This window comes from Blennius ocellaris (assembly GCF_963422515.1).
Source record: "Blennius ocellaris genome assembly, chromosome: 24".
Classification (NCBI taxonomy): Eukaryota; Metazoa; Chordata; class Actinopteri; order Blenniiformes; family Blenniidae; genus Blennius; species Blennius ocellaris.
In genome coordinates, this window is record NC_137673.1 from 929,790 (window position 1) to 1,000,804 (window position 71,015).

The following is a 71,015-nucleotide window of genomic DNA, read 5'->3' on the forward strand; positions in this document are numbered from 1 at the left end:
GTGTGTGTGTGTGTGTGTGTGTGTGTGTGTGTGTGTGTGTGTGTGTGTGTGTGTGTGTGTGTGTGTGTGTGTGTGTGTGTGTGTGTGTGTGTGTGTGTGTGCAACCAGGTGTTTTGATGTATGTTTGTAATATCAGTGTGAAGAGAAGGTCTCTCCTCACTCTGCAGTCGCTCCGGGATCAAAGTGTGCTCGGGGTAAGAACATGTACAGGAAGTGAACTCCTCACCCTGCCGGAGTCGGCCTGCAGCCCCAGCCATTACCTCCACCCGGCACTGTGTGTTCTACTGAAGATGAAAGCAAACGCTCCAATATAGAACAGGTGACTCAGCTTCCAGCTTGGCAGAGAAATCCCCCGAGACCTTTGACCTCTTAATCGTTTAGCAGCGCTTATGGTTGGAGATCTGCTCCAGGCTATTAGAGAGATTAGTGTCACGCAGATTTGGGAACGGGCCAAGCCTATATCTGTACTTCATGGTATTCTCAGCATTTATTACTGCACCCAGCCCATGTGAAACCTGATCTGTGACCGTATAGTAGCACACACTGCGGCAGCAGGCTGGAACCTATGGCTGGAACCTCCGCCTGCGGCACCACCTTCCTGGACGCTTTTAACTTCAAGAAATAATCTGCAGCTCAATGTTCATGCTTTTTCATTTCTTTATGACAAACACACACTTTAACGTTAGAGGATAAAAAAACAGCCTTCGACAGTATAAGTCATATTTCCAACCAAAAGACAACGTGTGATTCTATTTGTTTACAACATTAATTTGGGCTGTTCGGAAAAGTGCAAAATAAACATAACGCTCTCACAACCGCCCCTCTCTTCTGCAGCGGCGCACGCCGGAGTGGAAAAGAAGCGTCCACCGATAACAAAAACAATCCCCGGGTCGACTCGGAGTTCAATCAAGGTGAACAGAGTGAGGCAGGGGAGAGCGGAAGTGGTACGACCCGCCTTCATAACAAGAGGACGACACGTCTGCGAAATGAGTCCCTCGTGTTCGTTTCAGCACCACGTCTGTTTGTTATTTAAATCTTAGTACAAAACCCACAAAAGAGACAGAGAACTACACACACAGGGAGAACGTGTAAACTACACTCACCTAGTTGATCACAGGTAGATAAATATTTATTGAACAAGGAGGGAATTTAGATTAATACAATAAAACAGAAGTAACAGATGGTTACCACAAATAAATGTGAATAGCTTAACTGAATACACAAAGTCAGATGTTGACCTCTGGCGTCTCAGTGACATTGTTGATGGTTCAAATACCAGCTGAGCCTTTCTGGGGGGAGTTTACATGTTCTCTGTCTTTCTAGTGGGTATTGTACTAAGATTTAAATCACATGCAGATGTGGTGTTGAAATGAGCACAAGGGAGTTACTTCTCCCCCAAGAACAATGAAAACTGCAGTCCCTCACTTTGAACAGAGTTTTTGCTTGTTGGTTGACGTCTTTCAGCGTAAATTCCTTCAAACTGCATCAAAACATCCTGATTTGCTGCATTTGATAAGGAAACTGTGTAAACTTGATTAATAATCCAGGCAGGCTGTCCCCTGCTGAACAGAGGAGCACAGACCAGACAAATTGCCTTGTATATATTGTTAACTTGCACTATTTACTTTGGCTAGTGTTATTTATCTCGAATTATCTTTTTATCTTTCATGTACCTGAATTGTTTTTATCATTATTAATATTGTGATCTAGTATACCATTTTCTATATTTGTGATTGAAGTTTTAGTTTTTCTTAGTTTTTGTTTATTCTTCTACCATATAAAAACTGTTGTACCTGAGTGGACCATGTACTCAAAGCATTTTGCTGCATATTATACTCTGTATAATTGTTGTGTGTCATAAATAAAAAAGACTTGACTTGTGATATTGACACAAAGTATGAACACAACATATTGCATTCAGTGTCACAAATGGACATTCAGCACTACTGAGATTTATTTTAGATTCTTTGTAGGTTTGTTGTTTTCTACATTTGTACGGTGTTGTTTTCTTTGTTTATTATTTTCCCATTAATTCCTTCTTGTTTTCACTCTCACTTCTTGTTTTTTACCTGTTGTGTTATTCTTCTTTTCCACTTTTCATATTGTCCCCCCACCCCCTGTTGTTTTTGCTATCACTTCTCGTTGATTTTGTTCTTTTCTTATCGTTTTTCCTACCATTTATTGTTCTTGTTTGTTGGCGTCTTGTTTTGTGTAGCGTCGCTCGCTTCCACGCGTTTTATTGTGAAACTCCGAACCGGAAGCTTTGTGTCTCGATGTCTCTAGCTTACCTCTGGCCCGTGTCGCCATCTTGAAGTCGTCCCGACCGGAGGAGCAGACGGACCTGGAAAAGCCTCTGGCCCTCAACTCAGCGCGGATTACCGTGGACCGGAGCCGGTACCGTGTGTCTACCGGCTGTGGAAGTCTTCTGGACCGTGGACGGAGGTGTTGCCCGTGGCGTGGAGCCTGGTTGGTCGTCTGATCGGCGGTGTTTGGGCCGGGCAGCGCCGCCGGACCGTCGCTCGGAGCCGAGGCGGAATAAAAACGGATTAAAACTCGGAATAACGGCGTTAAAAGCTCCGGGTTCCCGCGGAGGGACAACGCGGGGGATCGATCCGACGAAGTGGTGACATTTGAAGGCGATGCTTGGAGGCTCACCGGGGAGAAGCGGGATCCAGCGGAGTGCGCTTGATTTGTAGCCCGATGGAGGCTCGCCCTGCCCGGCTGCGCTCGGCGCGCTGCGCCGCGGTCCTCCGCTAACTGGCCGAACCACGATGCTGCAGAGCCGCGGAGGAGCGATGCGCCCGGGCTGCTCGGCCAACCGCTGCCCCCGCCTGTAGACCCGCACCCCCCGCTGGACCTTCTGGAGTGACCCTGTTCAGGATGCCCGCTGGCCGCAAGCAGAGCCGCTGCTGAAGGACGACACTCGACCGGTCCGGAGCTTCTCGGAGCTTCGCTTCCCGGAGCTCCGCTTCCCGGAGCCCCAGCGTTCATTTCTCCTGCAGACCGGCTCCTCTCGGATGGAAGATGGGAGACGCCACCAAGCTGGCCTTCGCCGTCTTCCTCATCTCCTGCTCTTCAGGTGGGTTGGAGGCTCTGTTGGTCCTGCATGGTTCCTCTGGAGGTGCTGGGAGGAGAAGTAGATCTAATAGAAGTACATGGAGTAGACTTATAAATAGTAGTAATGTAGTAGAAGTAAATTTAATATAAGTAGATGTAAGAAACATAAATAGTACTTATATAATAGAAGTAGATGTATGTGCAGTAGAAGAAGATTTAATAGAAGGAGATTAGTTTAGAAGACATAAATAGAAGTAGATCTACATTAGTAGATGTTTACAGGTAGAAAATGGTGGAAAGCTATTATGAATGTTTAGTTTTTGATGAAGAAGACCAGGCTGAGTCGGGCCATACTGGGCTGAGCCAGGTAGTACTCTGCTGTATTATGTTGCGATCAAACTGGTAAATCTTGCCGGAGACGTTCCAGAACGTTGTGATGGCGCTGAGGCAGCAGGCGGCTCCATGTTGGTACTCTGGTGGAACGCCTCTGTCCGGGATGAGCAGAAGACCTCCAGTGTTTCACTCTGAATAACGAGGGAAAAACTGCAGGCTCTGATAAGTTCCATTATCCTTCCTGAAATGTTTTGAGGGAATGAATGTTCAACACACACTTAATCAACTAAAACCAGGTCACACACACTGTGTGTGTGATGGAAACATGGTGGAGGTGAAGTCCAGCATGTTGAAGCTGCAGCAGGAGGAGGAGGAGGAGGAGGAGGAGGGTTCCTGATGTGAACACTGCAGCATGGATCCTGCTGCTCGTTAAACCAGAATAACGAGGCTGAAGCCGCTCTGGGTTTTATTCAGTCCTCTGACCTTTGACCTGCAGCAGCTCAGGCTGATCACTGGGATTGTGTTGGTATTGATCTTTGAAGCACTTTACTCTATCAATTCTTATAATTTTCATTACTTCATAAATCTGTCTAACATTTTAGAACATTTTCGTCCAAACTTAAGCTGAACTTCAGTTGGGGGGGGGGGGGGGGGGTGCGCTATAATCTGCATTAGAGGAGGAAGATGCTCTATAACCTTTAACACCACATTAATGAATTATTTACACATGAAACGAAGCCTTTATAATTGTATTTACAACAGAAATGACTTATTTATGGCTTTACATCCAATGGCAGCCACATTAGCATCATCAGCATTAGCACCGCTAGCATTAGCGCCATTAGCATCTCGGCTTTGAACTAAAACTACACTAAACAGACAACAAAACAGCAATATACTGACCTCATTGGCTGGTAGGTCTTGTCATAAGTAGCTCTTAAACTACAATAAAGACTTTACAGAACTTTCTAAACCTAAACTCTTGAGGAAAAGCCAATACACTCTCGTCCGTCCACCTGCTAATTATGTCCCCCCGGAAACGGCTGCTGAGATATAGTTCCGCCTGAGAGAGTGCGGTCTTTGGGGCTCGGAACCAACATTTAAAGATGTGAAAAAATCAATAATGCACTGTCAACGTGATGTAGTTACACTCTATAAACTGATGTCAGAGGAGGAAGATGCTCTATATTCATCTGATGAAAAAGATGGTCCTGGTTATAGAGAGAAAGAGTGAGTAAGCAGCTCTATAGCTCTCTTATTATAAAAGTAATGAGTAACTGAGTGTCTTCCCAGTGTAATAACAGTAATCAGCATGGAGTTAGTTAAAGTAACTGGTTCCTTTATAGAACACGATTCTGGTGTCTTGTTTTAACATGTACAGTTTGTAATGGCAGACTGGAAGAAGTGAACACTGAACGTGTGGTGGAGAAGTGACCAGTGAAGCGTCTTGTAGTGGAAGAGAACAGCCAATCAGGATGTTTTCACTCTCTGGAGGATGTTCTTAATAAACGGCCTCCTGGCTCATCTCCTTGTCTCTCCACTGTAAGACATGTCTTTTAAATGATCTCTTCACATGTCTGGAAGCCCTGGGCCTCTTTAAATCACATGTGCCACTCTAAACTTTCCCTCAGATTAAAAGTCTTCCAAACTGTATAATTGCTATTGAGGGGATTTTCTCCGGTAGCAGTGATTTGTTCCAACCTGCTCCTGATCTGGTTGCTGAGCGTCGCCCAACCAGGACAGTGGAAGTAATTAGAGGAAATCATTGGAAGGCCGTTTGTGTACTTCTCATCTGAGGCACTGCAAACAGGTCAATGCAAATAACACGGATTATTTGCAAATGCTGTCGGCCTCATAGCTTTTTTAGATCCAGTGTGTAGAAGCAGCGAGGGGACTAAAATCTTCTCCATATTTAATTCACTTCACCTCCTGAGAGGAAGTGGCGCGTGGCTAAAAGATGCACTGAGCCGCACGGTTCCAGGTTAAAACCATCATTATTCTGTATGAATGGACACGTATGTAGTTTATGATGCATAATATATATGATAATGTCAAAAAAAAAAAAAAAAAACCTCTAAATTTTAAGTATAATGTTAACCTCCATGTGGCCTGACAGGAGGTCAGGGCTCCGCCGGGCAACCAGAAGGGAGCGTGTTGGACATCTGCTGTCGTTAGTGAAGCGCCGATCCAGGTTTTTTCACTTCCGATCTTCATACCCAAATTTGAATATCTGCCGATACCGATATTATTGTGATACCAGAGCTGTTTGCTTTAATAATATTATTATCATTATTGTTGATTGTATATGAGGCAGTAATAAACTCCTCTCTACAGTAAAGTAATAAATGTAGGAATATGCATGCATGTTTTCTCTCAAAAGACAAGATGAGGTTAGTAGAAGGTGAGAAAAGGAATTTTGAGTGTAAACTCTGTCCAAACAGCGACATGTTGTCATGAATAGTCAGAGTGCACGGATAGCGCTACTTCTGTTAGCATGCTAAGCTGGCTGCTAACAGTGGGATGGACTCCACGTCTCACTGAGACCCGCCTCCCTTCAGGAAATCCACACAGATGAAGCTTCATGGATCAGAAACCTCCGCAGTTTGTATTGGAAATGTCCGATCCCTGAATTACGTTCATATCGGAACCAGATACCGGTACTGGACCTGATCGGCCCCATCCAGAGATGTCGTTGTTCGTCCCGTCGCCATTCACACTGGACGAGAGCATCAGCTAAAAGCTTGAAATGTAGATGTGGACCAAGCCAACCCCGGTAATGGGAAGTCGATGAATGGCCCTTGTAACTGTGACTGACTGCGATTAAAAGGAATGAGAGGGGAACAACATCGGCTTTAGCAAGGAGCCGCGATCCTTCTGATATTCATGATGAGCATGTTGGATCAAAATGTAGCCGAGGCTAAATTGCTTTTGGGATGAAAGTGTTCATATCTGCGGGACTATTTTCTCTTGGTCTAGACCACTTGATGTGTGGGCACCTCAGAGATTGGTCCAGAACGGTCCTTTACTGTAATTAATGCATCCTGCAGATGTTGCTTTATGTGCTTGGGAGAGTTTGAGTCTAGACAGGCTGGCTGCTCAGACGGAGAGGCCCTGCTTTGATCCTTGATTAAAAACTGGGAACTGTACATTCATCATGCTCTTGTTTCAGGCCGTCTCCGGGGTTCTCGCCTGCTTCTCGCTCCCTCAGTCTCGTCCTCCACCTCCTCCTCCTCTTCGTCCATCGTGGTTGTGAAGGTCGGCGAAAGTCGCAGACTGGTTCAACCTGAAACAATCGGCTGCAGCTAAAGACTAGCTTTTACCAGTTCGGTGTGCTTCACCGAACTGGGAATGAGTCATTTAATCAGTGAAAGTCACATTTAGAAAAGACGGCATGAGCACCATAAAATCATCATAATTGAGTTTGGAAAGAATTCGCTTCTACACATTTGGAATACAAAGATGTAATTACCAGCGGATTAATGTGATGTTTAACTGTCGTAACTTCGGTTTATCACAGTTTTTCTTTAATGCACAAATGCTACTGATGAGTGACGTTGAATTTTCTTTTGAAGCTCTCCTGAAGAACATCCTTGTTATGGAGGAGTTCACAGCTTGACAGGCTTCAGATGTTTCCCACTGGGACAGACGAGGCAACTGAGCAACTGGCAGAGCAACATAGATTCATTCTCCGCTCTGGGAAACTAGTCCAGGCCAATTATCTCAGTAAATAACCTTTGTGTTTGAGGCCATGGATGCTGGTTGCGGTTGTGAATCTACGTAGAAACTTGAAGCAGCTTTAAAGGCCACAGGCTCAGTCTGACTTGTTTGCAGTGCATTATTGTTATTGTCAGGTTGCTTCTGCATAACCAACTGAGATGCTACTCATCACATTATTTTTAATTACGCATCCCAGTTCCTCTCTGGTAAAGCACAGTTACCTCCAGGACAGCAGTGACGGTTTCTCTGTGTATTTCGATGAACAGTGTCGCCCTGTCTGTCATGTGACAAGCTTTCTAATAGAAACCTCAGTCAGGAAGCATTAAACTACAATCATATGAGCTAAAACATCCTGTTTCGCTCGATCTGTGGTGACCACAGAGCGTCACGGAAATCAAAAGCAATAAGTTGGTGAAGCAAAGCAGGGCTCCATCAGGAATGTTAAATAGCAAGAAATGAAAAGCTTTCTTCACCTTGAGGACGCTGGTCTTTTGAAGCTGGTGGCTCACTTGTAGCAGCAGGCTCGGTGTGAGGCGCAGCGTGGTGAAGCGAAGAGGGGATTTGTTCGGTCTTGAGGCTTCTAATGACTGACAGGTTTTTCTTCCCATACGTAGTTTGACAGGAAGGAGGTGTGAGGGAATCTCGGCAGTAATCACTGAGTCATCCCCGCTCCTATTGATGAACCGGAGGCCCTGCAGATATGTTGTTGTCTGCTTATAGGGAGTGAAATCCTTCACTCACCACACTTGTAATGCAATCTCAATTAAAAATACACACGTGTTGGGTGTTTTATTTTGGCGGCGGTGCCTCGTGACCAGTTTCGGGTCATTACTTTACACTAAATATAAAGGTGGAGTCAGAGAGGTCAGCGGGCGGCTGGACGGATGAAAGAGTGGGCATTTATTGACTGCTTTCATTTTATTGGTTTGCCTTGTCCAAATGTGAAGCTGCTGAGAGCAAACGGTGAACATAATTGAAAGGCAGACAATGTGTCTTGCGGGGCCACGTGAGCGGACTCAGAAGGGGCGGTGCATTAGTTCCAGCAGCAGCAGCCTGTGATCTGGACTCACCTTGACCACGGCGGATTCCTCTTCACTTCCCTCAGACCTCCTCTCCTCACGGTTCAGGCTGAACACGGTGTTATGTTTTGATTACTCCGACAACGCAGCCAGTTATTGTGTGTCTGCATTACCTTGTGATGGCTGCACGAAGCACTCTCAATAGCTTTGCAGCAGAGGATTATGGGAATTCTCTCTCGCTGAACTGGCCTGTGCTCACAAAGAGCCAATCTCTTCATGTATAATGGCTTGTCTGCCTGTCTCCTCCTCCTCCTCCTACTCTCCCTCCCTCCTCCCTCTTTTATTCTGCACTCATTGATTGCTTGTTTTATAGAAATGAATTGAAATGCCCGAGCTGCAGGCCTGGTGATACAGCAATATCACTGCAAATTCAATACACAGTTCAGCTTCAAGCCCAAGTGGCACTTAACACACCCTTCAAATAAATCCAAACAATTCCACCACCGGGGGTGGGGGGGGGGGGGGGGGGTTGGTGGAGGCGGCAGGGGCTTTGCAGATCCCTCTCCAGTTCTCTGCGAGAGATAACAAGGCGCTCTAAATTGCTCGTCCTGTGAAGAATGTACGGTATGCGGTGGCTGCCTGCCGGCCATTACGCCGGAGCGACGCAGGGCTGTGCTGGTATGAGCTCCTCGTACAAACGGCGCAGTCTGCAGCGAGTCTGCACACGAGCCCCAGGTGCTCCTCTGACCTGTCCGGCCACGGGCTCCGGCAACGGGCTCCGGCCACGCTAATTGAGGCGGAGCCCAACGGGCCGCAGCATACCAGCGAGGATTAGAGGGATTGGATTCAGTTGCTGAGTGCAGTGGTTTTTAATGCCCACCCCTCCTCCGTGTCGTGGAAAGAGTGCAGTCTTTGTGGCCGGCTCAGCGAGCCAACACCGCCACCCCTGCCATGTCACGACACCATCTGATGGAGCATTAGCATGGCGCTCCGGCGAGACCTGGGCTGCTCAGTAAAATTACTGTCTCCAGTTAAATAGTGGCTGCCTGTGAGCGTCTGAGCACTCAGAGCAGACTGGTACCTCTCTGTTCATTCAGCCTCAACTGCTGCAGAAAATGTGGAATTAATGTAATTATACAACTTTGCCACAGCTTTTCTGATTCATGCACTCCTCAGCTGCTCACCCGTCCATGCATTCACCTTTCATATCATTTCATCATCAGACCACAAAGTTCCCTCTCATCAGGAATCACTGATTAAATATGAAACGCCGGGTGTGTGTTTGACGGTCTGAGGTCCTCTGTGAAAGTAGAACCACGGCGCCGTCTCGGTACGCCTCGGTGCGGCTGCTGCTTCACCTGCAGCTCCTGGACAATAATAGAAATAAAGAACAGAAGGTCAGCTCAGATTCCCAGAGAGATGAAGCTAAATGCTACGACAATAGCAGCTGGGGTCTCGGCTGCTCTCACTAATTCCCACAAGGTTCCAGCGACATACGAGGATGACATACCGAACATGTCACCTTCTCTCCTGCGGTTCAGAGCAGAACAGCATCCTGCAGCCAGGCCTACCGTCTTATCGCTCTTTTAACAATTGCAACTCAGATCATAAACTTGAGGGATTGTTAAAGGGCCTTAAAATAGTGCAACACACACCAATAGACCCCCCCTGCTGCCCCTGGTGAATAATACCTGTGATAGTCAAAGAGCTATAAATGGTGTAAAAGCCTGAGTGCTGGATGTGGGGGGGGGGTTGCAGGTCTAACGGCAGCAGAGCCCAGGTTCTGGAGCAGGAGAGAAGAGACTGACGCTGGATGTGGAGAAGTGGAGCTACTTTTAGCCTGTTTGTTGAAAGACTCGGTGAACCTGCAGGGGGTTTGATATCCGCTATCTCCCCGTGACACTGTGATCTATTAACCCATGAGGACCCGAGGCGCCTCTGAACAAACATGACAAACCTGGGGGGGTTCTGGAAAACTTCACCCAACAGAAGCTTCAAATAGAAAACATTGTGCGATGTGAGTGAGGAAGGAATGGCTTTTAATAATATATTTCAGCAAGTCGATAACAACATTATTCAGTTGGTACTACTGCAGCAGAATACAATAAACTCAAGATATAATCTATTATCAATAGGTGTTATATTAAGCAAACTGCACAAAGTGCTCTTTATACATTATTCTTCAGGCGTTCCAAAGTTGTGTTTTTTTTTTTGCACTCTGCTCGGAGCCAAAGAGCCGAAAAAATGCATCCTGTTATGAATTTTGTCTACACCACGTGTCGCTCAGCAAATCATGACACATTTAGCCGTCAGCACTCACTTCACACTCTACTCTAAAGGAAAAGTATGCAATCGTCACGCCCAGGTTTTAAAGCCATAAGCAGCCAAGTGTTTTGGAGGCTGAACACTTTCCTCTACAAAGCGACGGGCAGCAGCTCAGCAGTTTAGATTTCAGCACGGTAACTTAACTCAGGCCGGGCCATATGTAAAACATCTCAGTGTGCAGCCGGCTCCACTGTGAAACCCAGCCTCAGCTTTAAATATCTTACCGTCTCCAACAGAGGGATGCTGTCCTCTGCGCCTGAGACGGGTGTAATTTAGACTCTGGCTCTCTGGTGTGTGTTCACAACAGCCAGAGGAGGTCCGAACGCCAAGCACCATGTGAAAACTGGACGGCTGAACGCATCAGCATTCAGTGTCTCTGTACACTTATTTTTCTTGGCTTTAATTTTGAATTGAGTGAAACAGACACTGAGGGTCCGGTTCTGCTCTCACACACGACGTGACTTCATCTGCTCTGTGCTACAACTAACTGCACCACGAGGTTGTGAGTCTCTGGATTGTTATCTAACAGGCTAAATGCAACTTTTCTGCAGTACGAGAATCTGTTCCGAGACAAACGATGCGGTCACCAGTTGATAGTTGTGGTTTAATCGGGGCTGCAAACCGCAGGTCTGCCACCAGCTGAACTTGTAAATACTTGTAAATAGTGTAAAGTAAAAGTTCCCAGGGCTGTTGAACTGAGGATCAAACTGCCACATTTTAATCTCTGACAAAACCTCAAGGGAAGTCATGATTATATTCATTTCACATTTGACATTCCAAACATGTGGAATCACATTTGTATCTCGATGTGGCTATTTTCTATATATTCAATATGCACACCCACATATTTACATAAACTGCTTATTGACTATATAAATTCATTTTCTTTCAATCGAAAATATATTAAGTCAACATACATTCTCTATATTTGCGACTACACACACAGTATTCATAAACATACATACATTCATCCTATATCTAGTTAAATGCCTGAAAAGGGGTAGGAAGAAGTAAAACTTGTCTAATCCTACACCTCCAATATTCAACAGTGGTGTTTTTATTTTTCTGTATTGAAATTATATTCTGTTGTATATACATTCGGAGTATTCTCTAATATAGAAGACATAAGAAATGTACATATATATATACACGTATATGAACATACACACTCCAATCACAAAATGTGTTTTTGTTTCATAAAGGCAGTTTTATTAACAGTGAAGGAAAACGTCTGAACGCGAACTGACGTGTCACGGCTGCATTGTGAGTGAATCTGAGCCCGGTTGTCCTCAATGTTTGACATTTTAAATGTTTTGAATGTTTCTGTTGATCAGAAGAGGCTGTTTCCGTAGAAGAGCTGGCATTAGCTGCAGGTTGAGTCCTTTGTGCTCGGGGAGGTTGACGTTCAGCGAGGGGCTCTGCAGACGCCCTCCGACCTCTGGCCTCCGTCTGACTCCTTCATTCAACACCATTCTCAAGTCACTGTTTGTTTTCAGTGCCTCTCACGCAGATTCCCACACAGACCAGCGCCCCAAACGACCATACATCACCTCACATCTATTTCATCTCTGCCCGGACGCAGATGATAAGTTGATCCTGAGAGCAAATTCCATCATAACGAACAATCCCGGCTCCTGGCAGCCACACAAAAAAAGCCTTGATGAATGAGTTGTTTACCTACTTCAGTGCACGCAGTGCCGAGTGCCGGCCTGGCCCGCCAAAATGCCACTTCATTATGAGGCTGCAGAGCAGAGTGCAGCCCTGCCAGGCCTTCCACCAGCACAGGCAGGAAATCACACATTAGCTCCTGTATTCCTCTACAGTTGTCTGGCAAAGCCTCGGCCTCAAATGTCACATTTGAATGCAGTTATTGGCTGAATGTAAAACCCGCCGCCGACATTTTTAGGTCATATTAGAATGTATATTTGATATTCCGTGTTTGTGGAGATGGTCGCCCGCTGCAGTCGTGTGTCTGGAGCTCGACTGTCAGTCAGAGCAGCGGCGTGGAGGCTTCACGTCCCCCGACAGTCTGCAGAGCGCCGCTGCTCATACAGGTTGAATCATTGACTGGCTGTGGAAACCAGCCAAATGTACATTTATTTACATAAAGCCGTGCTTTGCCTTTGAAAGCGTGAGGCTACAATGTGGCCTGCTTGGCAGACGCTGTTGTTTCGCTGCTTACGGTTCGTGTTGCCGTTCAGACTCTGAGGGTCAGTGCTCTTTATGCCACACGAGCTCAGGGACTCCTAAATTAATCAAACACTTTTTCTCTTTCACCAGCCAGCTTCGGCTTTGGAGCCGAGTGAACAAAACCTCCGGGCGTTGGCTGGATTCCTGCCAAAGTGGCTTAGTGCAAATTTCTCCCAACATTTGGCAGGTGGTTGGTGGTCATTTCCCACCCAGCATGCACCTCAGCGGCCTGGCCGCGGATCAGACCAGAGCCATGTCTGCTGCCCGGTAACCCTGGCTCCGTTAATGAAGAGACATGTGCTGCTACGCAGCGTCTGCTGTACCTCTCCCTGGTGGTTGGAGTTTCATCTGTGGAGGTCTGGCCTGAACTTCAGCAGCACTCCTTTGTTGACCTCTAATCTGAGCTTGAAGTCCAGCAAAGGGCCATTTAATGTCTCAGATTTAATTATACATTCATATGCTATGGCCGTCCTGTGAAGGTCCTTTCAGGCTGAATCACATAATCACCATGTTCAGTACGTTTTAACTGCGGCTGCCGCTGCTTTATAGCAGCTTCTCTTGAAATACCAAGAGGCCACATTGCTACTGCAGATTTCAGAGCTTTCTGGAGTCGTCAGGAGAAAACGGTTTGCTGCTGGAGGAACTTTGTTCCTGTATGGGAATGATGGCGTGTGGCGTTCAGCACCGAGAAACGTGGTCATCTTCCAGCAATACGTCATGTGATCGTCCAGATGTGTATTAAATGAAACACAATAAGTCGGCCTAACCCACTGAGGACCAACGTAGGAAGCAGCTTTTCAGGTGAAACGGCTTTCTTTAGCAACAAGGTGTGTTTCAGCGACGTCACACACACACAGTCAGTGATGGTGGACTCAATAAGGTGGGGTGTCACACGGCGGAGCTTCACCCTCCACTGTAGCTCACATTCTGAACCGCCTCCACCTCACCTGACCTCCTGCCTGCCAGACAAAAGATTGAATTTTCACTGCAGGTAATGGGTAATCTCCTCCAGCTGCTGCGCCTCGTCTTTTCCATCCTCTTCTTCCACTCTGCAGTGATTCCCATGTTTGCACCCAATAGTTCCTCTAAAAACCCTCTGATGGCTTCATCTGATCACAACTGGAGTTCCGTAGTTACCCGCCACCCCGGCGCTTCACTTCCTGTATTTCTGGAGCCTTAATTACCACGGCTGGGACGCCAGCGTCGGCTGAATGCCCAGGATGCAACATTTCTAATGTCAAAGTGAATTTCGGAGCTGCTGAGGATTTTGAGGAAAAACCCCAGTGAATTGAGAAGTGGGTCGTGGTGTTTATACGTTATGCTGAGATGTTCACAGCTGAAGTAGGTTAACCTTGATAAATCTCTGCCGTGACTGGAAGAAGGAGTGTGTCTTATTTTATAAACTACTTCTGCTCATATTTTCATTTTACTTTCTGTGAAATGTCAAAATAACATCATTACAGTAAACTGCAGTTAAAATAGTCAATTGAAATTAATTGTTAAACCATTTAATTAAACAGTATTATTGTTCATGTTTCAAAGACAAATATTAGATACAATACCTCATTTATTTATGTTTGTTAAGTTATTTTCTTCTGGTCTTTCACCCAACATCTGTCTGTTCTTCAGCATTACTCTTTAATAAACGTGTGACTGAACCGCTGAGGTCCGGTCTTTGTTTCCTGGTGATGAAGTTTGCACGCTCGCTCGTTCAATTCAAACCAATATGAGGCTTAGACGGGGAAATATTGGATTTGCAATTAAAATGAGTGATGGTCGAAGTGTGGGGCAGTTTTAGGGTCTGGGGGCGAAGCAGCAGCAGGAAAACTGGCATTCAAGGAAGGATTCATTCTGCCAAACTTTGGAAACCCTTCTTTAAGGAGATGATTTCTTTTCTCCCCCCCAGGGGCGCATCCCCTCCCAGTCAGCTATTATTATCAATTAAGCAGACATGTTGATTAACACATAGTGGCACGCCGCTGCTTTTATCCACTTTATTTCGTTTCCTTGGTTCATTACTTTGCTTTTACTCTTTTGTTTCACTTGTTTTTGCTCATTTATTTTGACACTGTGACATTCTCATTCAGCGGGTAATGAATTAAATATATGTTACGGGCGTCACTGCAAAGAAAGCGACCTTGCATTAAAAGCACACACACAAAAAACCCAACCTTATTGCAGTAAACAAAGTGAGCCTGCGCCGCTCATGTTTGACATTTCCATGTGTGAAAAGTCTTCCAGAGACAAAGAAGCTTCTCTCTTTATTGCCTCGATATGTGGCTGTGGGTGGAAGCCCTATTGTATGTCCTTGCACAATCGCTGCTGTAGGCTCTGCACTCGGTGACATTATCCGCTTTAGTGAACTCTGAGCTGCGACTTAGTCAGAAGATTGATTTCTCTGCTTTATATCCTTCATATCCGCCATACTGCCGCGCCGCTCTTGCCCACCTTTGGCACACGGCGTGCTAAAGCAGCCGGCCCGGACTGTCACCTCGGTTCAGAGGAGTGATTGATTTGAGCTCTTATTGAGCGGCATTCACACCAGAGTGCTGTATTTGCGGTTCACATGGCTCCCAGCTCTTTCAGGCAGAGTGATACCTGAATGAAGGCCTTCTCAACGGACTCGTTCAGGTGTTACAGAACGTATCTCCTGTCTAATAGTCAAAACTGAAGGTTTACGTTAAGTTTTGAAATGTTGAGCAGTTGCTCTTGTTGTTTTATATTCTCAGAATTGCACTAAGGAAACTTTTCTTCTGTGTTTTTTTAGTTAATAATGAGCTTTATTTGTACCGTCTGTCCCAGGAGGACGACATTGGGTCTACTTCCACCCTATGATGTCATGATGATCCCTTCGTTGTGAAAAATGTACATCAGTTGACATTTTCAGGGTCTTAAATGTGTGTAAAAACCTGGTCTGTCTTGTACGCTAGATTATGTTATATAAATTGTTTATCTCATAGTTTTTCATGTTTGTCAATTTTGCACAAAACATTGATGATGATCACTTAATTATAAATGAAAAGTTAGTTCATCATTTTAGCTGCTCAAGCCCTCATATTTCACTGTATGACATTTGACAGCAAACTGCAGGTTATTCAGTGAAATGTATTTGAATCCTGGATTAATTGATCCCTGCGTTCCAGCACACGGTATTTGTACTGCAGGCTCATTATTCTCAGCTGCTGGTAATGAAGCCGATCCAGGATATCGGGCTTCTCATGACTGCATGTAAAGTAGAAAATACTTATTCCAAGCAGCACAACGCAGCGTCCGTGGGGATCGGCGCTAGCATGGCTAATGCTGCTACACCAGAAGTGGCTAATGAGCCAGCCTCCGCTTTACCGCCACGTAGCGCTCCACCATCAGCGCTTGCAGCTCCGGCCGGGGACCCGGGCGTTCCCCCCCGTCCAGGAAGCAGCCGCATAACAAACCAGGCGCCACACATTGAACACTCTGCTAACGGGCTGATTGGAGTGGATAAACTGGCCGAACACTACTGGAGGTTTTGAAGCTGAGATTCAGACATGATCACAACACGAAGGGGAAAGGGAAGTTGGTTATTTGAGGACGGAAGCGCTCAAGGAAATATCCATTTCCTCATCTCCTCCTGCCTCCAGGTGTCTATTCTCCTGCCCGTCGTTCATCACAGGTCACAGCTCAACCCTCCCCGTGTGGCTGGAGCCCAAACAACCACCTGGAGGCCTGGCCAGCTACCTGGAGGCTCCCGAGAGCAAAGATATATATGTATATTGTTAGCTTCACGGTCTTCAGGGAGCTCTGCAGACGTTTCGTGGTCCTGACAGGACGACCTGCCTTCTCCACCGACTGAGTCTTGCTCGAAGGCTTCTTGGCAGTATCTCACCAGCCGACGCAGAGTTTCTGCTCTGGCGTGTTTCTGAAATCTGTTCAGTGGCCACACAAAGCCCGTCTGCTCTTTCTGGCCACGTTCTGGCAAACTTGTTCTTTTCACGAAGCGCCTTTGTTCTTTCTGATGACCAAACCTGCTGTAACACCGTCACCACCTGATGTCCTGAACATTTCAAACTGATTGTAGTGAACCGCTTCAGCTTTGTGACTGAAACTGTCCATGCCTCTGTCTTCTAAACCTGCTCACATCTTCTTCAGGCTCGTGGGGCTGCAGAGCCACATTTTAGTTTGAAATACAGAATACTGTCTAGCAACAACACCAAGTGTGAACCCGGCCACGAAAGATCCATTTTAGTCCAGAACGAGTCCCTCATATTTAAAATCTTTTCAAAAACTAGTCCAGAACTCGTGAGACCAAGCCAACAGCTTTGATGCCATGAAGATAAAGAGAGAATGTGTTCTTATTATCTGCTGCTTGCCGACCTGAGCTCTGGCCTCTGCGCTGTGGCTCTTTCTTCCAGCATCACTGGGCAGCAGCCGGGACGTTTTCCTCCTCCGGCTCTCTTTGGTTCTTTGTCTTTCCGTCCGTCACACGGCGGCAGCTCAGCAGCACCTGTTGCTATGAAATCGTTCTGGGCTCCACACAAATGGATTTGAGGAGAGAAAATACCGCCGGTGGCGCTCGGGGGCACGGTGACCTCCTCTCGTCTTTCTTCAGCTGTTAATGTCGTTGAAAGAGACGTCGGCTCTTCCCAGGCTCCCCGCGTTGGAATGCTTTACTTAAGCTGCCATTTTATTGAAAAATACATGATATTTCTAAAGTTAACCTCCATTAGCCGAGCTCAGCCCTCGTTTGTGGAAACAGCTGCAGACGTGATCAGACACTAGTCTATTTGATTTCACTTGGTCCTTCACGTCCAGCTCATTACAGAAGAACAGTAGAACAATGACATCATTACTGGTAGACTTGTACTGTATCTGTAGAGACATTCCAAACTCATTTCAGAGCCTTCTCTATTTACCATTTTGTGATGCATTTAGGTTGTTTTGAACTTGAAAACTCTCAGGATCTCTGTGACTTCAGGGCAACACGAAGCAGCTCACATGCCGGGACGCAGGCTTGATTCTGTTGTGCAAACGCCAAGGTATTTTTGGTTGTTTTACAGTTTTCTTCCTAATTCTTCAAATAAAAGAGAGTTCCAAGACAACGGGAACGTTCCCCACGGGGCCATGTTGCGATGAGTGTTTCTACCCAGAATTCCAGACGGGAATAAGTGCAAACGCTGCGTCGTCAGTCAGAGTTTCAAGCTGAACGGGATGTGACTCTGAGAAGTGAAGGTGTGAGGAGAACTGGAACACGGCGCTTCTCAGAAAGACGTGTTGAGCGCTGGAGGCCTCCGACGCAGAGCGGAGGGAAGGCGCAGTGATTGACGGCAGGTTGACGGCGGTCTGAACCGGGCTAAGTCTCTGACAGGTGACGAGAGGCGGAGTGTGGAGCTGTCATGGACTCGTCTCTCTGGATATCACTTTACTGCTGCCTGGCTCGTCGCTACCTCCTTTTCTTCCTCCTCTTCCTCTGCAGCCCTGGATTTTATTGTTCTGCTTGGGGAAAGACTTCATTCTTCATTGGTGTATTGACTCTGAAGCCCTCTGGAAAACACATTGTGTTAGTATGAAATATTTTACTGCCTCGGTATGGCTTTTACTTGGAGACTGTAAAGAAAGTCCTTGCACCAGTTATTGGTACAAAATTAAATGATCTCCGTTGTCAGTGACGGGGCCGCAAAATAACTTTCTCACGTTGTGGTTGTAAATTTCAATTCAGGAGCTGCTTTCAGTCGTTTTTACCTGACAGGAGGTTTGATAGACTCATTTATCTTCCCTGGAAAAAAGTTCACGCTGCATTGATGTTTCCTTTGTAAACTTCAGATTAAAGAGGAAAGTGAAAGTGTGTCCTCTCGTCCTCTCCAGGCGCCATCCTGGGACGCTCGGAGACGCAGGAGTGCGCCTACTACAACTCCAGCTGGGAGAAGGAGCGCACCAACCGCAGCGGCATCGAGCCCTGCTATGGCGATAAGGATAAGCGGCGGCATTGCTTCGCCACGTGGAAGAACGTCTCCGGCGCCGTGGAGGTGGTGAAGCAGGGCTGCTGGCTGGACGACGTCAACTGCTATGACAGGTACGCCGAGGACGGCAGCACACCTTCATTAGCTGCCTAGTAAAGTACCTGCTCTGTTGCCACGAAGCATCGTGGCAACAGTAAAGTGATCAGACGTTAATTCTTAAGCTTTGTTTATTTTAAATCAACCTTAGAGTGTTCGGTGTGACCCAGAAGTGTGTTTTCAGTGCGTCCTGCTGGAGCGCCACCCTGCCCTCTTCTCACGCTTCTCACCCTCGTCTCAAACACTCCTGCCGGGCTGAGCTGCAGCTACCTCTGCTCAGACGGCGCCGCCTCGCCTCCCCCGAGACTCTGGAGCAAGTCGAGGGCGGCTGCCACTTCCTTTGGCTTTTATCTGATGACTGTGTGTGTGTGTGTGTGTTTTGCATAATGTCTTCCGCAGTGTGAGTGGTCATGCTGGTGATGTGATGCATGTGTGCACTCAGAAAAATGAATTGCTGCCATGTCCTCTGAGACAGAGAGAAAGAGAGAGAGAGCGATGCTGCCGCCATGTCCTCTGCAGGAAGCAGTGTGTGTGTGTGTCTCACCTCCAGCGGTGTGTCGTCCACAGTCACGAGTGCGTGGAGAAGAAGGAGAGTCCCGACGTCTTCTTCTGCTGCTGCGAAGGCAACATGTGCAACGAGAAGTTCCTGTACGCGCCTGAACCGCCTTCACTGAGCGACCCTCCGCACCATTCCACCGCCTACAGTACGGACACACACACACACACACACACACACACACACACACACACACACACACACACACACACACACACACACACACACACAGAAGCCGGAATTGAAAATATAATGCTCGTCTTATAAAATAAACAGACAGGAACAAGATGTTTCATAACAGTAGCTTGACGTAATCCTCAGCCTCTCCAGAAGGGACTGAGATCAGGAGCCGCTGTGGTTCAGTGGTTTGACACCCCGTCACAAGGTGGCAGGTTCGATCCCCCGTCTCACCCGGTCCCCCATGTCCTCCCCGTCCTCCTGAACCGGAGGCCGTTCCTCATGGAGAGACAAGCCAAACTAAAAGACGTGTTTACAATAATCTGACCCACATATTCCCTCTGAGCGAGAGAAGGCAAAAACCTGCCTCCAGATATTCTGTACTTTTACTCTCAGTCCAACAGGCCGGTTCCATCAATCTCATCAAATATCAGGATCAATAACAAATCCAGACCCATGCTGTCAGGATGCATCCACATGACTGGATTTAATAAAAACACTCTCACTTCCATCTCTTTTAGCTTTATTACGCCTGTTTTGTTTGTTTCTTTATAATATTCACTGATACTTTTCTCAAAATATTATATTATATCATAAAATCACATGATATTCTTTTTTCTGAACTGGAAGGCAAAATTATCTCAATTATAAATGAAGATATGCTTCAAATATTTGAGTTGATATGATAAGAGAGTAGAAAAGACTTGCAGAACTATTTTAATGATTTGATAGGTTTTGAAAATGTTGTGGATTTATTTACATCTCGGGTCATTTTAATCAATGACACAAGCAACTGGGCTCTCATACTCATCCCACAAATGCATGTTTTTATGGAATCACCTCGACCAGCTCAGTCCTGAGTCTTTGGAATACATCATGTCACGTATGGATGTAATGTCTTCTGTACGTCGGTTTTCCATGACTCCCAGTAGAGATTTGACAGATTTCAGTGTGTGCGAGTGGAACGCGCTGATAAAGCATCTGTGTGTGTGTGTGGAGTGTGGAGTGTGTGTAGCATGTGTCCAGTGCTGCAGGACGGTGGCACCTTGTGGTGGAGCAGCCAGCAGGCGTCACCCGGCCTCCTGCAGGGTCGCTCACAGTTCACTCCTCTGTTATTTTTGGCAGGAGGATTACGTTATGTCACGGGATGGATGTTAATCCTGGTGTGTGTTTGTGTGTGTGTGTGTGTGTGTGTGTGTGTGTTTGTGTGTGTGTTTGTGTTCTTTACTTCTTCACTCATCCCCTCATTGTTCTGTGTTGTATTTGGTGCTGTATAAATAAACTTGAACATTATATCCATTATTCCACAAAGTTGAACTGGTGTGTGTTTTTAGACACTTGATAATATTCTTGCACTCCATGTTTATTTACATCCTTGACATACATAGAAAGACATTAAACCCATATAGATATAAATACATCTGTATGAACTGATTCTTGGGTGAGATGTAGTGTATTTATATTCCTCTCATGTTCTTCCTTTTCTCTGGTCTTTGTTTTTTTCTTGTTATTCGTGCAAGGCACGTTAAAATAGCCGCGTGTACATAATGCATGTCGCAGACTTGTTGAGCTTGACAGCATCTGTAATATTTAAATCGTGTGAGAAGGAGGTGAGTCCTTCGTCTAACCGCGGCGCTCTCTCTCTCTCTCTCCGTCCCTGTTTGACCACACAGCCACCTCCAACCCGTTTTCCCAGAAGCCCCAGCTCTTCAACACTCTGCTCTACATCCTGGTCCCCATCATCGGCCTGGCCGCCGTGGTGCTCTTCTCCTTCTGGATGTGGAGGCATCACAAGCTGGCCTACCCGGCGGCGCTGGTCCCCACACATGTGAGTGTTCACGCCCGGCCCTCAGGGTGGCGCTCTGGGCTCCAGAGGTCACCTGTCAATCGGAGGTGTCCTCTTTCTCCAGAGCTGCTGCCGATACACTTTCTCTTTCTGTCTGTTCAGCCGCGGCTTTTTACTGCATCGGCACTTTGTGTGTTTCCTGGGGAAACATGACCTGTGTGCTCTGGTTGTCCCGACAGGAAGGAAATAGTTAAGACGTGGTGGATTTACTCAGTACTCCACATCAAAAGTAACAAGTAACTTTGTCAAGTTCTTTCTCAGTTTGTCATTATCATGAGTAGCGGACCAGAGGGTGATTTGTCACTGAGCCAGATGGAAGGTCTCTCACTTCCAGCATTCAGATTAACTGAAGAATATTAAACATTCTTTATTTCAGTAAAACAGTCTTCTTAGAATTTAACAAAATAAAATAACAGTAAGAAAAGACATTTTGAAATGCTCTATAATCTGGTGTAAGAGGAGGAAGATGCTCTATAATCTGAGTTACATCTAAAACATGCAGGACGGAGGCCCACCAGGTCCATGGTTGGACACCCATTCATCATATATCTTGTGACAGTTGTATCTGACGAGCAGTTAAGACGTCCACCATGAAGCAGAGATTATTTAGCGAAGCAGCTGTTCGGGGTGGAGAGGAAGAGTCGCTGGTCAGCAGAGCTTCCTGTCCTGGTTCTCGGGGTGAAGAGAAGCCGTGGCGTTTAAGGTTCTGTGTGCAGCAGAAGGCAGCAGGGAAAGAAAGCTGGATTAGTGTAGGACAATGCGTCTCTGCTGCTTCCTCTTTGTTTCTTCCCTCCATGAGTCAACGCTCATTAGCTGCTCCTGTAAAAAGACCTGAGGACTGTTTGAAGCTGGCAGCGCCAGGCGTCGCCTTCTTCATCTCACCTTCAGCTTCACACCGATCTGTTTGATGTGCAGCTCAGGTGTGGTCAGGTCGTGTGAGGACAGTTACCTTTCCTCTCTCCTAGTATTTATTCACTCTCGAGACTTGCTTTCATCCGTCCACACATGAACTGAGGCTGGAGCTTCCAGCTTGATGAGGCCAGACAGTCACCGTGTTGCAGATCCTGTAACACGGTAACACTGCTTCCTGCAGCAGGAGTGAAGGTTTCCAGTAACACACCTCAGACTCTCTCACTGCTGCGTTTAACAGGCTGGAGACACTTCGTGACTTGTAGCTCAATTGTACAGGTTGTCCTGCACAGCGTCCTTCTAGCTGTCCTGCTCACCACATTGAATTCAGACGGCCGTGTGTTTGACAGCTGGAGGCTCAGTGTGAGTTTCTGTAGAAAACGATGCGAGCTGAAAGGTTTTAGTGCTCGTTGCTTATTGACGCTCATTCGTCCAGGTTTCTCTCGCTGCTCAGCGGGAGAAACCTCACATCTCCTCTTCACATCGTTTTCTGGTCGTCGCTTGGATCGGACAGATGCACCAGCCTCAGTAAATCTTTTCCACACGTCTCTCATCCTCCTCCGTGAAAATCCAGCTGTTTCTCTACATTCCTCATAAATGTATCTGCGGTGATAGCGAGGCTGTGTTCGCCCTGCAGCAGCAGAGGAAGAGGAAGAAGAAGAAGAGCTGTATTCTGCTGCTCAGCGGCGGGGAAAGAAAAGCCATGCACAGCCTCCACCGTATGGAAGAGGAGTCAGGGGCCTCTGCATTATTGATGAGGCTTTATATAGGCAAACAAAACTAAACACAGAGACGCTGGCAGCGCTGCCTCTGAGGACGGGGTGGTGGGTGGGAGAGAGGGGAGTGTGGGGGAGGGAGAGAACACAGACATGCAATTCTCTCAACTTAGTTATTGTATTTGCACAGTGCTAAAGCGTAGCAGGGAGCAGATAAAAAGGCAGCGGAAAAACAAGCCGCTAAGAGGCTTATGAAGCATCTTATCTGGAAACAGATAAATGAATAAATAAACCACATAAAACAAGGTCCAAAAAGACTGGATCAGATAACAAATGCAGGAAGAATAACATCGAAAAGACTCATGGGAATAAAATGAAATAAAATAGCCTGTGTGTGTGTGTGTGTGTGTGTGTGTGTGTGTGTGTGTGTGTGTGTGTGTGTGTGTGTGTGTGTGTGTGTGTGTGTGTGTGTGTGTGTGTGTGTGTGTGTGTGTGTGTGTGTGTGTGTGTGTGTGTGTGTGTGTGTGTGTGTGTGTGTGTGTGTGTGTGTGTGTGCGCGCGCGCGTGCGTGTCGCTGCACAAGGACAGGTAGAACAAAAAGGAGGTCACTCACACAGGAAGGTATTTAACGGTCACCTCATATGCATTTCTGAAAGGAGGTGATGCAGTAAACTCCACCCGCCTGCTCCATCCAGGCAGAGGAAACAAACCAATGTTTTTGTGTCCACCGCTTTTTTCTCCAGTTGATTAAACCAGGTTGTTTTTCAATGTAGAAGATGGAGAGATCCATCGAGAGGAGAGAGATTGATGCAACAGGCGGGCAGATATAGAAGGATTTATTTCTATCCACCTTGTTTTTTCTTGGGGATTGCAGTTGAAAAATGTGATTTTGTGCTGCACCAGGGGCTGTATCAACATCATCAACAACAACAACAACAACAGAGGTGACTGTGACAATCAGTCAAATCGCTCAGTCGTCAAGGACAGTTTCAAGCATCTTCCTCCTCTAACATCAGATTATAGAGCATCTTCCTCCTCTAACATCAGATTATAGAGCATCTTCCTCCTCTAACATCAGGTTATAGAGCATCTTCCTCCCCTAACATCAGATTATAGAGCATCTTCCTCCTCGAACATCAGATTATAGAGCATCTTCCTCCTCTAACACCCGATTATAGAGCATCTTCATCCCCTAACATCAGATTATAGAGCATCTTCCTCCAACACCAGATTATAGAGCATCGTCCTCCTCTAACACCCGATTATAGAGCATCTTCCTCCCCTAACATCAGATTATAGAGCATCTTCCTCCAACACCAGATTATAGAGCATCTTCCTCCTCTAACACCCGATTATACAGCATCTTCCTCCCCTAACATCAGATTATAGAGCATCTTCCTCCTCTAACATCAGAATATAGAGTGTGTGTGTGTGTGTGTGTGCCGGCTGCAGCAGTGAGTCTGGAGCTCTGCGTCACTCTGAGCTCATTTAATCTAAATCCCTAATTAAAACGAGTGGAAATGTGATTATGCCATAAACGGCTGCAGATGAAGACGTAACTGCTTTAATAGCACTTTCATGCAAACAATGACGAGTAACTGCAGGTTTGGTTTTAAACAACAATTACTACATGAAGTTTCTCTGCAGTGATTAACTAGAAAAGGAAAGTCATCAGGCCTTAACGATGAGTTTTGTGTGAAGCTAATGAAACACACAGTCTCCACGATGCTCCTTAATGACCATGATTGGATCCATTATCACGACTCTGCTCTCTAATCTGACGAGTGAAGAAGCAAAAGCTCCCTTCGACTTCCCTCCAGCAGCCTGACCACATATTTGTACTGAAAATAAATAGTACTGTTTGAGGTTGTGTACTTGAGTACACACTCAGGACTCAAGTTCAAAACCAGGATGGAAAACTGGTCCCGTCCCAATATAAAGTACTTTTATTGTCCACTCTGGACTGAAAATACATCCGAGGAATCAGAGATGAGAAGATATTGTTTTTAATATTTTATTATTGTTTCAAAAACAGTTCAACAATATTCAGTCTATAAAGCAGGAAGTTGGTTAATGTCAGAAACTGTCCTCACATTGAGATTCTCACGTTGAGATTCTCACGTTGAGATTCTGACATTGAGATTCTCACGTTGAGACATGAATTCCAGTGTGAACTGCTGAAGACTCTGCACAACAGTCTCACCCTGTCACGACCATCACGGATCATCATGGCTGCGTATTTACCACCAAGTCTCCATTATTCACACCTCTCTCTCTCTCTCTCTCTCACACACACACACACACAGTTTCTCCGTCTCCTGTTAAATGAAAGCTGAAGTCCAGATCACATGTTGTCAGCAGAGGTAATTAGATAGAGATTGTACGTGCAGGCCTTAATAGCTGGTATGTGTCTTCACATAATGATCTATTTTCAATGTTTGTGACAGTAGATGGCGCCGTGACAGGTCACGTCAGTATTTACTGAGCTGTGAGGGATTCTGGGTCAGAATAAGTGATGAAGCGCCGCCAAGCAGACCAGTTGGTTCTGCTCAGTCTTTCAAAAGCAAGATCATTAATTCAGCCCCAAAACTAACATGCAGTTCCTTACAAAGGTCCTGTAATCCAGAATACTGTCACTTCCTTGTAACTGCAGATCCTCCTCTGCTCCACGTAACTCCTGAAAAGCTGTGAGCACTTAATTCTCTGAGCCGTTTCCTGACTGAGAGTCACAGTCGTGACCTCTGGAGCAAATCTACAAGCAGTAAATCTAAAACGAGCAAGAAGAGCGTAATGAAAGGAAAGTGTGTGTCGAGGAGTGAAGTCCTTCACTTCCTGGTGAGGTTGTTGTTCATGTGTCCATCAGAGCTTGTGTCTGATTCATGCCTCAGTCGGCAGGATGTCAAGCAGTATATTCTTTCCTTTTCTACATTATTCAGTGTTTTCCGTTGCTCTGTGTGAGAGCCATCATTGGATCATGCTTATTAACCCTTTGTGTGCGCCATGCGGCTGCCTGGTGCTTCCTGGCCGTGGCCTCTGGAAGAACCAGGAGGCTGTTCAGGGGCGACGCCTCTGTTTCACCCGCTGACCGACAGAAAGTAGCAATAATTTCTCTGTTTGCTTCCTGTGTTCCTCTTCAACCAGCACGCCTTTCACATTATGGTGGAGGTAAGAGCAGTTTAACTGTTGAAGTCCAAGCACTGTTAGTTTTCTCCCTGTTTTGGGTTCAGAGTTTGGTATGAATTCTCCACCTCAATCCCAGACCACCTTTTTATTTCTTTATTTTTCCACCATGTCTTGCTCACTTGGTTCGTGAAACATTTCTGTCTGTTGTTTTTGGTGCCTGGGTTAATTGCATGGATGGATGTCTTCTTTTTGTGTGTCCCTGCTGGAATCGTCCTGTGCATGGTGGAACACGGCCAACGCAGCTCTGAATGCAGCCCTTATTTTTTTATGTTCTGTATGAATGTCCACCTGTACTGTGTGTGATGTGACCCACTTTCCCTCAGCCACTGGACTGATGGCTGGCCGCGGCGCCGCGTTGCTTCCAGCTGCAGCCCGACGAGGCCTGCACATACATTCTGCATAAGCAGGAGCGTCGCTGCTTATCTGGAAGCCTTGCTTAATGTAGGGCTGCAGACTCCAGACCAGCGTGGCGCTAAACTCTCAGCAGTTCAGACTCGGCGTTGTTTTCTGAGGACGGCTGCAGCCTGAAGTGTCGCTCAGATGTCATTTAGGTTTTCATAAAGACGTGAAGGCCTGAAGGACCAGCCTGGTCTAACAGGTGAAGGTGTAACCCGACGAGGCCATGGGAGACGGTTGAGGGTTGGGAAGAACGGCGTGAGGCAGCAGATTTTACTTTCCGGTTTCCTGCGCTGTGCTGACTGAGTGTAATGCTCCACGGCACCCTGCCATCGGACAAAGATCCAGTGACTCCCCCGAGAGACGCAGCCCCACCAGCCCAGACCAGACAATCCAGAAGGTAGAAGGCATCCTGCTGGATCTCATCCTCCTCACTTTGATTTCCGTCGGCCATAACATTATGACCACTGGCATGAGGAGTGAATGATCACGGTGCAGATCCAACCACTGTCGGTCTGAGAGGCAGCACAGGTCGTCCACCAGCACAGGTCGTCCACCAGCACAGGTCGTCCACCAGCACAGGTCTGCTGCGGGGTCTGGTGGATCAGGTGTGTCTGCAGCTCACCTGAGGACTGGAGGCTGAGCTGGCGGAGCCTCTACCAGGAATCTGGAGAGACAGAGTCAGATCTGAGCGGAGATCCGGTCTTACTGAGCTGGAATGTGTTCCTTCATGCTGATGATGTCGTACCACAACAACAACAACAACGAGGTGCCTGTTCCATCAGACTGCACAGCGAAACGAGAGCAGAACTCTAGTTCTTCCTCCTGCTAGGAGCTCTGATGCCTTCAGTTTTGTTTTTACAAGCTCATTGAGGCCATGAATGACACAAGTCCTTCAATTATACCTTATTGTTAAAAACACAGTCAGAATTGAAAAGGTTGCATTATCGGGCACAATGAGCAGAAACTTGAAAAGAGAAGTGGCCACGTGAATCGGCCGCTTCAGAAACCAGAGGCTGGAATACAACAGGCCACGTGAATACAAGGAGCAGAATTAGAATCGTACAGCAACTCTTAAGACTGGAGGCGTCATCGATGAACTAAAACTGATCCCCTCACTTCTTTCTTATGTTTGGAAGTCCTGAAATAAGAAGTGTGGCTCCGTTTTCATCCTCATTTATGGTCACATGAACGTCTTCGTGTCAGTCGCTGGTGGATGTCGTGACCAGGAGTTTTCCTCTTGTGGGCGGAGCCTCCCTCCAGACTGATTCTGGAGACATGGTGGACATCGTCTCCACCTTGGAGCTGAGAGCCGGGCTGGCCAGGATCTGAACCTTAACGGGGGAAACCACTGTTTATACTCTCTTGGTTTTAATGTGGAATAGATCTTCACACTTTAAAGCTGCAGCACGTAACGACTCTTCTGACCACTGTGTGGCAGCACTGAGGGTTTTCTTAGTTTCTAGACTTTTTGAATTGTTTCTGCCCTGGCTTGTTGGGTCGATCACAGGTTCAAACCCCGACAGGATAGCGTCTCGTTGTGGTGGAAATTAATGGCTCTCTCAGCTTCAAACCACAGAACATGCAAACCCCACTCAGAAAGGCCCAGCTGGTATTTGAAGTCATGATTTTCTCCCTGTGAGGAGGCGAACCACTGGTCCACCGCGCCGCCCCATCAGGGACCTTTAATGAGAATACAGCAGGACGTATCCAGTCCAGTTATGTGACGGTCGATTTATAACCAGAACAAAGTTTATTTTCTGAGTTTACAATGTGGGATTGTTGATAATGTAAATATCATGTCAACTCATTCCCAATGTTTGACTTTACTTGTAGTGACGCTGTGAAACGAGACTTTCCAGGTTTTCCAGACCAAAACTCATGAACACGTTTCTTCCCATCTTCATCTTGGTTTATATTCCTTCTGTCTGTGTGTCAGAGGATCTGGAGGTTTTTATAGTTTGACGAGGCTCAGTGTGTGTGTGGAGGGAGAGGGGGGTCCGGGGGGGGGGGGGTCCAGGGGGGCCTCAGGGTCTCCAGACTTGCTTCAGTTCAAGTGAAAACATGACGACAGGCAGCAGTGTGTGTTTCTTGTTCAGTGACAGCGGCAGCGATACTGAGACATGAAGAGAAGTCTGGATTTTACAGCAGCGGATCTGGTTTCATCAAAGGCCATCATTCATGTGCTCGTCTTCCTCCTCTTCCTCCTTCTTTTATCATGTGGAAATGTGACTCCTGCTGCATGCTTCTTTAAACCTGTCTGTCTCTCACTCTGTCTCTCTCCCACTCTGTCCTTGTTCTCTCTCTCTCTCTCTCTCTCTCTCGCCCCCCTCTCTATCCATGCTCTCCCTCTCTCTTCCCCCCCTCTCTCTGTCCTTGCTCGCCCTCAGTGTGAAGTCACATGTGAAAGTGATCACTTTAATCCTGATCACCAGCTGTGTTTAACCTACTTTACGTTTGGATCACTTGGCTTCACTCGCTCCACTTGTGTTTGTGTGGATTAGCATGAATCCAGAGCGCACGCATGACCTTTGACCTGCCAGGTTTGGACTCCGCGGCTCTTTTCCATCCTGTCGCACACTTCCACTCATTTTTCTGTTTTTTTCCTTCCCTGCTCTCGGGATTCAAATTGGAAAGCGTCCAGTTACAAGCCGGCTTCAGTAAACTCAAGCCACCCTGAGGGTTTGAATTGAATTTAAAATGGAGGAAACCTTGTTATGCCGAGTCCTCGGAGCCTTTAAACATTACTAAACATCAAGACGCACATCTACACGTATGAGCTACACAACTGTCAATTAGGAGAATCATGACCATTTCATGGCGTTGGCATTTCAAAATAAAACCTACTCAGTGAAGAGTCTCTCGGTAAAAGTTTTCACAAGTGAAGGTGGGAGAACTTGTGCTTTAAACTCCTCAGGCAGGCTGAGTCTAAACCTCTGATCACCCTCATTTCTGATGTCATGCTCTTATTCTGTCCAACAAGGAGTTGAAGATGAGCTCTTCTCTTCCCTCTGTCTGCAGGACCCCGGACCCTCGCCCCCGTCCCCCCTGCTGGGACACAAGCCGCTGCAGCTGATCGAGGTGAAAGCCAGGGGGCGCTTCGGCTGCGTGTGGAAGGCCCAGCTGCTGAACGACTACGTGGCCGTGAAGATCTTCCCCATTCAGGTATCAGTGTGGGCGTTAGTGGGGCTTCAGTCGGAGGAACCGAGGAGGAGGAGGAGGAGGAGGAGGAGGAGGAGGAAGGCTCCAGGCATGAAGGTTTGGTGACGATGTGATCTGCTGTGCAGGACAAGCTGTCGTGGCAGAACGAGTACGAGATCTACAGCGTGAACGGCATGAAGCATGAAAACATCCTCCACTTCATCTGCGCCGAGAAGAGGAACAACAACCTGGACCTGGAGCTGTGGCTCATCACTGCCTACCACGACAAGGTGACCACTTCCTGAGAATGACAAGTAACTAGTTACTAGGTCAGCGTAGCTGAACTCCAGTTAACGGTCAGTTTCTGGTGACGCTCGCAATGAAGCTCCTCAACCTCTTTTCATCAGAGGAGCCTTTCACATGAGATAGTCTGGGACTCGTTCACCTGGGAGGGGGCGGAGCCAAGAATGTCCACCCCTTCATCTGGTTGGGTGGCGTTCACGTTCACGTGGAAAAGCTCATGCAGTTACACCAGCTGCTGTTTGGGGGCGCTGTCACCTGAAACAAACACTGACCAGAGAGGAAGTACAGAAGAAACGCGGCTCATCGATTGACAAAGGATGAGGAAGCAACATGAAGTACTTAAGTATTTACAGCGTAGAGTGGTGTAAATGGTCATTTAAATAAAATAAAATCAAATAATATACATATTGGCACATTCACAGTGGCAGTACAGGGAAAGCAACACACCGCTGATCCATTCCACAGTCCTGACTGTCTGTCCAGTTTGGCTGCACAAAGATCCACACCACACACTTTATTTCCCCTGCAAGTGAAGGAAAGAAGTGGATATTTTGTCAGGACGTGACAGAATATTGATGTTTTGCAGCAGCTTCAGCTTTGAGCAGCGGTTTGTGTTCATGTGAACCACCACCATCTCTGCAGAGCTGAAACCTCCACAACTTGACGATGTGGATTGAGTCTGGTGCCCGAGGAGCTGAGCTGGAACCACAATGTGCTTCATGCTGTTATTTATTTGTTGGTATTTCTATTCATAAGCCCTGATTATGCAGACAGCCGGGGTTGAGGCCGTGTTAGGCCTGCTGCGCTCCACTCCGCCTCTCCTGGAGCTTTTTAAAGTGCTCTGTGTTTTGAGGGTCATTACTGGAGGAGTGCAGTGACTCTGCTTCGCCTCACTTGCTTCAATCTTTCCTGCCAGACCCAGAATTGGAGTCTCACTTGCTTAAAAAGCCTCTTTCCTGTGTGAATGAAGTTTGAAAAATTAAAGGCTGTGGGTGTGTCGGTGTATCCTCACCCCGAGAGGAGGACTGAGCTCAGTAGCCTCTCTCCAGGAAGACGTACACCTGGAGCCTGGTGCAGGTTTTGTTAAGCCCGAGCTGCAGTTGAGCCACCGTGCAGTGGCGTTCCTCCTCCTGGATATCTGAGTGTAGCTCGGCGGCGGCAGGATTTCAGACTTCCTCGTCTCCTTAACGGCTGAATTGTGCTCCATGTTTGTTGCATCTAAGCAGCTTTATGCATTAAGCTCTGCAGCGGTGGCGTGCAGCTCCACGGAGCTCCCTGTATCTTAATCTGTCCCTGTGTTGACGGTGTGGACACGGAGGCCCCCCCGGTGGAGAACGCCTTCATTCGATTGGTGATTTGTATTTTCACACTTTGTGCCGGAGCTGAGCCAGGCTGGAAAAACACAACGTGCAGGTATTAACATGCACACTGGAAAGCATTTCTGTGTGTCCCGGAGCTGAGCTGCTGAGTGGAAACGATTTGTTCGAGAGCGGTCTGCCCCCCGATGGCCATTCTGTGTTACTGCAGCCGTCTGTGGCCTTGCCAGAAGTGACCTTGTATTGCATTGACATACATTATGTAAGAACAAAGATGGTGTATGAAGGATAAGGACGCAAAGGGATGCTGCCTGCATGCTCACCTGGATATCTTTTCTGTTCCAATCTGACCTTCCTGCTCATTTCATTTGATATCAAAGCAAAGAATGTGAAAATGTTGAATGTTGTTATTATTATAGGATTTGCAAAAACAAGGTAAGACATTTGGACACGGCATAATGGCACAAAAACTCTGCTCCATTTATAGACTAAAGAATTAAAGATCAGCAAATAAGCAATCAGCCGATTAGAGATTGAAGCTTTTTTTATTTTTTAATGAGCAACAGCAGCTCGACATTTAAATCTTCATGACTGCTTTGATGTGAGGGAGTGCATCAGTATGTCTCATACACAGACTTGTTCCAGAGGCGGGAATCATTATTAACATCTCATTCACTCTTCTCTCTTCACACTAGTGAATGTACTTGTGTGGCAGTGTATTGTATAAACCGTTCAGCCCAATTGATCATATATGGAAATCCCCCCGAGAGCGAGAGGTTGTCTTGTATTGTTCAGCTGAGTTCTCATCACAGGAGCTGCAGCACAGAGACGAACCTGCTCAGAAACACAGACGTTTAGGAAGCAGCCAGGATGAAGAGATCCTGCAGACAATAGAAGTGTTTGCTCACACTGGGTGTCTCTGGTCCAGGGCTCCCTGACGGACTACCTGAAGGCCAACGTGGTGTCCTGGAACGAGCTGTGCTACATCACCCAGACGGCGGCCCGCGGCCTGGCCTACCTCCACGAAGACATCCCGGGACACAAGGACGGACACAAGCCGTCCATCGCCCACCGGTGAGGACCGGTCCACCGCGTGGACACTGGACTCGTCTCGCCTCCTTTAACTTTCTACTTTTTTGTGCTTCAGGGACATCAAGAGCAAGAACCTGCTGCTGAAGAGCAACCTGACGGCCTGCGTGGCCGACTTCGGCCTCGCGCTCAAGTTCGAGGCTGGAAAATCAGCCGGCGACACACATGGACAGGTACACAGAGCACCACGAGGACGTCGCGGTCTTCTGACGGTCATGTGACGTTACGCTCCTGTAGTTGGTTCACCTGGAAGCAGCTGGGTGGTTCAGGCACACAGTCTCTTTGGCCAGCTCTTTATTTCCCCCCACCAAGGGGGTCCTGGACTGCAGGCCAGGGTCCTCTGGTCTGTGGACGCTCCTGACCTTTGACCCGGTGTCGTCCCGCAGGTGGGAACGCGTCGCTACATGGCTCCTGAGGTCCTGGAGGGCGCCATCAACTTCCAGCGCGACTCCTTCCTGCGTATCGACATGTACGCCTTCGGCCTGGTGCTCTGGGAGCTGGCGGCTCGCTGCACCGCGGCGGACGGTGAGCACACACACACACACACACACACACACACACACACACACTCACACACACATGCACAGGGTTGACGGTAGTTGTGTGCTCCAGGGCCGGTGGATGAGTACATGCTGCCGTTCGAGGAGGAGGTGGGGCAGCACCCGTCGCTGGAGGACATGCAGGAGGTGGTGGTGCATAAGAAGCTGCGGCCCTGCCTACGGGACTGCTGGCAGAAACACGCAGTGAGTTTGTGTTTGAGCTCTTGAGCTCCACTGTGATTGGCTGCTGCCGCTGCTCACCCCCCCCCGTCCCCCCAGGGTCTGGCCATGCTGTGTGAGACCATCGAGGACTGCTGGGACCACGAGGCCGAGGCCCGCCTGTCGGCCGGCTGCGTGGAGGAGCGCATCGGCCAGATGCAGCGCCAGGCCCCCGTCATCGGCCCCGAGGAGATCGTCACTGTGGTTACCATGGTGACCAACGTGGACCTCCCGCCCAAGGAGTCCAGCTTATGATGGGCCGAGCCGCCGGTACCGAGCCGTCAGAACACGGATCAGCAGGAGGGCAGATGTGGCCGGCCCTGGTTGGTTGGCCCAGTCCTGGTTTCTTCTACTTCTTTGGGTTTTTTTTCTTCTTTTTCCTCTTTTTGTTTTGTTTGTTTTTCCTCCTTTTAAGTGCGGGCCGCTACTCACGTTCAGGAAACCGCCGGCGCCCGCCTCACGCCTCCGTTACACCGCCTCCTCCCGAGAAGCGTGCCTGAGGATTCAGACTCTGGCCTCCAGAGCTTTCAGGATATTCTCAGTGTTCAGTGACATACAGCGCCACGACAGACGTTTTTCCTCATGTATTGTTTTTACACACACACACACACACGTATACACACACGCACGCACACACACAGGAGGGCGATGTGTCCTGCTCGATTTTTCTACGGAGAGAGGAGATCTTGCAGAGGAATTTCACAGAACTCTCAGTGCATTTTAATGTAAAAAGTTAAAAAAAAAAAAAAAAAAGACGAGCGCCGGGCTCTCCATACCTTTGCTGTTTTCTCGTGTGCGTTTTTTGAAGAAACGACTATCGTTCTGCCAATAAGCAAACGGCTTCTGAATGTTCATAGTGTAATGCTGCTGTACATAGTGTATCATGGACCCAGACTACTTGGTAATCAAGCTTATTTTAGAGGGGGAAGGGTGGAGGGGGGTCCATTTTCAAGCATTACGATGATTTAAAAAAAAAAAAAAAAAAAACCATAAACCTCCTTCAACCAGGTATACCTCAGTTCAGATGGACACAGTTTAAATTAGTCACGGTCTCCATGACCTCTGAAGCCTCGACCCACTCGGCCTCACGACCCCGTTTCCTCTCTCTGGATCCCTCTTCTACTCCGGTTCAGATCGGGGATCAAATCGCCCCACACACCATGAAGTGGTCATTTACAGTGATTTTCCCGTTTTGGTTTGCAGCGTCAGCAGCGTGAACAGGAGCTCTCTGACGCACTCGGAACCAACCAGTCGAACTCTTTTCTTTTGTTATTCTGTGAATCGGTTCTGTGTCGTGATTCTATTTAGGAACTTGAACAAATTCAGTCACCCGCCATGTTTGCTTGAGCGAAGGCGTCGCGACTGGGAGTCCCGGGCTTCACGTTGGAGGTGCACCTGTGTTTAGCTGAGCCAGCTTGCTTTTTCGTTTGATTGCACACATCTTTTTCATTTCTCCTGCTCTCTTTTGACACACCTCAGGAATCTTTGCTACTCGCCTCCCTCACCTCCTCCCTCCCTCTCTCTCTCCCCCTCTGGCCTCCTTCGTCTCTCTCCTCTGTCTGCGTCGCCTCGTCTCGCCTGGTGGGGGCGCCGCCTCGCTCCCACTGGGGAAGTTGAACATTCTACGGCGTCCGTTCGCTCCAAAGCCCAGCAGGGGTTCCATTTCTGTCACGTGTGTTTTTTCCACCAGGAAAGTTTGGAAAAGTGGGAAAAATACATGTGAATGGCGTTGAAGACCTTCAAGAAAGTAATGTCACGTCACGCAGAATGAGAATTTTTTTAATGATGAAAACCATTTGGACTTATAGAAACCATGTGGGAACTAAAAAATCTAATTAGTGAGTCGTTTGAGAGGAAGAACAGACGAATGATGAGACGGTTTTCATCAGTGGAGCGCTCAGTAACCTGCTGGGTGAAGGATCTGGGTAATCTTTACCAGTATTATCTCACCCCCCCGTGTCCTGGACTGAAGAACCCGCCGTGGTGCCGTCGACCCCGCCAGCCGAGACGAGCCCCCCCCCCCCCCCCCCCCCCCCCCCCCGCCGTCCTGGTGCCATCTCTACGTATCAGTATCGTACTAGTTACTCTGGTAGATGTCAGGCCAAACGGATGTATCTGTCTCCGCTGTGGAAGCAGCAGAGTCGTTCTTTCCTCTGAGGGACGTTGAACACTGGTGCCGGCAGACCTGCAGTCTCTCCTCAAGCTTTGGGAGGAATTCCACAGGAAGCAGTTTAACCTCGAGCTCTGGTGCCACTGGACGGCGCCGCATGAGGAAACCTTCCTTCAGGACTCGTTTACAGCGGTAGAGGAGGAAACGTCAGTCGTTTCATCGGTAGAACCTGCAGGGTCATTCAACACTAAAGATTCAGACACTAAAACCGACTCTGACCTGCAGGAAAGCTTGAAACAGAAACGATGTGCATGATGTTAAACTTACGGTGTCGTCAAGCCGCTGCTGAACTCACAGGAAGGGGCGGGGCTTAGATGCACGACACAGTATTTCTGTGGGCTGCAGGATTAGGACACGCCCCTCGATGCAGGAGTAGGACACGCCCCTATTATAAGAAGCGAAAAGCAGATTTGATGTGGAAACATAAAATATGATTGTTTCTGTTAATTATTGAATATTGACCATGACAACTGGAAGAATTAAACAATATTTAACTTGTTGGGGTCATTTAGTAGAATCACAGCGGTGGTGGGTCCCTATTAGCTTACCCTGTTAACATTTACTGTCACTTCAGCAGAAACAACACAGCAAACCTGCAGGAAGTAGAAGCCATCATCTTATTAAAAGTCTTGTAGCACAATATTCACATGATATTGCTTTTCTACACCGCTGCTCTTTATTTCCTTCCGTTTAACGCCGTTGTCCTCATTGATGTTGACCCGTCGGAGACGCTGTGTCCTCCAGGCCCACTCCCAGTGCGGCAAACTAACCAGAAGCCCCGGTCCTCCTGCAGGACGTAGTTCAAACTGGATTGGATACGTAGGATCTAGGTGAAGCGCGTGTCGACAGCCGTCTGACTAAACCAGGGACGTTTCCTCATGCGCAGAGTTTTCCGGCACCAGAACGAGGTCACCTGCCAACGTGGCTCCGCCCCCGACGGCTCGACGTTAAACTGCTCCGTGGGAATCCAGCCCAAACCAGCAAACATCATTCAGGGATTCAGTACTATGCTTTTCTAAGTTCTAGCCAGTGATATGCAACCAGTGCCGCAAACTACCCTACAGTCTGTAGGACCAGCTGCAGGAGCGACTTTCAACACACACACACACACACACACACACACACACAAATAACTTGTAGCATTGTTTTTGTTTCTTCTTTTTTTAAATCCGTGACCTTGCATATTGATATGTTCTGTATTTATTTTTTAATTTACTGGCCTGAGGTTTTGGGGATCAGAGCTCCGCTGCCGCTCGACGGACGAGTCGGCTGGATTTATGGTTGTTGTTGTTGTTCGGGGGAGGGGGGTTTCAGTTGTAATTCAGGAAATACTTTAATTCAAAAGAAAAAAAAGATATAAAGTGTAACTTGCTTCTTTCTACTCAGTCTATGGACAAAGTGACCGAGAATGAATGTTCTTCAGACTCCTGGATTCCAGTATTTGTGTATTGGTGGATTGGTGAGCCCGGCCCCACGTACCTTTAGAGGGCTTTGTGTCTGGCTGGTTTGGTGTGATTGTGCCCCGTCCTGGTGGAGCCGTAGCTCCGCCCACGCAGTGGCCCCGCCCACGCAGTGGAGGTCCATCATCCCCCGGCTGCACGGGCCCTCGGGGAGGACAGGCTCCGCTCCTCCAGTACCAAGAAACCACCTCCAGGGCCACTTCCTGTCGCCTGAAGCTCCTTCACCTTCTGTTGATCTGAGCCCAGCCCTCAACAAACGGTCCCCATAATCAATAAACAGTCCCAATAATCACCAAACAACGCAATAATCAGCAACAAACAAACCCAACAGACCGGTACTACTGTAGTGTTTCATTGCCGGGTCTGTTTTGTGAAGGAACCGTATTTAGAACCAAACATGGACCCAGCCAGTGGAGTTTGTCTCCACTCCTATGAAAAGAAACCTTCACACTTCAGGAAAACTTTAGTTTATCGTCACATGTAGTCCATTAGTTCTTTATATTGTAACTGACTAATTCACTATTTGCGGTGCAGAACTTCCTGAGTGGTGCAGTACTACCTGAGTGGTGCAGTACTACCTGAGTGGTGCAGTACTACCTGAGCGGTGCAGTACTACCTGAGCGGTGCAGTACTACCTGAGTGGTGCAGTACTACCTGAGTGGTGCAGTACTACCTGAGTGGTGCAGTACTACCTGAGCGGTGCAGTACTACCTGAGCGGTGCAGTACTACCTGAGTGGTGCAGTACTACCTGAGTGGTGCAGTACTACCTGAGTGGTGCAGAACTTCCTGAGTGGTGCAGTACTACCTGAGTGGTGCAGTACTACCTGAGCGGTGCAGTACTACCTGAGTGGTGCAGTACTACCTGAGCGGTGCAGTAATGGGGGGTACCTCCACTGCGTGCGGCCTGGTGACTCACCAGGACCTCCTCCAGCCCAGCGCCCCCTGCTGTGCATATAAATTTGTACCATTTGTGTCTTGTTGCCCACTACTTTAAGTCTAGGCTGTGTACAGACATACAACCTGTATCAACTATATACTCTGAGCTGAATCTTTATAAGTGCGTGTTGAACTTCAGTGTTTCCTCTACATTCATTTATACTTTTCTGGTGTTTCCACTCTGAAGTAAGAAGATTCCCTCCCGTCCAGGAAAGCCCTTCAGGCTCCATCAGCAGAAAGGCCCTGGTGTCCCTCAGGGACCCAGTTGGGGCCCCCTGGTGGTTGCATTTCGTTTTGCTCTTTGAGTGCAGTTGCAATACTACGATCGCCACGACAGGTACTTCATTCCAGCATCTCGTGTTTCGCGCCTGGTGGTCAGGACATGAGGGGAAACCTGGCGCTCCGCTGACCTCGCCGCAGGAAAACCATCTTCCCCATGAGATCCGTCGGGTTGCCAGGTTGGATATTTGTACGAAAAAGACTGAAAAACACTAGGAGTGACCCCCCACATTTCTCGAGGCTCTGGAGTGGCAGCGCTGATCCAGGACCTGCCGGCTCTGCTGGTGGTGTTGCTCGCAGGTTTCATGTGTTCATCATGGCGGCAGGGAGAGACGGAACCCTTCACCTCCTGACGAGTTCTTTACTCCTGAGTCGTTTTCTGTTCAGACTGTAATTTCAAAGTGCAAAGTGAAGACCCCCCCCCCCCCGCTGGGCTTCTAGGATCAATACCAGCGTGAAGGCGTCCTCATCCTGACCTCTGACCTTCCTCAGAGCTGGAGGGAGGAAGAGGAGGAGCCTTCACAGGGCCTGAAGCATCACCAGCGAGCAGACGAGCTCCCTGGTCAGCGCTGCCACTCGCTTTTTATCAGCTGAAGATCCACGTCATGTAAATAAATGTGTTTTTAGATTGTGGACATCTCGTCTTCTTCACTGGAGTCCCAGCTTTGTTACACACACACACACACACACACACACACACTAAGTTGGTCAGAAGACAAGCTCAGATTTACAATCTGTTAAACTATCCTCATTGGCTTATTGCAGACGTCCCCCACTAGATGGCAGCATTGAGCAGCTAAATTCATTCTAATGATCAATAAGATCTAATGGTTTATTTGTTTAACAGTTGAGTGACAGCATTAAAGCCTGGTCGTACGTTAAAATCACATTTCAGGTTTTATTAAGCAGTTTGATGATCTCAGTTTATTCGAACAACTGAGATGGAAAACATTTATTTTCATGCTCATTAAGCAGTTGAAATGCCAAATGAACCCTCAGCAGTGTAACAGCATCGTCTCCTTCAGAGTGTCTTCATCCGTGCTACTCGAAGGCCGACGTGGCCCACTGTCGGAGGTCCGTGGGGCATTGTGGGTATTTATGCACCGCCTCCATGACCTGGCTCTGGTCCAGCATGAGCTTCATCAGCAGGAAGTCCTTGTGGGTCCTGGAGGAGGCGCCGTCCACCGGCCGGACCAGCTCCAGCTGCAGCAGGTGCTCGAAGGCCTGGGGAGGAGACGCTGCATGTGTTCACCTGCAGCAGTGGTTCGCACTGTGGCCACACGACCACAGGGGTCTGGGTTTGAGCCTCTCTGGGGGGAGTTTCTGTTCTACTGGTTCAATACAGGACAAGTTGACCAGGGGTCAGGGGAGGAGAGACTGGAGGGGCAGTACAGAGATGTTACAACACAAACTAAATATTGTTCCCCAAGCCATTTTATTCTTATCATTAATTAATTCCCACTGGATGTTTGTTAGTGTTAGAAGACTAACTGCCACTAGGGGGCAGCAGCAGGTTTTGTGAAGCTGCCAATCATCATCAATCATTGTGTCACATGTCAGAAGATTTTAACTATGAATCAGACATGAAAAACAAAAAGCCTGAAGAAGAACTATATTTAAGAATGTTTCCCTCCCCACTGGCTATTAATGAATTAGAGATGTTCGTGTGTGTGTGTATAAACACTTTACATGTCAACAGTGTTGACAATGGAGTGTGTGTGTGTGTACCTTCATAATGACTGGTTGCTCAAACTTGTACATGGAGTTGGACTTCCTGTGCAGGAACTTCTTGAACTCTGTGGGACAAAGAGGAGGAAGTGAAGTGGTGGCGGCGGCGGTGGCGGCTCTGCTGCAGCTTGATGTTACCGTTATGAACCATCTGGAAGTTGAAGGGCTCTCCTTCGTACAAGTCCGTCAGATGCTTCATGGCGATGATCAGGCAGAGCTCCAAGATGGACAAACCTGAAGAGACACGTTCAGTCACCACAGAAACCTGGACCTCTGGGTCCCGTTGCCCGTTGCCCTCCTGTTGCCTGTTGCCCTCCTGTTGCCTGTTGCCCTCCTGTTGCCTGTTGCCCTCCTGTTGCCCGTTGCCCTCCTGTTGCCCGTTGCCCTCCTGTTGCCCGTTGCCCTCCCGTTGCTCACCGTGCAGCATGTTGACCCTGGAGTCTCCCAGACAGCAGCGACTGGCCTCCAGGACGTCTGCCGGCCTGATGGACGGTCTGGAAGGTGAGACGCGACTCAGACACAGCATCTGAGGCGAGAGGAGAAACGTCACAAAGTGAACGGTTGTGGGTGGAAGAAGAGCAGGAAGACGAGTCGCCCTGACCAGCAGGCGGTGCAGCGAGTCCAAGAGTCTGCTGGAGTTGAAGTGTCGCTGGAAAACGTCCTGCACCGACTTGTCTTCACACAGCGTCTGAGGACGAAACCACCGTGAAGCTGCCGAACGTCGGACTGGTGAACGTCGAGCCCTCGGCCCCTCCCACCTGCAGGCCGGCGTTCCAGTCCTGAGCGAAGCGCGAGTCGGGGAAGTCGTCCGGCAGGCGGAGCTGCGTCTGAACCCGCTCCAGGTACTGGCTGAAGGTGAGCGTGTTCAGCAGGTGAATCTGCCGGTGGGAGAACCGCGACTTCACCCTCTTCTCCAGCAGCTCCAGGACGTCCTGCGTGAAAAGCAACGTCAGCCTGCGCCGGGTTCCGGTTCCGGTTCCGGTTCGGCGAGTCCCGAGCCGCTCCTACCAGCCTGCAGGTGAGGCCGACCACGGCCACCGGCGTCTGCGCCGACTGCGAGATGTCCAGCAGGTTGTAGAGCAGCGTCTGGTTCTTGTGCTGCGTGAACAGGTGGAACTCGTCCAGGACGAACAAGACGGGGCGGCTGCTGCTGCGCTCACCTGGAAGCAGCGGCACAGCGTCACCTCAAGCTCCGCACCGCAGGAAACGCCGCAACCTCACTCACCATGCTTCAGCGCCTCCAGCAGGAAAACCAGGTTCTCTGCAAAACTTCCCTGAAAGGAAGCAGGACAAGATTTTACAGCAGATTTGTCTTTTTACAAAAACGTTGGTCAACGTCTGAACGGTGACTCACAAACACTTTGTCTCCAACAACATTTTCCAGGTGAAGCTGTAACGTGATTTCCTTCAGGGCGATTCTGTCGTCAGTCTGCAGGAGGCCTTCAGCACACACACACACACACCGTCACACACACACTCCTGTTCAAAATTGTCTGTGTGTAAAAGTCCGACAGACAAAGGATCATTAAAATATTGTAGCACTAAAGTAAAGTTGATTAATGAGGGAGGTGAAACTTCATTTCTGACTTTTATACACAATAACTAACAAAAAACTGTATTTTATCTCAAAGTGTTTATGAATTTTGTTAAAACTGTATTTAATGAGGTCATGAGGAGGATAAACTGTGAGGTGGTTCGTCTCTGCAGCCACATGATGAAATGCTGTGAAGTGAGGATGAAGATGAAGATGAAGATGGGCCGTACCGTTAAGATGAACCTGTAAGAGGTTTTTCTGCACCTCCTTGTCGTCCAGCAGTTCCCTCAGCACACTGCGTAAGAGCTGCACACACACACACACACAGTGTCACACACCGCCCAGGCCAGGCCAGGCCACCCCCCCCCCCCCCCCCCCCCCCCCCCCCCCCCACACCACCCCACCCCCTCCCGGCTGCGGGGGCTCACCGTGGTTTTCCCCGCCCCTCTGGGACCGATGATCAGCACCGAGTTGCTCTCCCCGTCTACGGCGGTCCGCCTCAGCAGGTCCCGGAGGCGCCTGGAACAGTCGGAACTACGTTACCCAGAATCCTCTCTGGCTTCCTGGTCTCTCTGGAGCTCCAACACTTTGTTTTAGCTGCAAACATCTTGCATGTGGAACATTTGTGAATGGTTGCAAACAGCAAAAAGTCCTTTAGAGGTATAATTTGAAACAAGTGGAAAATACAGACACAATATAATCACATTTCCTTATTCTTTTTTTTTACAAACAATGTTACTTTACTCTCTGAAAGTACCTCAGTTTTCTCTACTTCACACAGATATTTATTCCTTAGTGATGGTAGTCATTTGGCCTCAATGACGGTTAATTTATTCAGCAGCTTTCTCTTTCTTATTTCACATTCAACACAATGAAGTGTGGTTGTTATTACCACGCCTCTAATCCTCTATGGAGTGAAACTCCACCGTCGTCATGTGAAAGAACCTACTGATACTGAGTTTCCATCCCCTCCAGGCTGTCAGGGAGCCGCTGGTGACAGAACCTCTCTCTCAGGATGCTCTGGGCCTGGAAACACACAGGATTAATACACGGCGGTCCTCTCAGGGCTGTGGACAGGTGTTTCACCTACCTGCCTGAGGCAGTCTGCTGCTGGCATGCCGGCATGTTTCACCTTCCTCCCTGCCATGATGATGATGATGATGATGATGATGATGTGTCTGCACACCTCAAGAAGGTATGACAGTTTAATTACTGTGTATTCACACAAAGCTCTGCGCAAATAACTCATAATTCTGCAGTGACGTCAGTAATCTTTCAGCACAACATATTGATCAATCGGTCCAATAGAAAAGCAACAACTCCAGCAACCACGACACATGTTGAACTGAGGGAGAAATCTGGAAAACACCACGAAATCCGTCATGATTTACAGGAAACTGTTTGCCGAATTAAAGAGAAACTCATAATAAGACCAAACCAGCCGTTCACTTTGCTCAGAATAAGATTATGATCAGTCAGAAATCAAAATCCCGGTAATCTGCGGGATCTGTGAATGGAGCGTGGTGCCGGTCGTCTCTCCGGGCTCGTTCAGGGAACAACGATCAACTCGAGCGACAAGCTGCTGATTCTCAGTCCGATCACTTTGATCGGGAGTTGAACTAACTAGTGACTAACTTCTAGTAATCTCACTTACCGGAGGACGTGGTGGAAAATCTTCGCGGGAAAACTGTTCCGCGAAAAGTGACGACTTCCTGCTTTGACTGTATCTCTGCCCTCTGATTGGCTGAGGCTGGTGACGTGTTCGTTGTTGTTGTTTTTGTTGTTGATATATTCATTAATTTCTAGTGTTTCTTATCAGCGGTCTCGTTGGGAAGTCCTACCACCCAACAGGAAACAACAATAGTTTATTTACTGTTGTTGTTTATTCATGTCTGCACATATCATGCATAAAAGATTAATAGAAATTCTTAAATCATTTGATATTCTTTTATTCAATATCATCTACTATAGAATTATAATCTATGCTATATTTTACATATTCACTACAGTTGATATATTACGGTTTCCATTGATTAGAACAATTAGATGTTAGTTTTTCACAGCCTGGAGTCTCGGTCACTTCAATTATTTCTATTCGACAAGGAAACTATTTCAATATATGAATCATGTGCTTGACTGCTGTACAGAAAATCTCATTTAGGGCCATTCATAGAATTAAATAAGAAGTACTTGCGTGCTCTAATGGAGGTTAGTAAATGTAATTGAGCTAGTTTGAAGGCAGGACTGTGCTTCAGTGGTTTGATAGAACAGCATGAAGGACACTTTCTCTCCACGGGGAAACAGAAACATGTGGCTCCTCTTCTGGTTGAGTGAAGGAAAAAGCACAACAAACTACCAGATAACTCAGAAATCGTCTCCCAGTCACGGCTCATGTTTATCCTGTCACATTATTCTGAAATATGACTTTCCTCTCACGTATTCATCTCCAGTGTTTGCCCTTAAAAACAGGCCAAGCGTCCCGTTTACACCCAATTCATTTAACGTCTCCTCAGTTCTGACCTTCAGGACTAAATTCAAGCATTGCATCTCCTTTTCGCCTCCCTTGACTGAATCTCTGGCCTTTCATGGACTTTATGTTTTATTTTTCTCAGCATGTTGTTGCTTCAGTGCCGCTGGGCTTTTCAATGTTTCTGTCACAAAATGTAGAATTAGAAGAAATAACCACATTAGGCCCTTTTGGTGTGTTAACTTTCCTTCTCCAGAGGTTTCATGGTCATATTTATGTACGTTTTAACATGTTTCTCACTAATATTCACATATTTTTGCTGATTAATTACACTAATCTATGTAATTCATTATGATTGTTGCACCTCATAGCATCATTTTACCACATTACAACTCATCAATATCACACAATAACAATAACCTCCAATTAAATAATAATAAATAAATTATGTCTTTGGGAATATTACAAGTTAAGTTAGCTATCTTGTAACTCTTTCCATTAATAAATTGTTTTAAATATTGGAGCATTACGTGTATGTATTTCCTGTTTCTCCACTTATTTCAGAAGATGTTCTCTTTCTTGATGTCTTACGAGATCAGAAAACGTTTGACAGCAAAAGATTAAATAGTGTTTTTCTGGTAAAGAATAGAATAGAATAGAATAGTATAGAATAGAATAGAATAGAATGGAATAGAATGATTTGTAAGTTTATTGACAGTTTAATTGTATTTTATTTGAAGAAGTGGAAGATAAAGGAAAATCTCCTTCAACCAAAAACTTTCCAAACCAAAGAATCACACACTAACAGCGTTGACTTTGGATATGTGAGCAACAATACTGCAGTTTATCTGATTTACTCAGTTTTGGAACACTTCTTTTTAATTATATGTCTAATCAATACTTATAACTTATGTATAAGTTGTAATTCACCTCAATTTAAATGATTTTTAAACAAATATCTTTTCCTTCAGAGACATAGTGGACCATCTAAAATATTAACATCCAGTAGAAAGGTTGTATGTTCAAATATTTAATGGAAAAATTTGACTTATTTCAAGCTTGTTTGATTTGCCTCTTAATAATCTTAGTTTGCAAATATAACTGATTTAACAACACTTTTTTTGCAGATGCACCTGTAGATTGTGGTGTTTGTTGTTTCGGAAAATGAAACAATGGATGGTTTTTATTAGTGTCAGGCTCTGCTGGAACACCTGAACCATCTCTGGAGGCTGAGGCTCTGTGAGCGACCAAGTTAGTTAAAGTTAAGGTTAGTTTCGAGCATGCACAGCTCGGGGATGCTGTAGTAAAAGGTTAGTTAAAGTTAAGGTTAAGGTTAGTTTGGAGCATGCACAGCTCGGGGATGCTGTAGTAAAAGGTGAGGTAAACTTTGAAGATGCTCAGGGATGTGCGCCCTGGACAAAACATGCATCACCTCTCCCATCTGCTGGCTACCCTGCCGCGCCTGCGCAGTGCGGCTCTCCATCATTTCCAGTCTCCAGTGTAGGAGAACCAGCAGAGGAAGAACTAATGGGTAGGCTTCTAATTGCTATTTTTCTACAGCTCACACTCGCACGGTTGCGCGGATATTGTACGGTTTGAGCACGGATAGGCATCGTGCAGGCCGGCCGGGCTGTAGCGTGCAGTTCGCGGTGTGATTTGACGTTAGCGGCTGAGAAGCGTCTCTGTCTTCTTCTTCGCTGCTTGGCTCGGCTCTTAGCATGCTAGGCTATCCGTGCTAGCTGTAGCTAACCCGGCCTGGTCGCGGCCTGCTCCGCCGCCTCGGCCCCGGACCCGAACCAAGCCGGGGCTGCCGTCCTCCTTCGACCATCTGAGGGGGAGAGGTGGGCCGAGGGGCTTCGGCGTGTGCGGCTCCGGCTCCGGCTCACCGGGGAGCTGTTACAAGGTTTTAAATGGAGCCGAGCTCGGAGCCTGGTTCATGTTCGTTACAACAGGCTAACTGGCTAACAGGCTAACTGACGGTAACCGGACAGCTGACGCTCCGTGGAGCAGCTCGGTCGTAACGGCTCCGTGGAGCTGCTCCTCCGGAGCTCCACGGCATCAGCAGGAGGACAGACCGGGCTCCTCTTTCCTCTGGACCCGGGCCTGCTCTCTTGGCCTCCATCGGCTGTAACCGGGCTGTTGGAGCTTTCTGGTCCGGTAGACGAGCAGCCTGGCTGATGGCTCCATGCTCATTATCTAACGTCTGATTGTTTTGGTCCTGGATAGCTGCAGCTGCTACCAGGTCTCCATCATAAGTCCTCCATCTAGCAGGTCTCCATCATAAGTCCTCCATCTACCAGTTCTCCACTATAAGTCCTCCATCTAGCAGGTCCCCACCATAAGTCCCGTCCTCTCAGTCCTGTTTGTAGCTCTCTCATGTCCATGTAGACCAGGGGTGTCAAACTCAGATCCTCAAGGGCTGAAGCTCTGCATGTTTTCCACGTCTCCCTCCACTGAATGTCCTGATGCTTCATCACCAAGTTCAGCACAAAGCCAGAAATGGAGCTGCTCATTGCAATCAGCTGTGTGGAAGCAGGGACACATCCAAATCGTGCAGGGCTGCAGCCCTCGAGGACCGGAGTTCAACACGTGTGATGTAGACGTTCATGTCGTGTGTCTCGTTGTAGTCTTCGCATGAGATGAGCAGCAGCATCTCTGCCTGTGATCCAACATGGCCACCTCTTATTGTGGGCGTTTCTTCCAGGTGGACTTTAGAACCACACTGACCGTGATTCCAGACATTTGAATCACTTTGCCAAACATTGGAAATGTGTTGATGAGTAGCAGCAGAGACTCTGTGTGCATCTCCAGGAGAAATAACTGTCATGGATGAACCAGACGTTGCTACTCCAGCCTTTACAGCTTCACAGCAACGTCCACATCAGAGGTTTGTCCCATTGCTCAGTGGGAAGTTCCCACTTCAGAATGGTAAACTGTCTGAACGCTGTTGAACTTGAGCGCCCTGTTGGCTCAGTATCAGGCTTCTGTTGGCCCAGTTCACGAGTAACAACTATGTATTGAGACAAATTCTATCGGATTGTTTTCCAATCCGGACGTGGGAACTTCCCACTTTTGAACCTGAAATCATCTGAATGGCTCCAGACTGGGAACTTTGTACTGAAAGTTTCAATGTTGGTGCTTCTCCGTGACAACGCTGATCTTCACGAGGCTCTCGGTTATAAACAAACTCCAGCTCGGGGAAAAGAGCTGGCCTGTCCAGTTATAAAGCCACAGAAAACAGTATTTCCATGTAGTGACAACGATTTGGTGTTCCATCTTTCATTGTATCTGCTAATTTCATCTCTCCAAATGGTAAATAAGACGTTCACAACAGGTTTCACCGTCTAATGTAAGTCCATTGCATCTTTAGATTTATTTTTTCCTTGCTGTCCTTTGAATGCACCCGAAATAATTTGCACTGCTTCTTGTAATCTGCCTCTTTGTATCAGCAGGATCTGAATTCAGGCTTTATCTGTGTGTACAGAATATGGAGTTTAGTGGTGAACGAATGAATCACTGCTTCTATCGCACTCAGACAGGACTGCTGTGAGGCATCTCTCTGGTCAACCATTTGTTATCAGCCGGTTCTTGCGGTTCTTGATTTTACAGATCCCAAACCAGCCGCCCGATGGCTGTTATCTCCTCTAATTGGCTTTATTCATGTGGCTCCCAGCGAGACTCAAGTCCTTCCATTGACGTGGGCTGAGGTGAAGACGTCCAACTGTTTGGACAGGCCTCTGGTCGTCGTCACTTCCATGTTTTGTTAAGTGAATCAGGAGTGAGTTAGTGAAGGTGACCAGCTGCCACAGCAGCCAGTGGATCACAGTTTCTCATCATGAGGAGGTGAGACATTTAGAAATGACCGGCGTGTGAAAACGGTTCTCCCAGTCAGACTGAACTCCACAACACCATCCTGACCATGTCATGAAGTGCACCCGAGCTGCTTCCGTCTATAAAACTCACACTTTGAGACACTTTCATGAACATACGCTGCCATCCTGGATGGACCACTGATCTCTGGCTGTGGCTCTGTGTCATTCTGAGTGATTTCTTTCCTTTCTTCTGGAGTTGAGTACATATTCCTGCAGCCTGTTTCCTGGAAGAGGTTTGTTGCTGGATGAAGCTCCAACTTGTGCCAACCTGGCCAGAACACGTTTTTTTCTCATGCAGCATTTTCCATTTCAACGAACGTTGTTGACTTTGCTTTTTCAGATATGTCAGTGTGTCTGATTTTATTGCCCCAAATGTAAAACATGCAGCATTCCTCCAGTCTGCTCTTAAATCTGAGACTTCAGTGACTCTGCATTTATTGAAGACATTTGTCTCACGCAAGCGTATCCAGACTGAATTACACCGAGGGATGTTTTAACCTCAGGTTTATCAGTGATCTACTTCCACATTCATCATTTATTCCACAGTCAAACTGGGTAAAATTTCTGAGAAAGACACCGTGAAATGACTGGAGTTTATCTTCAGAATCTCCAGGCTCTGAATGCTGCAGAAGGCAGGAACTGTGTTCTCCGTCATGAAACGTGGATCTTCTTTATTCACCATTATTCACATTCCCACTACGTGTGGAAAGAAAGAGTCCAACAGTGGAATTGAGGTTTTGGTGGCAGATCTAATGCGTTACCAGCTCTAAGCTTTGTATAATGCTCAGATCTAATAGTTTAAATAGGCAACTGGTCCGTGTGTGTCGTAGTGTGAGAGAGGCTCATTATATTGGTCGAGACCCCTTGTATTTGACGTGTTGGTGTCTTTTGAAATGCTGCAGTGAAATGCAGCGTGTGGCTTGTTGAAGCCACGTCCATACTGCCCACATCATGGCAGCCAGTCCTGCAGGAAACGCAATTATAAGCTAAATCCACTCGTACCACGACAGCCGGGTTCAGGACTGATCTCCTTACTAATGTCTGTGTACTTGTAGCATCTAAGGCTGCTGTTACTTTTGTCTGTATATGAAAGGTTTTTATTTGTTCTCATTGATATGAATAGAAGCTGGTGACATCAGCTGTGATTACTTTATTACTGCTTTGTATGTCAAAATATGACATGGCCACATGGGTACTCCGGTTTCCTCCCACAAGGAATTTCCCCTCTATAGAATAGAATAAAAACAAGTGTGTTGAAATAATACATTTAACGTACAAAATGTCAGTTATTTTCATCCTATTTAGCAGTGGTCTGTTGGCCTTCAGGTTTAGAACCTTTGTTACCTTCACAAATATTGGAATGATCCTGGTTTAATAACTCTATATTAAAAAAGCCTTGTACGAACACACCTTATAGTAAAACTCCACACTTTTTATTGAGTAGAATGCATGAACTTTTGTTGTTATCAGGTTGTACAGCAGTACGGTAAAGACGGCCCGTGGCCGCAGGTTGGTGTGTCGTTGGGACCAGAACATTAAAACTGAGAACATAAAGCTTGATAGAAATGACGTGAAGGTCGGCAGAATATTTGGTCATCCGTTTGTCGAGGTGTTTGCGGACAAGCTCAACACACGAACGATGAAAAGCTCCTAAACACTTGGCTGTTCATCACTGCTGCTTCTTTTGCAGAAAGAACTGCTTCGGCTGGTTTTATCAACCAGGCCAGTAGTTTGTGGAGCTGTCCTCCTGCAGGCGGAGGCGAGACGTCAGTATGAGGTTTCATTTGGGTGCACTAGTTGTGGGGTCTGGAAATGGCGGGTCGTGGCTGGCAGTAAAACGGATAAATTGAGATGTATATCACATTAGAATGGTGGCGGCTTCAGTGAGTTGCATTTCCAAAGGTTAAGTTGAAAAGGTTTAGTCTCGGGTACCTGTGTAAATGTAATGACGTCTTCAGTGAGACTTGATCAACACGCTGCTGCGCGTCTCAAGACAATGAATCTCCAAATACAAGCGTTTGTCATGGCCACAGTCATCTTCAACCTGAAAACAAAAGACTTGCTAATTTTGCTCCAGCAGCAGAAGTGATGTTCTTGTGTTGTTTGTGATTCTCCCAAACAGAAGTAATGGTGCGGCGATGCCACCTACCTGTCCTGAGGAGACGTGGTGTGACAGTCACTGCTGCACATTTCCTCATGAACATGCAGTCAAACTGCCCTCCTGTTTGTTTATTTCTTCTTTATTTTCCTGTGCTGCTCGCCTCTTCCTCTGTGGCGTCAGCAGCTCCCAGGCCGTTATGAGTCAGCAGTGGCAGTGGCGGCGGCTGATCGGAGGCTTTAGGTGGAGCTCCATCACTCGCAGGCCAGACTCAGCCCGGTTTAGCAGCTCCGCTGGGTTTTAGCTCTTCATGAGCGGAGGAGGTCGGAAACTCACTGTTAGTTCCTCAGATGGAGCTGTCTGATACAGACACGCTGTTTTGATGCTGTGCTTCTTATTTTAATTTAAAAAAGGTTCAGAAAGAGACACGTCTGGCTCTGTGCGTCCCAGTTCAGTTTCAGTTCTAGATAATTGTGAAATATTGTCCCATTGGTGCAGCAGCTATCATAAACATCCAGAGTGTTGCAGTAATCAAACTGCAAGGCATCACAATAGAAAAGAAAATACTTTATTCATCCCACAGGGAAATGAAGACCAGCAGATTTAAAGTCTCCCTCCAACACCCCTGCCTTCTGTAGTCTGTCTTTATGGCTGCGTCTTGGTGTTAATGTGAGTCTTAATTGGCAGTTTTCTGTTTCATATTGTTAGGTAATGAAGGTTTAAAGCTTTACATGAACAGACTTTGCGTCACATGAAGTATAAATGATATTGTCCAGCAGTCTTGTAGGTCTTTTTAGCGGCTCTTCTGTGTTAAGTGGATTTCATAATGTTCAGTAGATTTGACTGCAGAAAATTCACCCCGACTGAACTGTGAAAGCTGCAGCCATGTATTTGAATTCACCTGGAAAAAACCTTATGTTGTGCACTACAGGGTTTTCAGCAGAACATTGAAACTGATCAACAATGAATTGTGCCTTTCTGTCCATTGATGTGTCTGTCTGCCCCACAGGAACCGTGGGAAGACCACGACCCAGCGGTGTTCGGGAGCCAAGATGTTGAACGTCCGTCATGTATCTGGACTGAGGAAGTGAAGGACCAAGTGGCAGTAGCGTGATCATCCAGGACCTTGACCGTGCTCTGACCGCCCCCCCCTCGCCCCCCCCAGCAGCAGCTTCCCGGCTCGGATGGCTCTGGACGACAGCGCCCAGTAATGGAAGTCCAGGCGCCGTTCAGCACCGCCGCCATGAAGCAGCTCAACGGGTAGGGTCCGCTGTGAGCTCGCCTCACCCGGCCCACCCTCCACCCGACACTCCACCCAAGAGCCCCACGTCAGAGCCCCGGCCCTCGACTCCACCCTGCCACCACCTCCACCACGGCTTTGGAACATGACATGTGTTGTGGAGACACTGGTTGATGTCTGATATCTGTCCCTGTGAGGTGTTGAGCGTAAAACCGGTGGAGCAATGAATGGCGGAAAGGAGTGTGAGGTGGGACACGACAGGCCGGCCGTCCCTGTCCAGGTTCCCATTGGCTGGCAGCGCAGGGCGGAGCACGGAGGAGGGGTCATGTACATAAGGTAGGACACGTTCCGGCGCCACCATGGCGTCTGCCTGAGGGAAACCAAAGGCTCCTCTCCAGGTCCTCAACCAGCCACAGTGACAGTCACCTGGTTAACTGGCAGCAGCAGATGATTCTCTTCATGATTATTACATTTTACTCAATACCTCTGGTTTCTTCTAAACTGGTTTCAAAATGATCAATAAGTCAGACTTCATTTGTGAAGCAGGTTAATTGAATTATGAGGTCGACCCAGTTACTGGACAAGAAAACACTAAATGCAACGTTGGAATGAAAAAGACATGAAGCATTAAACGGTGAAAAAAATAAAAAGTGACGAACAAAAAGTCATGAAATCAGTGATGATGTGAAGGAAGGTTGGAGTCGTGTTCAGGTGGAGTTTCTACCTGCTCGTCTTTCCAGGAGATGAACAGAAACACGTTGACGGCATCGACCACTGACCAAAAGTCCTGAACTCTGGGAGGAAGCTGCTGGCTTCTCCTTCACCTTTGATAGTAACTGTGAAAGGAGCTAGTTGGACTGATCAGGTGGTGTAGGCAGGAGGGCGGAGGTGTAGGAGGGAGGAGGGAGGGAGGAGGTGTCGGTCGGTATTGCATGTTTCTTGCAGCCTCAATGAAGCGAAGCAGTCTGCGGTTTATTTTGGGTGTTGGAAGGAATCCTGTCTACTTGTGTGACCGTGGCCTGATACTGTCACTGCTCACTGGTGTTTACTGACCAGAGACTAACCCTACACTGGGGGGTTGGAGGGGGGGGGGGGGGACTGCTGGGGAAAAGAAAAAGAGAGTGTGCTGGCTACAGGGGAAGAGGAGATGGATGATGAGTCAGCCAGTGTTTTGTTCAGGAACCATGTTATTGTTTGATGGGAGCTGCAGACTGTTGCTCTTCATCACTGGACACTTTTAATGGGGGCTTTATTCAGTCTACCTGGACCCCCCCCCCCCCCCCCCCCCCCCCCACTACCTGAACTCACCTTCACATTTGCATTATGCTAATTTCTCCTTTTACTGCCACCAACTAGGTGAAACACTGTGAGCTGAGATGTTTAGAATGAAGGCTGTGGCCCGTGTGGTCCGAGGTGTTCTACCTGGAGGGGAGGGAGGGTTTGACTCTTTGATTACCTGGAGGAGCTGCTCACACACCTGTGTGTGTGTGTGCGTGTGCGTGTGTCTGTGTGTGTGTGTGTGTGTGTCTGTGTGTCTGTGCGTGCGTGCGTGCGTGTGTGCGCAGCCCCAGCGGCTCGCTGCTGTCCAGCCTGGACCAGGTGAAGACCTACCTACTGACAGATGGAACCTGCAAGTGCGGTCTGGAGTGCCCACTCATCCTCCACAAGGTACTCTCTCTCTCTCTCTCTCTCTCTCTCTCTGTCTCTGTCTCTGTCTCTGTCTCTGTCTCTGTCTCTGTCTCACTGAGCTGAGGGCTGGTCTGCCCAGTGCCGTTGACGAAAGGAGCTCTAACCTCTCAGGTACAATTTAAAATCAATGATCCAGACTGGGATCTCCTCGAAACGTGCGTGGATCCCCTCAGTCCAACATGAGAGGATCTCCAGAGAGGCCACGCCCCCTGCAGGTGCTGGACTCTCCATCAGAACAGGAACATCCTCAGGTAGACTGGAGTTTCCTCCTGCACACCTGGATCATCAGAACCAGGCATGATGGACTCAAGCTCTCCTGGTTTTTAGACCAATCCTGAGACCGCCACACCTCCTCTGGTCCAGGTCTGGTGGAGACCGCCAGACCTCCTCTGGTCCAGGTCTGGTGGTCACTGTTGCCTCATTTGGATGTAAATAACCTTTCTGAAATCCAGACGACTTCAAATGAGCAGGAAGCAGGAAGTGGATTTTTGCAGTCATTGAGTCCAGCCACAAACAAGCTGTGTAATACCCAACGCACCGTGGAGTAAAGAGTAGAAATAGATTCCACTGCTGTTTAGATATGTTTCCACTTGATTCATTATTGTGTCCCTCCATAAATAAAGGTGAATGATTTCAGTGTAATCCAGAGTGTCTGGATGTGGGTGCATGTAGTAAAATAGATTAAGAGACAACACTTTGAAGTTTTCTATCATATATCTCGTAATCTCATCGACTGGGCTTCTTGCTGCTGAATTAGTCCCTGACTCTCCGTGTCAGCTGGACCAGAACATTATTACCTATTTCACATATTGCTGAGTGAAACCCTCTCTGCATTCTTTACACTCCAAACAGGCTCATTTCTTGTCAGCCCTTTATTTATACGTACACAACCAACTGATGCCCCATGTGTTGTTAGAAGTTTCCATCAGTACCAGCATGAATGGACATAGTGATTATTATGATTATTGACGTGTTTCAGTCAAACCAGGACTCCTGATACTCTCCTCGACTTTCCCAAACTGCATGTGACAAATAGACTGAAGAGGAAGCAGAGGTTTGACTCCTTGACTGTCCTGAGATGTGAGATAAAGCCTGTGCAGAGACCTGGTCCGTGCAGAGACCTGCTCCGTGCAGAGACCTGGTCCGTGCAGAGACCTGGTCCGTGCAGAGACCTGCTCCGTGCAGAGACCTGGTCCGTGCAGAGACCTGCTCCGTGCAGAGACCTGGTCCGTGCAGAGACCTGCTCCGTACACACCAGGGTGTGGTTGGTGAAGCTGCCTACAGGAAGAGTGAGGACAGTACTGTTTTCTTTTTAACCTCAGGTGTTCAACTTCGACCCCGGGGCCGCCGTCAAGCAGAGGACAGCGGAGGACGTGAAGGCAGATGAAGACGTCACCAAACTCTGCATCCACAAGAGGAAGCTGCTGGCCGTGGCCACGCTGCACAGAAGCATGGAGACGCACCCGCCTCTGGCTCTGACCAGTCCAGGAGGAGGTATAAACACATCTAAAGTACTTGGTACTACTCTGATTACTTCAGAAGACTCTGACATGTTGAGATGAACTGAAATAAACACCAACGATCACACAAACTAATTCAAAATAGCAGAATAACTGGTGATAATTCACCACACATCAGGGATTTTCTGTTTTTCATGGATTCATGAAATGAACATGAATACATGTTTTTACCTGAATCCATGTATTTCACAATGACTGTTGCAGTTCCTAGTTGTGCTGCACAATCTGTTTCCAGTTTATGGTGATCCCAATATCCTCACGCACAGAACTGACTGAACTCCAGTATTGTGTGTCGATGGTGAGGATTTGTAGCAGCTTTTGGATTGAATAACCTCAGAGTGAAAGAAAATTAATCTATGGTTTGATCAATAAAATCATGAAATGTATTTTAAAAATAAAATCTTGATTCTTGGAAAAATGCACAGTGAATAATCAGACCAATGGAAAGTGATGCAATACATGTTTCTAGGAGGAATAATTGAGGACACAATTAGCTGGAAACCTCAAATATAACATAAAACTTCCAAATCAAACTATCCAGAAGCTTCTCTGTCCAGCTAAAGATCTGTTAGATCACATTCTTTATACTTCACTGATTCTACCATATTTAACCCACGGTGGGGAGGTTTGTTCAAACTGATGTAAGTCACTACAATAAACAAACGTCACCATTTGAACAGATCAGAAGTGACATTGAGCATTTTGAGGAGTCACAGACCTGAAAGTGATCCGTGGTCATTCTGGACCTGGACGAATAACATTTGTCACTTTATTTTCTAATCTAATGATAATCTACAATATAACAGCACTGGAACAATGGCAAGAAAAGGAGCATAATATTAAAGCACAATGACATACAATCAATATCATTGATCATCAGATTGATCTTTTCTACATTATTATAAATATGTATCTCATCATGACAATACTCAGAAATATTACTGCACTTCTTGTCCTGCAACTCTTCAACTCAAACATGCTTTGTTTGCCCTTCAGGTTCTTCATCCGTGGTTTCTGTGCATTCAACAAGTCAACGAGCAATAAGGACTAAACCTCACGATGGCCTGCCCAGCGCTGCCGGCCCCGACTGCAAGAATCCCTTCAAGATGATGATGGCCGCCGGGCAGCAGCAGCGGCTGTATCCGCCCCAGGAGATGGGTGGAGCCCAGCAGCCGGAGCTGTACTCGGGGTATTCCCGGCCACAGAGGTTGTTAAGTGGAGAACCAGGTCCGAAATCCCCCTACCGAGCTGGGTACGGGGGCATGTTGAGCCCACCGCCCTCCGGTGCTAAGCTGTTTGGAGAGGGCTCGCAGTCTCCCGGCGCGGACGCTTTGGGGAGCCCTGAAGGCTTTCCAAGGACCAATCCTTGTGGTTTTCCAGGAGGTGGGAGCCCAGGCTCAGCTTCTCTCCATGGGAACACGAGGACGCCTCTTTCCCCACCCAGTGTGATGCTCCATGGCTCCCCTGCTGGCCAGCCATCCTGTGCCATGACAGGAAGGACTAGCACGCCCCTCTCCCCAACGGCTACAGCCAAAAGCCCCGTCATGAACATGAACATGCCGCGGGGAAACTTCCCCCCGGGCATGGATATGCCTCGTGCAGCGTTTCACCATAAAGCGCAGCCCCCCGTGCATCCTGTCCCACCCCCTTCCTCCATACCACCATCCTGTGCCCTTCAGAAGAGGCAGCTGACCTCTGAAAAGGACCCCTTAGGCATTCTGGACCCCATCCCCAGCAAACTAGTCAACCAGCCCTCCAATAATCCTCCAAACCCCGTCAACTTCCAGCCGAGCATCCACTCTCAGGTACCAATGTTGAATGTAAACATCCCCCCTCCCGCCATCGTTCCCTTACCAAGCAACCTCCCTTTACCCACCGTGAAGCCGGGGCCCGTGGGGCACGGCGGCCACGTTCAAAGAACTCAGCAAGGCGGTCCGGTTTCCTCTATGTCTCCCTCCCCCGTCACGTCCCCCGTCCACATGGCCGGGCCGGCGCTGGGGAGGATGGAGGCCTCCCCCCATCGTTCACGTTCATCCTCCACCTCGTCTGACCATGGAAACTTTGCAATGCCCTCGGGGCACCAGGCCCCCTGCGGTACGATGAAGGTTCCTCCCCGGTCCCCCCGGTCAGCGATGGGATCTCCACGCCCGGCCATGCCCTCCAGCCCCTCCACCAACAAGACGGACTCTCTCCACCAGTACAAAGACTCCCAGCTGCTGCCCGGGATGGGAAACTCCCAACAGCACAGTAACCCCATGTACTCCCCCACTTCTTCCTCGTCTTCATCATCCTCTATGGCCACCCCCAGCGCTTCCCAGAAGGGCCACCCAGGACTGTTAGGGATGCCCCTCAACCAGATTCTCAACCAACAGAATGCCGCTTCCTTCCCGGCCAGCAGTCTCCTGTCTGCCGCAGCCAAAGCACAGCTAGCAAATCAAAACAAACTCGGCGCTTCTGGCAACAGCGCTGCCGGCATGGCCGCCGGTGTTTCTATGTCCGGCATGGGGGCAGGTGGCGGAGGCAACGCCGGGGGTGGCGGGCCCCCGGGTTCTATGAGTGGCCCTCGAGGCATGGATGGACCCAGCACTTTAAACCCCATGCTCCCGCCAAATTCCACCATGCTGCTGAACAGCCCCGAGGGCCAGAGTGGCCGGGCGGCGCTCCGGGACAAGCTCATGGCCCAGCAGAGGGACCCCATGCGCAAACGGAAGCAGCCGGTCAGTAGCGCCGCTGTGAACCACGACAGCAGCAGCAACATGGTCTACAGCATGCTCAACAAACCAGTCATGGCAGGAAGCCACATGGCGGGGCCCAGCGCCACTGAGCAGCTGCGCAAAGTGGGCAGACTGGGAACCCTTCACCCCAACACCTCCATGGCCCAGCTCCTCCAGTCCATGAGCAGCCAGAGTTCTCACAACCTGGCCGGGACCAGCCATCGTCCGGGCCTCGGCTCCGGCCCCGTGTCTCAAGGAGCTCCGCCACTACACTACAACGACGCCTCGGGCATGGGCCCTCTGGGCCCCCAGCAGAACCTCCTGGTCCAGCAGAGGCTGCGGGGTCCAGGAGATCCCATGCAGCACTGCCAGAACATGGACTCGTCCCAGGGTCACCTGGGCCCTCGGCCAGGCCAGTACCCTGACATGATGGCCCAGATGCAGGCCTCCTCCATGAGTAGCTGTGGGCCCATGGGGCCGGGCGGCATGCCGCTGGGACGTCCCAACACCAACCCCCCACCCCTGTCCCATCCTGGCCCTCACCCCTCTCAGCTCCACAGCCTGGGGCGGACTAACATGGTGCTGACACACGGAGGAGGGGAGGGCAGTTGTACGCAGACCATCTCCGAAGCAGGTGAGATATCAGGACGCCACCACATCTACTCACTCACTGTTTGACACCTGCAAAAATACTAAGCTTCCGTTTGTCAATAATGTTATTTATTTTTGATTGTGTGCTTCTTAAATGGACATTTTACCTGCAATGTGGTGTGAATATTTAAATAAGCTACATTTATTTAATTTGGTGATTAATCTCCAGGCATTGTTCTGCAGCAAACATGAGCCATTAAAATCTTAACACATGATTGTTCTGTCGTTCCACCTTTGGTTGAGAGGTTACAAGAGCAAAACGGATCGTATAAATCTTATCATTCACAGTAAATTGAGCAAAGGGAGTGGGAGGGTTGACTCAAATGGTGTTTGACATCATGCAAGAGTAATTCATAAAACTGTTGAATATGTTGTTTTTGGTACCAACTCTGTGTTTATGTTCTCAGTAAAGTTACTGGAGACACAATCAGCTATGATGATATGATAGAGCTTTATCTCCGTCAGGGTTTATGTATTTGGATGCATGAGGCAGCAGGTGACCACGGTGTCCTCAGAGCTGGAGGCAGAAAGCCCACTGATTGGTGCAGAGCATCTCCAAACCTGCCGCTCTGGCCAGGTGTTCCAGTGAAGTCAGGGGTGAATCGGTGTCTCAGTGGAGGATGAGCTGGTTCCTGCAGCTCCTGGTGGGTCTGCCTGTCAGCTGGCAGAACTCCGTGCAGCGCCACCTAGAGCATGAGCAGCTGTGACCGATGAGGTTCTCTCTGACGTCACGTGGGTGGGAGGGTGTGTGCTCAGCTTACCAGGGACATAGCAGACACCAGGGTGCATGGTGGGCCGGTGGAGCAGTGTGACGGTGTGGCTGATGTAGTCCATGTGGGTTTTATCTTAACGTGGAGCTCCAGCGTTTAGCATTGCTACAGACCGCCAACATCTGTGAGCCTCCAGTCTCCCAACCAAGCATCTGTGGGATGTGCTGGACCACCAGGTGTCACTCCGTGGTCCGGTCCTTCTCCGGTCCTGCTCCAGGCCCGTGGAGGTCCATCAGCTGATGGCTCCACAGGCCAGAAACAGCCGTGTAAATCAGCCGGTCCTAATGTTGTGGCTGGTGGGTGTGGAGTACAGTGCAGTGATGAGGTGACAGGCCGTGAGCCCAGGCGGCGAGGCTCTCCTCCATCTCACAGCTAATGAGCAGCCGCTCGGCTAATTGTCAGTCCGCCAGTGTTTCTCTTTGTTTTATTTGTTCTCCAGCTTCAGTCGCGGCTGTAAGAAGATGGAAATGGGATCTGCATCACGCTGTCAGGGAGGCAGCCCAGATAGGGCTTCTCCTGGCCAGCCGGTCGCCATAGAAACCAGAGACCCTGAATAGAGACCAGAGTGAAGCCTTTGATGAGGGTTTAGGTGTGTGTGTGTGTGTGTGTGTGTGTGTGTGTGTGTGTGTGTGTGTGTGTGTGTGTGTGTGTGTGTGTGTGTGTGTGTGTGTGTGTGTGTGTGTGTGTGTGTGTGTGTGTGTGTGTGTGTGTGTGTGTGTGTGTGTGTGTGTGTCACTGAAAGGACTTGCTGTTTGTGGCTCAGCCTGCTGCTGGGCTGCAACACGGAGCGTGGTATGCTTCATCATGGCTCCGTCAGCAGGGCTGCAGCAGGACACCCGGCGCCCTCGTCCTCCATTCCTCGCTCTGTCACTGAAATTCAGGCGTTCTGGAAGCAGCTGCTCCTTAGCTTGTCATTCTGCAAAGCGACGCAGAAGCTGTTCAGGTGAAGAGACGTGGTGGGATGATACTGATGGTTTCATCTTCAGACGTAACATTAACTATCTGCTTTCTTGTCTGTGACTTCAACTTCCTCCCACAATCCTCTGGGAACATAAACTTAGGATCCAGTTCTAGTTGTTGTTCATCTCTAATAAAAACCTTCCTGAAGGACGTTCCTCTTCACACTAAAACTAACTGGTATTCCCAGCATTTTAATTTGGCGGGACATCCCTGGTTTGCTGACGGCTTGGTGTCACCATATCCTATTTGTCCTCTGGATCTCTCCACATCTGGATCCTCTGAGGAAGAACCTTCAGCCATCAGTTTCACGACATCCAGACTTTGTCGTGGCTTCAAGACTCTTTTCTTTGACAAAGTCTGGAGGTTCTTCAAACCTTGATATTCTGGCTGCAGCTGCCGCCATCTTTCATATCCCACAATCCCTTGGGACAGGTTTCCAAAGATGGTGTCAGTCAGAAAATGTCAACAGTTTGATGGTTTGTCTGGAAGCCTCTGGACTTTATTGTGAAGGATTTGATAACCTGCAGGTTGAAATGAGAGGAAATGATCTGGTTTAGTTTTATTCTCTGGGCAGAATCTCTCCTTTCTGGAAGGACTGGTTAGAGATTCTCTGCTGGAGGAACTTTAAACGTGACTAAACATGTAAGTGTTAGTTGTCACGGTATGACGGAGCCGACATGGTGGAGGAGGAGGAACAACCTGTTGTTACTGAGGGTCTAACATGATGTACGGCTGCAGCTTTGGCTTGGTGACTAAATCAATCTGTCACCTGGGTTGACGGCTCAATGGCTTGATGTTTGTGACAAATACTCATGAAGGTTTTTCGTTTCTCTTTTAACTTGCAAGAGCACCGACCGAAAGATGTTCATTTGGTTGGAGGTCAGACACTGTAAACAGGAGGTGAGTGAAATGGTGACAGTCGGCTGAGGGAGAGAGAACGTGAGCGTTATACACAAGGATATACAATCCTTGTTGTGGAGTCGTCAACCTGCTCTTTGTTTCGATGTGAGATCGTTCTCAGATCGTTCAGGAGAAAAGGCCTTGTTCACGTGCATCTTTAATAAACGTTCGTCTCCACCTGAGTGAACGTCTGAAGGTGAAACAGCCACAAAACGACAGACGCTGAGCTCGATGGGTTACAATCACGCGTTTGACGTTAACGGTGAAAACTCTTCTAAACTGGCCTCGTCGGTGGCGTGGCGGCTGTATCCTCCAACCATCTGTTTCCACCCCCCCCACATCAACAAATACTCCAAAGTTCATTGTACACCTCCTGCCACCCAGCTGACCGCCACCCCATCCCCCAGCAGGCCTCCCAACCCCCCAACACGCTTCCTGGCAGCGGACAGCACCACCAATCATCACTTGGTTCCCATGGCAACCTCCCCCGGCAACAGCCGTCACTATATCATAGCAGCAGCGGAGGAAGGGGGAGGGGCCGCTCGGCCGAGTCGGGGGGTGGGGGGGTGAAGAACACACACAGCTGCCCTTCAGCTACGTAGCGTCGCACCAGCTGCTCTCTCTCTCACACACACACACACACACACACACACACACACACACACACACACACACACACACACACACACACACACACACACACACACACACACACACACACACACACACACACACACACACACACACACACACACACAGGGCCTTTGAGGTTTGGTATTTGCTGGTCTTTGTCTGCGTGACGCGGCTGCTGGCCGTTCTCGGGGACACGACGGCGTTTGGCGGCGTTCTCGGGGACGTTGCTCCCCGTGTGGCCGGACGCCGCATCTGGCAGCTCGTCCATCTGCTCCTCCGGGCCGAACGCTGCTCACGTGCAACTTTCTTCCTTTGTTGTCAACATGTGGCTCCTCTCACCTCCCCAACGCTCCACGGGAGGCGGTGGGTTTGATGAAGTTCATGTCGCGTTCAAGTTCAGAGACGACGGTTACCCAGAGCAGGAAGTGAAATCCAACATAGTGGAGGAACATCCCACGTTGGTGCTCCATGCTGCTGTGATTTCACACTGAACGAGCTGAAACGCAGTAAATGACCAATAATCCAAAGCCTAATTTTCTTCACTTAAGTTGTTACGATTGCAGCTGTTTTTAACGGCGTGTTTTTGCTTCGTCAGCGACATGTTCTTCTTTGGTGTTGCACCGAGCGCCGCAAAACAGGTTTCTTCTTCACAATGAAGACAATATGACATCAACACGCTGTAAAACCACATGTCCAATTAAAGAACCACGATATTTTGCTTTTCACTGTTAGAAAACACAATGATAGTATAACTATTATTATTTTTCAATTAAAGGCGATTCAAAAAACATTTATTTTATTCAAATGAAACTGGAAACCACAAAATATTTTACACTCATTAGAAAATAAATATTTAGTTTTTCTTTTATTCTTAACAAAAAATACAATCTTTTCCCCCATTTTAATGTGAAAATATTAGGTTTCAGGTGTGGAGACTTTCTCCTCCGTCCTTCGACTTGAGGGGTCCATTGAGCCTGTTTTTCCTGTTGGGGTGGTTGTGCAGGTTTGGGCGCCTTGCAGTCGCACGTCAACGCCGGCGGAGGTCAGATTTACCACCAGGTGCACCACCAGGCCCTGCAGCAGGGGGCGCCACCGCACACGGCCTGCCAGGGACAGCAGCATTTCTCCGACAACCCTTCGTACACGGACGGCGGCGGCGGCACCCCCGCCTCCATGGCCTGCCTCTACCAGAACTACCAGGTGAGCCGAGCTTCGTGGTTTTGCCTCCGGGGGGCGCCGAGAGCATCTGGTAACCATGTGTTCATCACAGCAGGGGATGTTGCCACACTCGCAGTTCGGGGAGGAGCAAAGTGACGGCCTTCCGGCGGGGACGGCGGGCTCCGACAGGGGCCCCGGCGGGGGCCCGGAGGCGGTGGACGCCATCTACAGAGCCGTGGTGGACGCCGCCAGCAAAGGCGTGCACGTCACCATCACGACCACGGTGAGCGGGAGCACGCAGGCCAGCCCGGTGCCCGCCCTCAGCGCCATGAGTGCCTTCACCGCCTCCATCGGGGAGCCCGTCAACCTCCCTCAGGCCGTGAGCGCCGTGCTGCACGGCCACCAGGAGGCGGAGCCGTCGGCCCCGCCCACCAGGCCGCGGCAGGTGAGGCCGGGCCGAGGGCAGAAGAACATGGATCCGGGCAAGAGCACTCCGGAGACGCCCGACACCAACGACTACTTCCGCTCGCCGGGCCGCGGGACTCCCAGAGGCCAGTGGGACGGCGAGACGCAGCACGGCGGCGGCTTCGACTCCCACAGCAACAACGCCTGGGGCGGCGAGGAGTTCCTGGAGTGCTCCACCCACGTGAGGAGCAGTCCCTGCATGGAGCGGCCCGCCAGTCTGGCCCCGCCCCCGCCCTGCCCCACCGACGGCTCCGACCACGGCGTGGTCGTGGCGCACGACAAGGCGTTTCTGGACGACTGTTACCGTTTTAACAACTGCAGCCGGACGCCGGCCAACTACAAGGAGCGTCTGGAGCAGACGGTGGAGCGCTGCACCCACATCAACGGCGTGGCCGCCCATTTCAACAGCCGGGGTTACGGAGACGTCCTGGGACCGCCGCGGCAGGACCTGACGGGGGACGACCAGTCGCCCAGCTCCTCCACCAGCCTGGAGGGCCCGCTGGCCACCGCCAAAGACTACAGCCACTACAACGGCCACTTCAACGGCATGGCGCCCAGCCCCTCGGACACCAAGAGCCTCAGCAGCGAGGAGGACCTGCGGCAGCCCGACTCGCCCTCCTCCGAGCTGCTGCACTACCGCTCCAGGACCTTCAACATGGGCGAGCTGGTGTGGGGCCAGCTGAAGGGCTTCCCACCGTGGCCCGCCAAGCTGGCCGGGGACGAGCAGGTGCACGGCGCCGCCATGCAGCTGCGAGAGCAGGCCAAGGTGAGACCGCCGTCGTTTAGCCTCCAGCGTCGTCTTCTTCAGGTGTCACTGTAGAAATGAAAGGGTTCATCCTCCGACACTGGAAGAGTTTAGACGAGACAAGTGACGGATAGTTTATCACTGAGCATCAGACTGAGAAGAGAACGACCTGCTGGACGAGTCACTTTGTGAATCTGTGACTGAACGTCCCTTAACTTCCTGCAGGTGGAGCCGGACAAGCTGAAAACACTAACCCACGACTTGGAGGCTCTGGACCGCGCTGCCAAACGAGGCCTCAAGTAAGTAGGAGGGGGGCGGGGCTCTGGACCCTCAGGCCAGGCGGCGTCGACCGGCTCCTGACGTTTCTTCTTCTCCTGCTTTCTTCCAGACCAGGGAAACTGAATAATCACCTGGAAGCTGCTATCCATGAGGCCATGAGCGAGCTGGACAAGATGTCGGGCACAGTGAGTGTCCCCTCCTTGATTCCTCACCTTGTTCCTCACCTTGATTCCTCACTTTGATTCCTCACCTTGATTCCTCACCTTGATTCCTCACTTTGATTCCTCACCTTGTTCCTCACCTTGATTCCTCACTTTGATTCCCTTCCTTGATTCCTCACCTTGTTCCTCACCTTGATTCCTCACTTTGATTCCTCACCTTGTTCTTCACCTTGATTCCTCACTTTGATTCCTCACCTTGTTCCTCACCTTGATTCCTCACTTTGATTCCTCACTTTGATTCCTCACCTTGTTCCTCACTTTGATTCCTCACCTTGTTCCTCACCTTGATTCCTCACTTTGATTCCTCACCTTGTTCCTCACCTTGTTCTTCACCTTGATTCCTCACTTTGATTCCTCACCTTGTTCCTCACCTTGATTCCTCACTTTGATTCCTCACTTTGATTCCTCACTTTGATTCCTCACCTTGTTCCTCACTTTGATTCCTCACTTTGATTCCTCACTTTGATTCCTCACCTTGTTCCTCACCTTGATTCCTCACCTTGATTCCTCACCTTGATTCCTCACCTTGTTCCTCACCTTGTTCCTCACCTTGTTCCTCACCTTGATTCCTCACCTTGATTCCTCACCTTGTTCCTCACCTTGTTCCTCACCTTGTTCCTCACCTTGATTCCTCACCTTGATTCCTCACCTTGTTCCTCACCTTGTTCCTCACCTTGATTCCTTGTGTGTTCAGATCCCAGCCAGGGACCGGCAGGTGAAGCTCCCGAAGCCCAAGAGGAGAAAGATCTCCAGATAACAGTGAATGTGGTTCCGGGGCGTTGGGAGACGGTGTCTGGTCTGAGCGCTAACAGGTGCTAACAGGACGCTCGGTCCCTCCGTACGGCGCCACCTAGTGCCGGTGCCGGAGAACCAACCAACCGTTTGGACTGTAGAGAGACAAACCTCCACAAAACACTTCAACAACGTTGCAATTTGTCACTGAATTAACTATTTTTTTCTAGTATAAGATAGTAAAAGAAACAAAAAGAGCTCTGAGCATTACCTTACATATTTAAGAAGAATAGACAGTCCAAATATTTCTGATACATTTTCAATATGTATATAGTTAATCCTAAAGTTTCATGCTATTAAGAATTGTATGTAAATATTGTACAATGTCATGTACAAGCGTACCTAATGCACATTTTATCTTTTATTGTACAAAAACAAAGCAGAAGAAGCGTACCAATGTCTTGGTTTCTATTGAGCGTGAAGGAGGTTCAGAATTCAGCCTAAAGCTTTTATATGACGTCGTTCTGTCTTCACCTCTGTTTAGTTTAGTTTTGTAGGGAACGGCCGTCTGTATGGTGGAGACCACACAATGAACTTTACCAGCAGAGTCCCCCAGAGCATGATGGGAAATCTTCCTCTGCTTCAACGTCCTCTTGAGCGTCTCCACGCCGAGACGTGATTGGCTGGAGCGAACCGGTCAATCTCCTTGTTCACCTTCATTTCTTTGGTTGTGAGTTTGATGCAGAAGGGAAAATCCTCCCCGGCTGACCCTGATGGCCCTGAGATGAGATGTGGCGAGCAGAACCCGCCAGGAGAGCCTGGTTCTGGTTCTGGTTCTGGGTTCACCTCCAGTAAACGTCCTGCTTGTGTCCAGCAGTCTAATAGGTGCTTGTGAAGGATTTCCTCAACCCCTCGTACTTTACTCTCTTGTCTGACGCTTGTGAGGCGTAATTCAGGTACTTCCACCCACGACCTTCTACTGCAGGTCATTAAGCCCCGCCCCTCGCCTGACGGCCGCCCTCAGCATCACACCGAGAGGTGAGGCTGGAGGAGCTGTATTGATCAGAGGAGGTGCAGGTGAACACGGAGTTCCAGGGGCCTCCAGGGGCCTCCAGCTCGCACTCTCAGCCCACAGGGTCCTGCAGTGGGGGGATTTTTGCTCTCTGGTGTGTGAGCCATGTCCAGACCGTCTCAGCCGCAGCGTAGCTTCAGCCGGACTCTGCATCACCAACAGGAACACGAACGTCACTTCTCAGTATTTCTTTCAGTTTGGGGCCTTGTTGTGTTTGTCTTTATTTTTATTAATGTAAATTATTGATGTACAGTACTCCATATTTATTTTAAGCTTTACAAATATTCTAGATGGCAATAATACTACCAGGAGTTAAGAACTCAAGCCTTATATGTGTATGTGTATGTTTTCTTTTTGTTTGTTCTCCTGCCAGTGAGTTCAGAGTCCGTCAGGTCACATCCTCCTCATTGAACATGTCCCACACTTTGTTCTGTTGGACAAGAAGAGACGCTCATGGACGTGAGGAAACACTTGATCCATTAAGGACTTTGGTTTTTTTTTTGTTTTTGCTTTTCACTAAAAGATTGTTGACGGTGAATCTTGATCATCACAAACTGATTGATTTGTTCCCTCGGATGTCGTCTCCTCAGTTTTTAGCACAAACCAAACGAAACACTAAGCATTTCAGCACCAGTCCCTTTTCACCACAACAACCAGGTCAGGTGATCGTCTGGCCAGCCAACCGTCTGCAGCATTTCGTCGTACTGTACTTCCTGGTGGAGCCGCTGTGTGTGTGTGTGTGTGTGTGTGTGTGTGTGTGTGTGTGTGTGTGTGTGTGTGTGTGTGTGTGTGTGTGTGTGTGTGTGTGTGTGTGTGTGTGTGTGTGTGTGTGTGTGTGTGTGTGTGTGTGTGTGTGTGTGTGTGTGTGTGTGTGTGTGTGTGTGTGTGCGTGCACGCTAAAAAACCTGGAAAGGGAGACTTTCAGTCTTAGTCTTCTCTCACCTTTTGTTTCTTTAATGTGCTTGTTTGTATTTTTGTACTGAACCTGGAGATTTGATTGTTTTCTGACTGTAAAGTTCATTCTGTGTGTGTGTGTCTGTGTGTGTGCGTGCGTGTGTGTTGGTTCCTCCTCCGTCAGTATTTGATTTCTCCAGTTCGTATTGAAGTATATATTCCCACTAATATATACTAGAGAGAAAACAGGCCTGAAGTTGGTGGTGCAGCTCTTTCTTTCTGCGTTACCGTGGGTTAGGGTTAGTTTGTCCATTATTTTCAGATTGTTTGGACTATTTTTAATGGTTTGATGTAAATATTGTGAAACATTACAGGTCATGCAGTGATGTAACATTTGGAATAATGTTGCACAGATGTTTAAGATATTAAAAACATGCTCACTCTTACTTGAATCACCAGACTTGTGTGTTCTTGACGCGGTTGTTGGACACTGAACAGCGTGTTTCACAGGTGAGGACCAGAAGAACAACATTTCACCACTTTTGAGTGTGTTTTGTGTCACTGTTGGTCTGGAGCCATTCACAGGTTTCATCCCACATCTGTAGGTTCTTCAGATCAATAATCAACTGTTCAGAGAAAGCCTACAGAATGATTATATGTATTTTTTTTATATTATATATTTACTAGAAACTTCTTGTTAACGTCACAAATGGTCAGTGTGGTCAGTTGCACCATGTGCAGCCTCCCCAGGACCTGGAGGTTCAGCTGACCTGTGTCACCAGGAGCTTCTTATCAAGAGGAAGATGCTGAAACATTCTGAGGGAAATAAACAGTAAATAAGATAAGATAAGATACGCCTTGATTGATCTCACAGTGGAGAAATTTACTTGTAACATTCAGCTCTTGAGGACACATGAGGAAAGGAGAGACAAGGAATGTGCAAACAGTACATTGGAATGTACATTGGTTTGTTGCGGCACTGGTCGCTTTATCCTACATTATTTGTCTTGTTTTTGAGGTTTATTTGAACCAGGAACTAAGTTAAATCATTAAACACCAAGTAAATACCAGGAATCCAGAATGTCAAATATACAGTGTGTGTGTATATATATTAAACTTTAATTTTCTCAAAGAAAATCCAGATTTTATTCTTACAAATTCCCAAAAAGTTGTACAAAATAACGTGACGTTCCAATGGCGGAAATAATTATAGGGGACGACATTAAACGCAACACAATACACGCTACAGTCGCATTTTAACATTATTTTTGATGTATTAATTCATGTATTTATTTCTACAAACATTGTGAAACAAACGATGAATTTTTTTCCTCCGCCGTCCCTCAAGAACCTTGTGAGGGCAGCGGACCCGAGCACACGGCGGCGGTGAAGATTTGAACGCCACTGCGAACACTGGAACTAGATGCAGCTATTAGGACGAGCAGCGCTATGAGCGCGAGCAGTGGCGACTCGCGCTAATACTGCGGTTACCAGCTTGAGCCACCAGAGGGCCAACAGAACTGCAGTTACCAGTTTGGTCCGCATGAGCCATACGAGCAGTAACAGACTGTAACCACCAGGGGGAGCCAGACAAGCAGTAACAAGCTGCAACCACCAGGGGTAGCCATACTAGCAGTAACAGACTGTAACCACCAGGGGGAAGCATACTAACAGTAATAGACTGTAACCACCCGAGAGCAAGACGATCACCGGTAAGGACAGCAAACGGTGGCGATTTGAGCGAATTATCTTCATGAAATGATGGAAACTTTCTCAGAAATGTTTGCTAGATCGTCTCCATGAAGCAGATTGTAAGTTTATTCCAGGAATGTTGCAGCGTGGAGCCGCGACATGTCCACCTTGTTTTATAATCGTCTCAGAAGCACTGACGGGTGATTTGTGACTGTTTGGTTGTAAACCCCGTTTCTACTCCACCTGACGACAAACTACAAACTCCCAACGTCCAGAAACGTCCTCAAACTCCAGGTTTCACTCTGGAAATACCACAAAATTCGTATTAAATTCATTATTAGATCAGATGCGTGTGTTTATGTGTGTATTTGAGTCAGCAAGTCTCTGCCCCGCCCGCTCCTGTGCACACAGTGAGGGAAACAAACACACCTTAAACACTTCCGACTGTCAGGAAGTTATTCTGAGGTTCAAATCAAGTCTGAAACTTGTTTAAAACGGAAACTTCAAACATTTACGTCGTCATTTGTCAGGCTGCGCTTTCGAGGAGCTAACCGGAAGTGCTATGCTAATCCGAACGTTATAACTTTACATGGTGTAGTTTCCACTTGTGGCCACCAGATGGCGAGAAACAGGAAGTGCTATGCTGACCCCAATATTCTAACTTTACTTCTTGTAGTTTCGACGTGTGGCCACCAGGTGGCGACTCATCAATAACAGCAGCGTCCATAATGATAAATGTTTGAGATTTCAGTGAATTATCTTTGAAAAATGATTGAAAGTTTATCATAAAACTGTGACGGATCATCAACATAGATCAGACTGTGAGTTTAATCCAGGAAGTTTGACTGTAATCTATTTCTTTCAGGTTTAAACAGGTAATAGTAGTAGTTGAATTCAGTCAACCAAACATGGAAGAATGGCCGAGTTATATAAGTAAAGTGAATTATAATCTAGTGCTGATATTTCACACATTATCTTATTTTTTTTGCTAATTTAGCCTCGAGGATATTTATGTGCAGCTTCCAACTCAGTTTCTCAGTTTCTCATCGTCATCGACAGTAATTCCTAAAAATGTGTTTGCATGTGCTTGTTGAATTTGTTTGGATCTGTGATGAAACCTGAGTGTGTTTTTCTGAAATGTTGTTTCTGTGTTCAGGTTCTTGAGTGACGTCACCATCTGACGTGGGTCATGTCGTGGTTCAGTGGATCTTCTGAGGTGAGCAACACTAAACTACAAAACCCTTTATGGTTTTCCCACAACTTTCAGTTTTCAGAGAGTTAATATCTACGTGTGTGTGTTTATCTAGATAAATTGAAAGGTTATATATTCAGATCTGTGGATGTAAAGTCTCAATATCAATAAATCATCAACTTTACAGAGAGTAAACAGACGCTGGTCACTCCTACAGAAGCTTTACCTTTACATCTGGGACAAGGAAAGCGTCTGTTATTATTGTTATTTTTCTTGAAATTCTTTTTAAAACAGCATTAGATTGTTTTAAATTGATAAAGTAATAAGCGTGAGGTGAAAGCAATGATTTTAAAATGATTATTAGGTTAAACTTTGTGAAAATACAATCCAGAGAAGTGGAGAAGTTCAGTTTGCGGAGGTCTTCAAATGTAGTTATAGTATAGAAGCAAAGTTAATTTATCAACAGGAAAAGTTATGAAAAATGGAGCTCAAATAATATAAGTTGACATTTGTCATTAAAAATATGTATCTCAGAACAAGTAGGAAAAACGTTTTGCTTCCTCTTTGTTATTATTTATTATTATTATTATTATTATTATTATTATTATTCCGCACCAGTGATTTTCTAAAACCTTCCAATTTAGTCAAACTCATCTTTTCCACAGAAAACGCACCTGAAGTTCACGCGTGTAACGCGTCATTTGAGTAATTTTACTTTGCGGAAGCAAACAGGAAGTGCTATGCCAATCCTAATAATTTAACTACTTGTTGTAGTTTCCACTTGTGGCCACCAGATGGCGACAAACAGGAAGTGCTATGCTAATCCTAATATTTTAACTTTACTTGTAGTTCTCACGTGTGGCCACTAGAGGGCAATCGTCATCAATAACAGCGGCGGTAAGGACAGCAAACGTGGCGATTTGAGCGAATTATCTTCATGAAATGATGGAAAGTTTCTCATAAATGTTTGCTAGATCGTCTCCATGAAGCAGATTGTAAGTTTATTCCAGGAATGTTGCAGCGTGGAGCCGCGACATGTCCACCTTGTTTTATAATCGTCTCAGAAGCACTGACGGGTGATTTGTGACTGTTTGGTTGTAAACCGCGTTTCTACTCCACCTGACGACAAACTACAAACTCCCAACGTCCAGAAACGTCCTCAAACTCCAGGATTCACTCTGGAAACACCACAACATTCGTATTAAATTCATTATTAGATCAGATGCGTGTGTTTATGTGTGTATTTGAGTCAGCAAGTCTCTGCCCCGCCCGCTCCTGTGCACACAGTGAGGGAAACAAACACACCTTAAACACTTCCGACTGTCAGGAAGTTATTCTGAGGTTCAAATCAAGTCTGAAACTTGTTTAAAACGGAAACTTCAAACATTTACGTCGTCATTTGTCAGGTTGTACTTTCGAGGAGCTAACCGGAAGTGCTATGCTAATCCAAACGTTCTAACTTTACTTGGTGCAGTTTCCACTTGTGGCCACCAGATGGCGATAAACAGGAAGTGCTATGCTAATCTTAATATTGTAACTTTACTTGGTGTAGTTTCCACTTGTGACCACCAGATGGCGATAAACAGGAAGTGCTATGCTAATCCCAATATTCTAACTTTACTTGGTGTAGTTTCCACTTGTGGCCACCAGATGGCGACAAACAGGAAGTGCTATGCTAATCTTAATATTCTAACTTTACTTCTTTTAGTTTCCACTTGTGGCCACCAGATGGCGACTCATCAATGACAACGGCGTCCATGACGGTAAATGTTTGACATTTTACTGAATTACCTTTGAAAAATGATTGAAAGTTTATCATAAAACTGTGACGGATCATCAACATAGATCAGACTCTGAGTTTAATCCAGGAAGTTTGATTGTAA

The 71,015-nt window shown here is 47.9% G+C and overlaps 3 protein-coding genes across 3 annotated transcripts; 2 read left to right on the top strand and 1 right to left on the bottom strand.

Moving 5' to 3' along the window:
* The first annotated feature begins 2,332 nt into the window (after nt 1-2,332).
* On the top strand, nt 2,333-35,072 carry LOC308147617 (activin receptor type-2A-like). The gene is made up of 11 exons (XM_080519867.1): nt 2,333-3,079; nt 18,480-18,687; nt 19,238-19,374; nt 21,077-21,231; nt 29,475-29,618; nt 29,741-29,884; nt 32,142-32,287; nt 32,361-32,475; nt 32,689-32,827; nt 32,915-33,045; nt 33,121-35,072. The coding sequence occupies exons 1-11, from the start codon at nt 3,025-3,027 to the stop codon at nt 33,313-33,315; spliced, it is 1,569 nt and encodes a 522-aa protein (XP_080375993.1). The 5' UTR covers nt 2,333-3,024; the 3' UTR covers nt 33,316-35,072.
* Nucleotides 35,073-38,947: 3,875 nt separating this feature from the next.
* orc4 (origin recognition complex, subunit 4) lies at nt 38,948-42,850 on the bottom strand (the record flags this gene model as incomplete). Its single annotated transcript, XM_080519565.1, has 14 exons — nt 42,823-42,850; nt 42,259-42,346; nt 42,118-42,194; nt 41,597-41,687; nt 41,399-41,474; nt 40,989-41,074; nt 40,860-40,908; nt 40,643-40,794; nt 40,393-40,566; nt 40,236-40,322; nt 40,052-40,160; nt 39,773-39,868; nt 39,635-39,702; nt 38,948-39,130 (listed from the first exon to the last, which is right to left on the bottom strand). The coding sequence occupies exons 2-14, from the start codon at nt 42,313-42,315 to the stop codon at nt 38,948-38,950; spliced, it is 1,305 nt and encodes a 434-aa protein (XP_080375691.1). The 5' UTR covers nt 42,316-42,346; nt 42,823-42,850.
* A 2,287-nt stretch (nt 42,851-45,137) lies between these two features.
* mbd5 (methyl-CpG binding domain protein 5) lies at nt 45,138-66,689 on the top strand. Its single transcript, XM_080520061.1, has 10 exons — nt 45,138-45,166; nt 50,615-51,181; nt 52,411-52,513; nt 53,857-54,028; nt 55,051-57,402; nt 61,686-61,882; nt 61,953-63,071; nt 63,276-63,349; nt 63,439-63,514; nt 64,245-66,689. Exons 2-10 carry the CDS (start codon nt 51,069-51,071, stop codon nt 64,305-64,307), a joined length of 4,269 nt encoding a protein of 1,422 aa, XP_080376187.1. The 5' UTR covers nt 45,138-45,166; nt 50,615-51,068; the 3' UTR covers nt 64,308-66,689.
* Nucleotides 66,690-71,015: the final 4,326 nt, after the last annotated feature.

Bases quoted from the DNA above. Each gene is read 5' to 3' on its own strand.
- mbd5 (XM_080520061.1), top strand. From the start codon at position 51,069: ATGAATGGCGGAAAGGAGTGTGAGGTGGGACACGACAGGCCGGCCGTC. The intron at 57,403-61,685 runs GTGAGATATCAG...GTGGTTGTGCAG, and splicing joins GCAGACCATCTCCGAAGCAG to GTTTGGGCGCCTTGCAGTCG. The intron at 63,350-63,438 runs GTAAGTAGGAGG...GCTTTCTTCCAG, and splicing joins GCTGCCAAACGAGGCCTCAA to ACCAGGGAAACTGAATAATC.
- LOC308147617 (XM_080519867.1), top strand. From the start codon at position 3,025: ATGGGAGACGCCACCAAGCTGGCCTTCGCCGTCTTCCTCATCTCCTGC. The intron at 29,885-32,141 runs GTGACCACTTCC...TCTCTGGTCCAG, and splicing joins TCACTGCCTACCACGACAAG to GGCTCCCTGACGGACTACCT. The intron at 33,046-33,120 runs GTGAGTTTGTGT...CCGTCCCCCCAG, and splicing joins ACTGCTGGCAGAAACACGCA to GGTCTGGCCATGCTGTGTGA.